Source organism: Vicia villosa, linkage group LG4 (assembly GCF_029867415.1).
Source record: "Vicia villosa cultivar HV-30 ecotype Madison, WI linkage group LG4, Vvil1.0, whole genome shotgun sequence".
In the NCBI taxonomy this organism is placed as follows: domain Eukaryota; kingdom Viridiplantae; phylum Streptophyta; class Magnoliopsida; order Fabales; family Fabaceae; genus Vicia; species Vicia villosa.
In genome coordinates, this window is record NC_081183.1 from 127,889,011 (window position 1) to 127,949,958 (window position 60,948).

The 60,948-nt window shown below is 33.8% G+C and overlaps 3 protein-coding genes and 2 long non-coding RNA genes across 8 annotated transcripts; 1 reads left to right on the plus strand and 4 right to left on the minus strand.

Moving 5' to 3' along the window:
• Positions 1-8,208: 8,208 nt before the first annotated feature.
• On the minus strand, positions 8,209-11,497 carry LOC131597848 (uncharacterized). Its single transcript, XM_058870511.1, has 7 exons — positions 11,448-11,497; positions 10,761-10,940; positions 10,483-10,587; positions 10,300-10,384; positions 9,018-9,373; positions 8,306-8,897; positions 8,209-8,214 (listed from the first exon to the last, which is right to left on the minus strand). Exons 1-7 carry the CDS (start codon positions 11,495-11,497, stop codon positions 8,209-8,211), a joined length of 1,374 nt encoding a protein of 457 aa, XP_058726494.1.
• A 2,556-nt stretch (positions 11,498-14,053) lies between these two features.
• Positions 14,054-23,000, minus strand: LOC131595180 (uncharacterized). Its single transcript, XR_009281737.1, has 3 exons — positions 22,509-23,000; positions 16,352-20,492; positions 14,054-14,335 (listed from the first exon to the last, which is right to left on the minus strand). It is a non-coding gene; the product is annotated as an uncharacterized LOC131595180 (long non-coding RNA).
• A 6,468-nt stretch (positions 23,001-29,468) lies between these two features.
• On the minus strand, positions 29,469-51,390 carry LOC131595181 (uncharacterized). Of its 4 annotated transcripts, none has more exons than XR_009281740.1 (3): positions 30,158-30,518; positions 29,743-29,911; positions 29,469-29,689 (listed from the first exon to the last, which is right to left on the minus strand). XR_009281740.1 is itself a non-coding variant. In XM_058867469.1 (3 exons), exon 3 carries the CDS (start codon positions 45,378-45,380, stop codon positions 43,455-43,457), a length of 1,926 nt encoding a protein of 641 aa, XP_058723452.1. In that variant the 5' UTR covers positions 45,381-46,556; positions 48,502-48,649; positions 50,740-51,390; the 3' UTR covers positions 43,446-43,454. The 4 variants fall into 4 exon arrangements, 1 of the variants encoding a protein (XP_058723452.1); XM_058867469.1 differs by lacking the exons at positions 29,469-29,689; positions 29,743-29,911; positions 30,158-30,518 and adding exons at positions 43,446-46,556; positions 48,502-48,649; positions 50,740-51,390; XR_009281739.1 differs by lacking the exons at positions 29,469-29,689; positions 30,158-30,518 and adding an exon at positions 50,740-51,390 and having other exon boundaries at positions 29,709-29,911.
• Positions 30,521-33,727, plus strand: LOC131595182 (uncharacterized). Its single transcript, XR_009281741.1, has 5 exons — positions 30,521-30,732; positions 30,879-30,932; positions 31,765-31,852; positions 31,975-32,114; positions 33,398-33,727. It is a non-coding gene; the product is annotated as an uncharacterized LOC131595182 (long non-coding RNA).
• A 6,150-nt stretch (positions 51,391-57,540) lies between the features above and the next one.
• On the minus strand, positions 57,541-60,471 carry LOC131597849 (uncharacterized). Its single transcript, XM_058870512.1, has 4 exons — positions 60,468-60,471; positions 59,266-59,318; positions 58,031-58,772; positions 57,541-57,638 (listed from the first exon to the last, which is right to left on the minus strand). The coding sequence occupies exons 1-4, from the start codon at positions 60,469-60,471 to the stop codon at positions 57,541-57,543; spliced, it is 897 nt and encodes a 298-aa protein (XP_058726495.1).
• Positions 60,472-60,948: the final 477 nt, after the last annotated feature.

A 60,948-nucleotide genomic window follows, 5' to 3' on the forward strand; every position in this document is an offset into this window, starting at 1 on the left:
ATACGCACACGTTGCATCGGGGCGATAACTCGGAGAGGAAGTGTTGACATTCTTTGGAGGATCTTTTAATGTGATCAGATCTGCTTTTAGCAAATGCTGCAATGCCTGAGAGATCGGCATATTGATTCTGGTGAAATTTCTTCTTGGCGCATCTGGTCGACGCGTATATTTTGGCTGTTGATCTTTTTGAGGTGCAGATACGGAGATCAGAACTGCCCCTACAGATTGGTGATGCTCATTCTTGCGACCTTTCTGAATTTGCATTGTATTGACCTCATTCCTCCCACTGATGGGCCTTTTTGTAGTACCAGAGGAAGAGCCTATTTGAATTTTTCCATTTTGAATGCCACTTTCGACACGTTCTCCAGTCAATATTAGGTCAGTGAAACCTGATGATGAGCTTCCCAGCAAATGACTATAGAAAGGGCCAGTTAAAGTGCCCATGAACATGTCGACCAGCTCGCGATCAGATAAGGGTGGTTGAACCCTTCCAGCCATATCTCTCCAGTTTTGTGCATATCCTTTGAAACTTTCTTTTGGTGCCATGGACATGCCCCTTAGTTGAGTACGGGTTGGTGCAAGATCAGCATTGTATTGATACTGTTTGTAAAAAGCAGCAGCTAAATCTTCCCAGGTATGAACTTTGGTACTTTCCAGCTGGTAGTACCACTCGAGTTGTGTACCCGACAGGCTTTCTTGGAAGAAGTGAATCCACAATTTGTTATCTGCTGTGTGAGGTTGTATCTTCCTTACATAGGACCTCAGATGTAGTTTTGGGCAAGAAACTCCATCATATTTTGCAAAGACAGGAACCTTGAACTTTGGAGGGATAACAACATCTGAGACGAGTCCCAGATCATTGAAATCTAAGCCAGGTATTTTTTGTATCTCCTTAGCTTTCATGCGTTCTTCTAACTGCTGGTATTTGTCTCCAGAATGATAATCTTCTTCATTAGAAGAGAGAGAGGGTTTGGCAGAACCCTGGTTGCTGTGATTGTCTCCTTGTTCACCATCACTGACTATTTCAGGGATCGGTGGTTTTTTGGACTTTTTGACTGGGATTTTGATCTTCCTTTTCAGGTGACTTAAGCCTACAGGTCCTTTGGGCTTCTTTTTCTTTTTGATCATCAGGGCTTTCAGTTCTTGTTGCCCCTTTGCCAGCTCCAAAATGGCCACTTGAACTTGGGCGTTCTGTGCTTCGAGATTCTTGATGCTTGTTTCAGATTCCATCTCTTCTGACTGAAATAAACAGCGAGGAGATGAGAAATCCGTCATGTGAACCTGTTATGCAATGTATATGAATGAAATTTATATGCAATGAATGAAATGTATATGCAATGAATGAAATGTATATGCAATGTTTTCAAGGATCTTAGAGTTTAGATTTGTTAAAACAAAAGAAAAACAAACATTTGTTAGTCAAACAAATTATTTCTTTTTTTCTTTGCCTCATTCGGGCTTACAAAACAGAAAATAAAGAAAATGAAGGATCCCTCAGGTCTCCCATGGACGCTTTCTCTTTGCACCCAGGAATGTGTTGATCTGCTGTTCTTCTTGGAGTTGTCCGGTGAGCTCCAATAATCTTCTCTCATAGTCTTGACAGTGTGCTTTGAAGGTATCTCTTTCCTCTTTTAGTTGAACCCAAGATTTCTGCAACTCTTCCAGGTCAGTTGGCATATCCGGATGTAGAATAACTTGAGGTTCGTCTCCTTCGACTTCTGGCTCAATAGTCACAGGTAGAATAGCGGGATATGGCATGATGAGTTTCTGAGCATGAGCCCGAACCCATCTGAGGTAAGGTTCCATAGGAATAGAATTCCATTGTCCCAAAGTTTTGCTTTCTATTCTATAGACACTGCCCCACGCATGTATGAACCTTCGTCGATGTCTGTGGGAATCATCCTCGTAATCAAACACAATGCCACGGATAATCATGTCATGAGGACCGTTTCCCCTTGCATATCCGAATTGGCGTAAAGCTAAAGAGGGATTGTAAGTGATGCCTCCTTTGATGCCAAGTAGAGGCACATTAGGGTACTCTCCACAATGATCAATGATAGTAAGGTCTCTCCGAAAGAAGTTGTTCCACCGGATATCTGAATGAGACAAAGACATAATCCTGCGAGACCATTGCATTCTTTGTTCATTTCTCAACACTTATCGGGGAAGATGAAATGTAAATCACCTAGCCAATAGTGGTATACAGCACATGAGAGTTCCTCGTTTCTTCATGGTACGAGTGTGTAGAGAATGTAGAATGTCTCCTAGCAATGTTGGTACCGGGTTACGGGTTAGGAAAAGGTTGATGATGTGCACACTTATGAATTGGTCGGGATTAGGGAATAAAACCAACCCATAAATCAAAAGAGCCACAACCTCCTCAAAAGCTGGGTAACTTTTGTTTTCTAGTAGTAATCGAGCCTTTTCCATTAAGAACTTAGCAAGCAAACCCTTAACTCCACTCTTTGTTTCCCAATTGGACTTGATTTCTGACTTTCGCAAATGTAAAGCAGCAGCAATGGTTTCAGGTTTTGGAATCCTTTCTAAACCAGTGAAAGGTAATTGATTTCGAACAAGTAATCCAATTAGTTCAGAAAACTCTTCCAAGGTGGGTACCAACTGGTAATCAGGAAAGGTAAAGCAATGATGTTCGGGATCAAAGAACTGGAACAGGACCCGTATCATGTCTTCTTCAAATTTTGAGGTAACCAAATGGAGTAGGTGACCGTGCTTTTCGGTGAATTGAACATTCCTTGGGAATTCTGATACTAAGTTTTTCAGTTCAGATGGCACCGTTGAGATGTTGATTCGGATGTAATCTCTGGTGGCGGGAGCCATTACCTGCAATAACAAAGGTAAACTCTTTGATCCTTGAAATGATTAGTGAAAAAATGATATGCTTATGATGCTTATGATGTCAAACATGTGGCACACAAAAACAAATCAAACAATAGCCTTAAGTTTAAAGGCTTGCATGAAGTCCATAGGTGATATCCTCCCCACTGAAGTTGAGTTGGTTAAAACCTGTCCTAGAATAGTATTCGGGTTCTATGATCCTTGGAGGTAACATCTCAATACGGCGCTCGGACGGCCGATCAAAATATTCCTCGAGGATAACTAACTTTGATCAACTTCAAAGCTAGCCACTTAATAGGCCACAAGTCAAGTTCAACTAAAAGGTTCTAAGACAAATTAGTGTTTAATGACATTTCGGAAGCCTAATATACTCCTTGATCGTTTTCAAGGGACATCAGTATAAACCAAAATATCGCACTAACGGTGACTACCAGATCAACCGTATCGGTACATGCCATACAGTTTCCTTGGTCTATTGTCACATACTTAAGGTATCTCGAGATTCAGGCTAGAATCTTTCACACAAGCAAAATACTCAAACATCCTTTGAAAAATAGAGCAATCAAGTCAAACAATTGAAAACATCGAAGTGATCTAAACTCTAAAGGTAACCCCTTTGAAAACATTTTGTTTTTAGAAAGTAACTCCCCAGCAGAGTCGCCAGTTCTGTCGTGCACTCGGTTTTTTTTGCCATACCTCTCGTGGAGAGATACGCGAACTGACTCTTTTTTGTTTCTGCTTTTGTATTTTTGAAAATCAGAGAGTCGCCACCGACCTTTTATTTTATCCAATTAAGGAAAGGTTTATAAAAGAAACAGAAAAAAGACCTTTAAGAAATTCTGGGTAAGGGGGTAGGTTATACAAAGGGAAGGTGTTAGCACCCTTTGTATCCATGGTTATCCATGGGCTCTTTAATTTGCTTAGCTCACTTGTTTTCAATTACTTTTCTATTGCCTTGAAATGCTCGTATGTGGTTTCAAATACCTTTGTAAATTGACTTTGTAATGATCCTTGTGCGGATGTATACAAAGTGTTTTTATCTTTCAAAATATGTTTTGAAAAAAAGAACGTTAACTTTGTAATGATCCTTGTTTGGATATATACAAAGTATTGTCTTTTTTGAAAGTTTTGTTTTGAAAAACAATGATATATGAGAGATTTGTTTGTTTTGATTTGAGCAAGCAAATTAGGAGGTCTACCCTGAGTTATAAGGTCTTTATCCTATTTCCTTTAAAAATCTATCCTTTCACCGGATATAAACAAAAGTTCGATTTTGTACTCGAAACAGTAGAATTTGATTTTGATTGATTTTGAAAAGAATGAGAAAAGGGATTACCTTAAGAGGTGCAAGTGTGACTGTGTTTAGATTCAGATATTTTATTTTTGAAGTTTAGTGATCTAACGGTTCAATTTTATCTTTGACATACACGTAGTTTATATGTGCTGGAATTTAAAATGCGGAAATGTAAAATGCGGAAAGTAAATCTACGCTATTACATCGATTGTGCGGGAAATGTAAACTACGCTATTTACATGAATTTGACAACCTATACATTTATCTAGGAATTTAAATTGCAAGAAAATAAAAGAAGTATTTTTGGATTTTTTTGATGATTGATTTTAATTAGAATTAATGCATGATTAATTTAATTAAAATGAGGAAAAGATGGAAATAAAATTTAAACCTAAAAATTAAGTTTAAAATATGTTCAAAATGCTTGTTTAATTAATTTTAAAACAAAACTAATTTTTTTGGAATTTTTGGAATTGATTTTGAAATCATTAAGTTAATTAATACATAATTATACAAATAATTATACAAATAATTAAAATTAAAGATAAAATTATCCTAAATATGTACAAAATTAGTTTATAATATATAAACAATATTTAATATAAAGAACAAATTTTTTATGATTTTTTTTGATTGGTTAAAATAATTAAAAGGTAAATATATGCATATTATCTAATTAATTATACAAAATATTTAAATAATGAAGAAAAATAAAATATTTTTATATCAGAAAATAAAATATTATTTTAGAAGCCTAAAAATATTTTTGTGTATTTTTTGGATATTTAAAACTATTTTTAATTAATTTTATGAAGAAATTAAAATAAAATAGAAAATATAAAGATGATAATCAGATGTGGTAATTAAATAAAGTCCATGGTATGGGGATTCATTCTGATGTGTTAGATTGATGAGTGGACGGATCTGATGGTCACCAGCATGAGGGACCATACCACGTGACGTACCTGCAAAACACTGAATCCAAGGTTAGTTTAAAAACACGCGCGCGCCCTCCAGCCAATCAGAGGACGCCACGCATCATCTTCTTCCTCAAGATGGGGCTTTTACACCTTTCATTTGCAGGTGGTGTAAAAACTCTAACCTTTTACACCTGTTGGAAATAGCGAATACAAGCAAACAACAATATAAATTTGGCGCGATGCCATCATTTAGTTCGTCTTGTTCACGCGAGTTTAATGGTACTATTTAGAGCTTGTAATTTTGCATGAATTGTAAATCCCTAAATTTGAAAGTAAGAACCCTAAAATGGTGGTTCCTCGTATAGGTGTTCAAACTTCAATTAAGTTTCCAGAAATGATTAGGACCTCAAACTAAACTTAAATATGAGTCTACATCTTGTTAAATATGCATGTATTATGAGATTTTGGTGAGTTTTATTTTGAGCAAACCGTGAGGTCTTGTGGTCGTATCTGGATGTTCCAAGGCTTGCAACTGATCTGGTTATGTTCAATGATACTTGAGGATTGTGTTTAAGTGTTTGGTTTGAATTGAAACAAGCTAGAATGTAAAATTCGAATTTTAAATTTCCTTGGAAAAAAACAAGTTGATACAAGTATGTTACAAGCTATGCTTAGGTTCTGAACTTGTCTCTCTTTGATTACTGATGTGTTATAGCTCTCATATAAGCATTGAAGTGCTTAAGAACTAAGCTAGAAAGCATTAAGTGCTTTTGTTGAATTCTTGACTTTTTCAACACATGTGGCTTTGCATTTAAGCTACCATGGCTTGACTTTCCACTCTCCTTCTGCTGTACTTGGCTTGGGGCAGAGTTTGATTGATTCCCTTGATGAGTCATGCTTAGAAATTAAGCCATCCATTATCCTTCCATTTTCCATTTTCAATTTAATTTTAAATGGGATAAAATTAAACCAAAAATGAATAAAAATGATGTGTTCTTTGTCTTGGTCGTGGGAGGCCCATTGTATCATGGTAAACATGTTTGAACTATGAAAACTTGGTCCCATTTGGAAAAAATACATTTTTGATCAATGTTGGTTTTATGCATTTTCCCAAAATTTAGCCAACTTCAACAAGGTGTAAATCCCTCAATTTTTGTCATATGAAGGAGATCTTGCACTTTTTGGAAACCTAAAAGAGTCCTCTAACCAATGTCTTTGGTCTCATGTCAAAATGATTTTTGATGCTCCTTGTGTGTCCTTTTGAAAAAAGTGTCTTTTTGTTGACTTTGAAAATGACCTGTAATGTCTTGATTCATATTTTTCAAATGGTGAATCAAGTGGCCATGGGACCAATTGCATTTGAAAGATAATTGAATTTCCTTCAAAATAAGCTTTGGTTTGAATTTTTTGGATGAAGGATGAGAGAGTTATGACCAGTCAAAGTTCAGTTGACTTTTTAGGAGAAAACCCTAATTTTGAATCTTAGGGTTTTGTTGATTTTTGATCTTTCCTTGATGAATTATGATCATCCAATGACCAAATGATGAATCCTTTGACAAAATATGGATTTTGACAAAAAATTTCATTTTTGACTGTCTGTTGACTTTTTTGGTCAAACGGGTCGTTTGTTGACTGTTTGAGCTGCTGAGTGTGCGTCTGAGTGAATTGAAGTTTGAAAATTTGTATGGTGGTACTTTGAGATATATGGAGGTCCATGAAATCCATTTGAGGTCTCAAAAACTTGTTTCTCCTGAAAAAACAATAACCCTAATTAGGGACTGTTTGTGTAGGACACAGTTAAGCGTACCTGATTTTTGTGCAGTGCTGAGTCTCTGCTAATCATGTGATATTCAGAAGACTTCTAGAACAAAAATCTTGGAATTTTGAAATGAAAAAGTTTGATTTGATTGATGGCACAAAACACGGAGAATTGCACTGTCAGTGGTTTGATTGTCAACTGACTGTTCAGGTATTAATGTAGCAGTTAGAGTGAAAAATCAACAGTCGAAGTTAATTTTCTTTTTGTTGTTTTTGTTTTATGTGAAAGATGAAAGTTTATTTACATGACTTGTTAAAAACACAGACATAATAAATAACTAATATTTACTGTACGCGAGCAATTTTACCGATAACCCTAAAAATCATTTAATGCACAGAAATATAAATATTTAACTGGCAGAAAACACACAAAATATTATCTGAATAATTAAGCAACAGTATGACAAATAGTACAACATTTAATACTGACAGTACAAACATTACATACTATAATGAACGGTACGACGAGTAAACGGTACATTTAAGAAAATAAGAGATACGGAAAACTTTAAGAATGACGATTAATAACCCATGCTATGACCAACAGAAAATAGATGATCAGGAGTGTAACCATCGCAGGTCCATATTTTTCAAGACTATGCAGACAGAAGAAGGACATGATCACCGTAGCAATGGTGATGACCATAAGAAAACACGTTTCCATCCGCTTCGCCATTTTGTCGGGGAGGAAGAGAGAATGAATATGAAGTAGAAATTTGAGAGATGAGTTAGAATTTGATGTGAGATTTTATGGAAAAGATGAGAGGTATTTATAGAATGAAAAGAGGGATAGAGACGTTGGGGAATGAAGTGATTCCGTACAAAAGGAAAATTTGAGTGGAAGTAAGATTTGAAAGAAAGTGTATGATAGTGTTGGAAAAAGAGAGATGTGTAGAATAAAGTTAAGATTTGATTTTTGAAAAAGAGATTTTGAAAATAATGGAATATAGTACAAAAGTTAGTGAGAAACAAAAAAATTAGTAATAATTTACTTGTTACCAGTACAGTCTGAATCCCGGACTCTGCGTCTGCAAAAGATTTAACTCTGTACCAATTGTGTCAGTACTATTTATCTGTAAATAAATATCAAATAAATAGCGTGTGTGAAGTAATAAACAGTAGTTGGCGTTTGCGTAAGAATAAATCCAACAGCGAGCCAAAATACTGTATAAAAAATTCTAAAAACTAAGTATTTCATATGTCAGGATATTTATGAAATCATATATTTATTTATATATTTATATATTGAGATATAAAAGTATTGAAGTAAAAATTTTCTAACCATCCGAAAATCATTCGATAGCATAATCAATCAATGGACTAAACCTGCGAAGGAAAATTAACTCTATAAAGTAATTTGTTAAATATAAAAAGAAATCAAATTTTATAATAATGTAGCATAGAATAGGTAACATACGTTATTCATATTTTGGAAGACCTCCTTATAAACAACGTTTGAAGTCTTATTAGTGGCATTGCCATCGTCGTCAGTAATAAGAAGTTTTAAACCAGCTCGTGAAGTAACTCTAGAAACTGCAACATATAACTGACCATGGATAAAAACAGATTGTGGAAGGTAGATCCCAACATGTTTAAGAGATTGACCTTGACTCTTATTTATTGTCATTGCAAAAGAAACAGATATAGGAAATTGTCTGCGCTGAAATTTGAATGGAATTCTCATGTCAGAAGGAGTCAATGACAGCCTTAGAATAAAAACTTTTTGGCCAATATTATTTCCAGAAATGACCTTCGCCTCAAGCACAAAATTTCCCAATTGAGTAATAATGAAACGTGTGCCATTACATAATCCTGATGATTGGTCAATATTTCTGAGCAACATAATAGGCACACCAACCTTTAATTTCAATTCATGATTTATTAGGCCTGAAACTTTGATGGTATGCAATAATTCATGAGTAAGAATATTATATGGACCATCAAGAGTTTCACTTTTTTCACATGGTGTATCAAAACTCAAATATGTTTTAACTTCACCAGGAATCAAAGATAACATGTAATCATTTATGAGTTCAACAACTTCATTTTTTGGTGTCAAAATAGCCCTATCTTAAAAATATGATGGGTCTTGAAAATTCTAAGAGAAAGATGAATAAGTATCAGCAACTATAGAAGCAATGGGGTCTCCTGAATTTTTTACTATCATATCATCTGGAATTTCAATGTTCAAGTCTCCATCATTATCCTCACCAATTTTTCCTTCTCCAATATTCATAAACCAATCTGAAAATTGCTTCATTTGTGTTACATCGGATCCGGACGATCCAGTTTGAAGCCTCATGTTCTTGGTTAATGTCATTACTTGACAAAAATCCCATAGATAAGATGAATTAATGCTGGCATGCACAATATCTTCTCTTGTTACCTTCATTAATTTGTTGAGAAGCTCAAAAGGTAACAATTCCATCATTAATAAAAGCACATCATAGAATTTGTTGAGAAGTTTGAAAGTTACAATTTCATCCTGGAGATAAAAAATCCTTCGAAAAAGCAAAGTCATTTAATATCATATCATATACATATTGATATGTGACTATAAGATAAGAATATATAATATGCATTGGAATTAGAAATCTTGGAAAATAAATTTCAAGCAAGATACAATAATACGGCTCAGTTGCATATATCAAACCGCAATGCTAAATAATCGGTATTAAAATCAGAAAACCGGATTTTTATCTGACAAAACTGGGAACGGCAGTTTTCCTTCTAAGAGGCAGAACCATGTTTTACAAATAATAAAAATCTTTAACTTATTACTATATTATTTAGGCGGAAAAACTTTATATTGAGATACGATCCACACTCTTTATCATCTCTGTGAGTGAGAGTAACCACATATCAATGTGTATTTATAATGAATGGCATCCTATGGCTAAGAAAGTTGGTCGATGTGGGGCTCTAAAACATCAAGGTCTAGAAAATCATGTTCTAAAACAACGTAACTTCTAGAAAATCATATTCATTTTTGGATGTTTAAGAAAATCATCCATTGAAGCATTGTTGCTTTGGCCAGATACATAACTAATCACTTGGTTCAGTGAATTATTTCCATTTTCCAACCTGACAATAAAATTAACAAAAATATAATTTCAAACATATATTGAAACAAAAAATCAATAAAATAAAAACGTAAAAAGATATTGTAGGCAAATTATAGAAATGACTTCTCTTTGTATTCAAGAGATTCCCTTAGATTGCTGTTAATAAAGATTTTTGTACTATGAAAGGCATTTGAAATGCCATGAATTGCTGGAAAAAATATAAATAGAAATTAAACTGTTAGTATGATGTATAGATAGTATAGCTATTAAAAAATACAATCTATTTAAATATGCGTTACTTACATTGGAAAATTGTAGGCTTACACAACTATAAAATGACTATTACCGACTTATCATAACCATTATCAGTTAAATAATGGTTCATTTGTTTAGCATGTTCAGCCCACAAAGTACAATCAACATTATTTCCTCTGTATTGATGATATGAATAAAAAAAATTAGTCAATAAATATATAGTTGTTATTCTATACTTTAAACATAATAATTAGTTGATAATTCAAAATTTTACTCCAAATCTTCCAACATAATATCCAACAGTTTAACTCTAATTCCACTTCGCATTGTTTCCTTCATGTCAAACTTTTTAATCACGTGACCAATCACATCTGACAAACTATGATTAAATAGAATTGAGTTAAGTTTAAAAATATAATTGCAAAATATAATTTTGAAGTATGACTGACCTATGACACGGGATTGGTCAAGGCCAGACAAATGTAATAACACAGGAAGAGGTAAAAATGTAATAATTTGATAAACTAACAAAAAAGTTAAATAACAGATTACGGATAATAAACAACAATTGTAACACTCACTTTGTCATCAAGCAAAATCATTTCTAAACTGGTAATAGTATTGTGGTCATTCCAAGAATGGACTTTCCACAACCTTAGTACACGAAATTTAATCTGCCAATTCAGTTTTGGAGGGACGATGTGGGAAATCATACTGATACTTAGTGCCATTCTGCATAAAGTGAAAAAGAAAAAATTTAGACAATTAATTGATATAGAGGAAGTTAAAACGTGAAAATATATGTGGGTTAAGAACTCCCAATGGACATTTTCATTACCTAAAGTTTGAAGAACCTTGATGTAGTCTTTCTGTTCAGAATTTGGAGAATATAGAAAAAATATGGAGGTTGGATCTATTTGTACTAAAATCATGATAGAGCAATGTGAATAGGTACAATAAGTGCAGATAATTGATAGAGTTTTTGGAATTTGCATTGGAAGTTGAAAACTGCAAAATTAAAATTAAAAATGGAGAAGAAGTGAAGGGTTAGATTCAAAGAATGGGGGAGAAGGTGAAGTAGGCAAACTTTATGTTCCATTGTTTGGGTTGATTAAAAACGGATGGAATGGAGCGGAACCGGATGGAATGCATTCCATTCCATTCTATCACTTTCCATCTTTTTTTATACCCTCCGATTTGGGCAGAATAACAAAATTTCTCTACTCCGTCATCAAATACCCAAACAATGGAATGTCATCTTTAGTCCATTCCTCTCCGTTCCACTCCATTCTGCTCCACTTCATTCCGCTCCGTTCATTTTACTCTATCCAAACATAGGGTTTTTCGTTCAATGAATCGTTTGAGCAATAAGTGCAGAAATCTTATGTTTTTACTAAGAATTAATTAAAAAGAAATAATATGGTTGAGATTAAAAAGGGAATACATAACAACTTATTGGATTGTACATTCCAAACAAATGTTACACGTATTAGTAAAAAAAATCACAATATTATAATAATTCCTAATTAAATTGTATTTATTGAGTAGAAAAATAAATAAATGATTGATTGATTAGTAAATAAATTATTAAGTTCATATGTCAATAAATAAATAATTTAATAATATATAATTAAATTGTATTTATTGAGAAGAAAAATAAATAAATGATTGATTGATTTGTATTAAATTGATTAATAATATATATTATTGATAAAATTTTGTCAATATTTATTTTATAATATTGACAAAATTTAGATAGTTTTTGATAAAATAACGTTTTAAAATTTTCATATTTTTAATACAACATTTTTAAGAATATCAAAATTTTAAATTGTTACTTACATTAAATATATAGTATTTTTTAATATTGAATTTTTTTTTTAAATATAAAATGGGAGTGTAAGTAGTTGAGATAAAAAGGAGAATATAGAATGGCTCCTTGAGAATGGTTCATAATTTATTATAATTTATAATTACTAGTAACAAACCCGTGCGTTCGCACAGGTTCTGGTACGGGACGCGCATTTATTTTAGATATATATTTTTTAATAGAAAAATGTCTGGTACCCGTTAAAAAATAATAATTGAATATATATAGAAAAATGTCTGGTACCCGTAAAAAAATAATAATTGAATATATAGAAAAATGTCTGGTACCCGTGAAAAAATAATAATTGAACGTATAGAAAAATGTCTGGTACCCGTAAAAAAAACTAAATGTATAAAAAAAATGTCTGGTACCCGTAAAAACATTTAGATCAATAAGATTTTTTAATATAAAATATGTGAATAATAGAAGCTAAAAAAATGTAATAAAAAAATAAAAGCTAAAAAAATTAAAAAGAAATCTTATTAATATAAGAAAGAAAATAATATTTGAAAATAAGAATAAAAGATAGGAAGATATATTAATTCATTAGGAGCGGAGGAAGATATATTGAAAAAATGTCTGGTACTAATGAAACAATAATAGTTGAATGTATAGAAAAATTTCCGATATCCGTAAAAAAATTGAATGTATAAAAAAATGTCAGGTACCCGTAAAAACACTTAGATCAATAAGATTTTTTAATACAAAATATAGTTTTGTTATAAAATATTTGAATAATAGAAGCTAACAAAATGTAATAAAAAATAGAAGCTAAAAAATATTATGAATGAAAAAAGTATGAGAAAAATTAAAGAGAAATCTTATTAATATAAAAAAGAAAATAATATTTGAAAATAAGAATAAAAGATAGGAACATATGTTAATTCATTAGGAGTAGAGGAATATTATTTGAATTTGAAATTTATGAAAAAAAGAGAAAATTAAAATAAAATATTTTAATAATATATTATACATGTATAGATGAATGAGTTGACAATGTATAGTAAAAATTGATATATGCATTGACAATGTGAAGATTGATTTGATTGGGACAAAAATTTATTTTATTAAATATATTTATTTGTGAATTAGAAACAAAGAAGAAAATGTAAGAAAGAAAGAGAAACCATCCATGTGGCACAATAGAAGAGCAAAAGGGGCATTTTGGTATTTGGCACAACATCCAATTTTCTTATATTATAGATTATATAAAAACCCGCGCGTTGCATGGGTTTGATTATAATCATTGCCTCAAATATTATTTTAAAAAATATACTTTTGCAAATATAATTACATATAATCTTATAATTGAATGTATTTTAAAATTATATCTAATATAAAAAATATTTTACAATATAAATATCTTTATTACTTTATATTATAATTTTATTTTATTATTTTAGTTATATTCTTTAAATTTGAAAGGTATATCATATTTACGTGAATAATTTTATCATTTGTGGATATTATTTTTAATTAATCATGAAATTCATAATACATATAAATGTATATTAATGTATTAATGTATACTTGTATAATTTAAGGAACCTAACAAATACCTAAAATTATCAATGTCGAGTCCAAATAAATTAAAATGGAATAATTTTTAGATAGTTAAAAAAAATAATCATACTAACGTTATCATATAAGATCAAACCTTCATATAATAATAAAATAATAATTAGAATTGACCTTAAATTTCCAGTAATTCGGCTAATAGTCGCCAACCTTCGATTTATTAATGGTAAAAAATTACCATACCCAAAAAAGAAAATAATGATAAAAGAAAAGAAAAAAACTATCATAAACATATTTTAAACCATTTATTTGTAAGTCCTTTTATTTTTTACATACGGCATAAAAAATATCATACGTATATTTAATTTTCTTGCAAATAATTTTTTTTTTATGGTAATGTTTAATTTTTGTATTATTCAATTTGTTTCTAAACATTGTTCCAATAATTTAATCCAAAATAAAATAAAAAAAATTCGCTTATTTTTTTGTAACACCCCATACATATATGTCTAGAATAATATGTAGTGATGCTATAAATGGTACAAGAAACATACATAAGCGGTAAAGACAAGAAAAAAAAATCATATACAATTCAAGTTTCCCTAATAAATGTATATAATCAACTTGTCTTCAATAATACACAGCGGAAAGATAACATCTGACGAGGTCTTCCTGCCATTTGCTTGTCCATAGTCTTCAAAGCAGTCCTCCAAGCAATCAGTTTACTTCTAACCTGTTCCTGAAAATATTAAGAGAATTGGGGTGAGATTACTAAATCTCAGTGAGTTCCCCTATCTTATGGGTTCGCTCAGTTCTACAATGTTCATGCAATCAAATGGATTCACCGAGAATCCGGGTTTTCCTCACGGCTGGGTACAAGTACAAACAAGGTAACACCACCATTGGAAGTCCCATAACTAACCAATGAGGGAACAACAACAAGCACAAGCCAAGTACAAACAGATATGCAGACCCGTACCCATGTACGAGGAATCCAGGAGTAAGTTTACTTGCCTGCTACATAGGCTACGCATCCACACCCTCGATGAGTTACCTCTCATGCCTAATTGTCGAGAGACTTGTACATGCACACCGCAAGTGAAACGAATAATCCTATGTGGTTTATCCGCGACGAGTTACAGCGGTGATTTGCCTACATGGCATCACGGCCCCGTCAATCACTATACGCAGGTGTGATCGCTACAATGTACAAAACGCCATCAAGACTACATGAGCTCACCGGGCGAAAGCCTAGTGATATGGTCTACATGACATCACTAGAGGTGAGTTTACTGAGAAGTGCATCCTATATGGTACCACTACCTCACCATACCAAGCACGCAGATGTTTACCTGCTAGAGGAACGCCATAGAAGACCCTCTCAGCGCATCGCAATGGTAGCTCAGGTGCGTAAGACATACCAAGATCACACAGCAAGGTATCCCAGACCACACAGCAAGGCACGAACTAAAGATCACACAGCAATAGTCGTGGTCTTAAGCGATTTACCATCTATTAGCCAGGCCTACTCCGATTCAAGCATATATACACATCACCGAGATCACACAGCACGGTATAAGCCATCACACAAGCAATCACATCCGAATGTTCAACCGGAACAAACGGGAAACAAATGCATAACTATACATAACATTACATGTGATTTATAACTCATCCAACATGCATATCAACGTCATAACCATAGTGTAATCATGCATTTAATCATCACAGAAACACGTATTTACTCATACAATTCCATGATAATTATCAATCCAAAACAAGAGGCTTTCGGTTCCCAATTCGAAACGAAACTGCACTCAATAGGGAAAATTATCAATTCTGTATCAGACTAGTTCGCTACAGCGAACTTCTGTTCGCTACAGCGAACTCAAACAGAAGCTAAACTTCTTCAAATCCAGGTCAGTTCGCTACAGCGAACTCCCAGCGAAGCCCCGATTCGCTACAGCGAAGGAAAGTTCGCTACAGCGAATAAATCAATTCAACTCCCAGGTTGATTCGCTACACCATTCGCTACAGCGAACCATTCGCTACAGCGAATGAAAGTTCGCTGCAGCGAACTCTGCAAAATCAGCAAAATGCAGAAACGCATTTGGGGTCCCCAAGCCCCAATTTCTACATGCAGCCATCGATGATCGAATAACAAGCCATAGTAAACATGCATACACTCATTTAGGATAAAATTAAACAACCTAATAGTTAGGGTAACATCCTAGTCTAAGTTCAACCCAAGGATAACATCTCATTGACATAAACTCAAGGCTAATTGTGCATATTCTAAAACCAAGCAACACCTAATCATGTGCCATAATTTATCTCTGCTTCAAAATCATGCTATCTAAGCAATATCACATAGAGAACTGAAAGACCTTTCCAACGCTTCTGACGGCACTCCGTTTCGAGTTGTAGAACTCAAGTTATGGTCAATTTAGTGAAACACAAAAGTGCAGTCTGCAGACATTCGCTGCAGCGAACACAGAGTTCGCTGTAGCGAACCTGACAGTGCAGAATACGAATTTGGGTTCTAACATCCATACTTTCCACCCCAATTCAACCCAAAACAAGCCCTAACATACAATGATGAACCAAGGCTTATATTAATCATCCAAAGCATAAGGAAGCATCATAAGAACACATTTATATGAATTGATCAAGCATGCAACAAGTTATCTCAAACTAAACCCTTGACATGTAAGGTTCCCAAAATCCTACCCACATTCCTAACTATGGAACTCACCTTATCCCATGAAGATTCTGAGTTGTAGAGGTCAAAAGGATGGCAATGGTGCTCTCAAGGTTCTTCTTTGATCAAAACTCTACCTCCAATGTGGTCAAACCCGCATGCATGTCTTCCCTAAAAATCAGCATCAAACCCTCTACTTCAAACGCGTTTTTCTCCATGATAAAGAACATGCAAGAGGCGACCCATATATGCAAATTGTAGAGAAATTTGTAAGCTTTCCAACGGGACCAGAATCAGCTCAATCGGAGTTACGAGTGAAGAGTTATTACCTTTTCGGTGGAGGCTGTCTCATAGGTGCGAAAATGGAGGATAAAGATGATGAACATGAGTCTTCCTCTTCTCTCCCATGCTTCTAAGCTCTCTCCTCTTCTTTCCAATTCTGATATTCTAAGCCAAACAAGCCCTTATGTCCATGCAAGCAATACTAAATTCCATTTTATCCTCCAACCAAGCTTTATTCACCATAATGCCATTTGGTTAGTTTCTAACCACTCTTATTTGGTCTTAACCAATCTCTTTTATTTCCAACTACTCTACCAACTCACTTATAACCATTCTTAGATTAATATGAAAAAATACTAAATGTGCACTCTAATCACCAATTAGCCAATTAAATGATAATTACCAGTGTCAAAGAATCGGGGTATTACATTCTCCCCCCCTTAAATAGAATTCGCCCTCGAATTCCTTCCGATCACCATGTCAACAAACACCTTCACATCTTCTCCTTTGGATAGACCTCACCACATCCATTGAAAGTCGTTCCATCCAAGAAATGTAACTCATATATATACACCTGTGTCCAAATATTCTTAATTGGGACACTAGTCCACACACAACACATACCTTATGATGCTCCACAACAACATACTTTGGAATGACCCTTCCAAGGTTCACAACTTTACTTCTTTGTACTGAGTCTGCGTAGCTTCAAAATTCTTGGTAATTCATCTGGTTGGATTTTCCTTGTCCTCAATATTTACCAAGTTCAACCTTGCTTAACATCTTCCACTGATTTCCTACTCTTGCCCTTGGTCTTGATTTCGAAGCCTAACGTCTTCGTACAGCAAAACTCTTACTTCAATCCTTGTTTCTCCCTTAGACAAAATATTTGCCACTACTACTTGTAGATGTAAAATTCTGCCACGATAGCCTTGGTATCCAATAAATTCACACAAAGTCCTCCAGACAAAGGAATGAACTCTCACAGTTAACAACGACCATCGTCCAAGGAAACATCCGATCACACCATAATCATGAAGCCTCCTCTAAGCCGGTCCATCAACATTACTTCTTAAGATTATGGTGGATCACGGAGAGATAGAAACAAACAAAGCATTTCTCTAGTGAGTTCTCTTAGGAAGATATCTATATTTCAACACAAAATCCTACAAGTAGTTTGTCCATACCCACTACATACTTATCTGATTCTGCCTATCCGTTGCGCTACTCTGATCTCTATCGGTCACACGCTCATTGGAATCCTCTGAATTACACTTCGTTCATGGTTCACTTAGTTCCATTACTACACCACACTTAGTCCTTTATTAGCAACAATTCCTTCTCAACATTCGTCCAAATACAACACGTGCCAAAACCTTAAACACACTCATCATCCACTACTCCTCGAGGTTGAATAATTCCCAAAATTAAGACACTAACTTTTCCATTATTCTGGATTAGGTCTACTTGAACACAACTTGGTCCACATACTTCGGTTTAAGAACTCCCAAAGCCAAATGCTTTCTCCGAGTACGAGTTTGCCTGATCTTACTGACAACCACACCCTACAACTGTTGCGATATCTCTTCCTAACCATATGACTTCATACCGTTGGTGTGACAATACTTCTAATAACTCACCTGACTTGACTGATGTAATAATCCTCTCTCGGTCGCACTTCAATCATGTAGTCGTCTAATGCCTCTTCGTCTCTGGAGCTGACACAAAGCTTACTTCTTCGGTTGCGTTATCCCAATGCAACATGTCTAACTACAAAAGTTTAGTTACAAAACAAGAGATCATATTCCGTGCCTCAGACATCCCCCTTTGACATTCCACGACACTCCCAAAGCCGATGTGCCTTTACTTTTCCAAGTTCGACATTGTCTATGTTACTGAGGATCTACCCATACTCCTCTAGGTATATCCCACATCGAGCTAATCCAAGATACACTTCATCCACTCCGGCAGTGTTTACCAAGGTTAGAGATTAGTCACACATTGTGCTGTCCAGGATATACTGTTCACACATATCTCTTGCCTCGGACACTCACACACAAAGGTTCGCCAATCTGACAGATTAAGAAACATCCACAATGTAGAAGCCTAAAATTCTCATGCGACCACGATCACCCAAGGTATTCTCATAAGTGTAACATTAGAATCTAATCCATCTCATCGTCACCCACTCGCATGATTCTCAATCATCGAGCGCGACATATGGATCCTCATCCCACCTACCTTATGAGAATTTCGGGTTCGTGTCTCATGAGTACCAAATCAGGATCCTACCACGAGTTTCAGATCAGCCCTGTCTCACCTCCGTTGGAAAAGATTACTCACACATCTCGTGTACGACAACGATACTGTGGCGTCATACCTACCTAATAGTACTAACATGGTGGTCCAACTCCGAGGCCATGCTTTCAAGTAACTTACCCAGTAGCGTATAACGATCTCCACTCGTATCCTATCGCCACGATCAAAAATAACTGGACAAGCGTCCCACTAGGGTCATTGCTCCTCAAGACCTTCCAGTCACACTCCTTAGGATGCTCAAACCTAAGAGTGTTGCACGTCCGCTGTTAACTTCCTCTAAACGCAACAAGCTAGACCTGACTTGATAAGAATTCGGTTCAGTTCATATACCAGGTGTGTACTCAGTTACACAGGACACACACGAGAGAATCCCCAAGGATAACATCCACCATACCAAAATACCATGGCTACAACGACAATCACAAAAATGAGATCAGGCCGCCGACGTTGCAGATAACCACTAGTTCAATCCACATAAGTACCCAACACCTAGCGTAGTTCTACGGCTTCACGCTGGTTAGATGAATCACAACTAGTAGGAAACATGGATCACTGCACTCTGCATTTTCATTCATTCAGATGCCTCCTAGCTTAGTTCTAGGACTCACGCATTTCAGAATGAGCATGAAGATGTAGTAGCTCCTTCCACCAGAACAGACATCTAGGAAATTTGCCCAATTGGAGGTCACCACTTCAACTTGTTCAATCAACTACCTACTACTTGGGGTACATCAGAACGAGTTGCAGTGTAGCTCCTTATCTATAGAAATACTTCCCAAACCAGATTGACTAAAGATCTAATATCTCTGTCCAAACTCCCTTAAGTCTTCCATTCAACCGTTTCTCCTTCCACGTATGCTACTGACACCATGATCGAGCAAAATTCCCTTAACTGCCACAAGCTGGGACCTCTCGCAGAATTACCTTGCCCCATTCTTACCCAGGTGTCTCATGAAATTCCTCCACTACTTCAAGGATCTAGAGAAGGTTCACCCCGTCCAATTAGAATCTTGGAACTTCCAATTGCTTCAAACATTTCTACGACAGTTGAGTTGTCCCTAATTTCCTCGACCAACACTCCTCTTAAGGAAACTAATCTCAACATCCCTTCTACTCAACTGGCTTCTACTACTTCAGCTCGAGCCGTTCAGATCTTACACATCCTCGTAGTGGCTTTACCACGATCTTATCTATCGCATATACAGTCAGTGAGCTGGCCAGGCTCAACGAATGAATACTACGATAGTAAAAATCGGGCTAGCAACACATACGTGTGAGGGAGAAAAGAATTGCTATTGATGTCTCATGGCAGGGACAAGGATCGACCTGCTCTGATACCAACTGTAACACCCCATACATATATGTCTAGAATAATATGTAGTGATGCTATAAATGGTACAAGAAACATACATAAGCGGTAAAGACAAGAAAAAAAATCATATACAATTCAAGTTTCCCTAATAAATGTATATAATCAACTTGTCTTCAATAATACACAGCGGAAAGATAACATCTGACGAGGTCTTCCTGCCATTTGCTTGTCCATAGTCTTCAAAGCAGTCCTCCAAGCAATCAGTTTACTTCTAACCTGTTCCTGAAAATATTAAGAGAATTGGGGTGAGATTACTAAATCTCAGTGAGTTCCCCTATCTTATGGGTTCGCTCAGTTCTACAATGTTCATGCAATCAAATGGATTCACCGAGAATCCGGGTTTTCCTCACGGCTGGGTACAAGTACAAACAAGGTAACACCACCATTGGAAGTCCCATAACTAACCAATGAGGGAACAACAACAAGCACAAGCCAAGTACAAACAGATATGCAGACCCGTACCCATGTACGAGGAATCCAGGAGTAAGTTTACTTGCCTGCTACATAGGCTACGCATCCACACCCTCGATGAGTTACCTCTCATGCCTAATTGTCGAGAGACTTGTACATGCACACCGCAAGTGAAACGAATAATCCTATGTGGTTTATCCGCGACGAGTTACAGCGGTGATTTGCCTACATGGCATCACGGCCCCGTCAATCACTATACGCAGGTGTGATCGCTACAATGTACAAAACGCCATCAAGACTACATGAGCTCACCGGGCGAAAGCCTAGTGATATGGTCTACATGACATCACTAGAGGTGAGTTTACTGAGAAGTGCATCCTATATGGTACCACTACCTCACCATACCAAGCACGCAGATGTTTACCTGCTAGAGGAACGCCATAGAAGACCCTCTCAGCGCATCGCAATGGTAGCTCAGGTGCGTAAGACATACCAAGATCACACAGCAAGGTATCCCAGACCACACAGCAAGGCACGAACTAAAGATCACACAGCAATAGTCGTGGTCTTAAGCGATTTATCATCTATTAGCCAGGCCTACTCCGATTCAAGCATATATACACATCACCGAGATCACACAGCACGGTATAAGCCATCACACAGGCAATCACATCCGAATGTTCAACCGGAACAAACGGGAAACAAATGCATAACTATACATAACATTACATGTGATTTATAACTCATCCAACATGCATATCAACGTCATAACCATAGTGTAATCATGCATTTAATCATCACAGAAACACGTATTTACTCATACAATTCCATGATAATTATCAATCCAAAACAAGAGGCTTTCGGTTCCCAATTCGAAACGAAACTGCACTCAATAGGGAAAATTATCAATTCTGTATCAGACTAGTTCGCTACAGCGAACTTCTGTTCGCTACAGCGAACTCAAACAGAAGCTAAACTTCTTCAAATCCAGGTCAGTTCGCTACAGCGAACTCCCAGCGAAGCCCCGATTCGCTACAGCGAAGGAAAGTTCGCTACAGCGAATAAATCAATTCAACTCCCAGGTTGATTCGCTACACCATTCGCTACAGCGAACCATTCGCTACAGCGAATGAAAGTTCGCTGCAGCGAACTCTGCAAAATCAGCAAAATGCAGAAACGCATTTGGGGTCCCCAAGCCCCAATTTCTACATGCAGCCATCGATGATCGAATAACAAGCCATAGTAAACATGCATACACTCATTTAGGATAAAATTAAACAACCTAATAGTTAGGGTAACATCCTAGTCTAAGTTCAACCCAAGGATAACATCTCATTGACATAAACTCAAGGCTAATTGTGCATATTCTAAAACCAAGCAACACCTAATCATGTGCCATAATTTATCTCTGCTTCAAAATCATGCTATCTAAGCAATATCACATAGAGAACTGAAAGACCTTTCCAACGCTTCTGACGGCACTCCGTTTCGAGTTGTAGAACTCAAGTTATGGTCAATTTAGTGAAACACAAAAGTGCAGTCTGCAGACATTCGCTGCAGCGAACACAGAGTTCGCTGTAGCGAACCTGATAGTGCAGAATACGAATTTGGGTTCTAACATCCATACTTTCCACCCCAATTCAACCCAAAACAAGCCCTAACATACAATGATGAACCAAGGCTTATATTAATCATCCAAAGCATAAGGAAGCATCATAAGAACACATTTATATGAATTGATCAAGCATGCAACAAGTTATCTCAAACTAAACCCTTGACATGTAAGGTTCCCAAAATCCTACCCACATTCCTAACTATAGAACTCACCTTATCCCATGAAGATTCTGAGTTGTAGAGGTCAAAAGGATGGCAATGGTGCTCTCAAGGTTCTTCTTTGATCAAAACTCTACCTCCAATGTGGTCAAACCCGCATGCATGTCTTCCCTAAAAATCAGCATCAAACCCTCTACTTCAAACGCGTTTTTCTCCATGATAAAGAACATGCAAGAGGCGACCCATATATGCAAATTGTAGAGAAATTTGTAAGCTTTCCAACGGGACCAGAATCAGCTCAATCGGAGTTACGAGTGAAGAGTTATTACCTTTTCGGTGGAGGCTGTCTCATAGGTGCGAAAATGGAGGATAAAGATGATGAACATGAGTCTTCCTCTTCTCTCCCATGCTTCTAAGCTCTCTCCTCTTCTTTCCAATTCTGATATTCTAAGCCAAACAAGCCCTTATGTCCATGCAAGCAATACTAAATTCCATTTTATCCTCCAACCAAGCTTTATTCACCATAATGCCATTTGGTTAGTTTCTAACCACTCTTATTTGGTCTTAACCAATCTCTTTTATTTCCAACTACTCTACCAACTCACTTATAACCATTCTTAGATTAATATGAAATAATAATAAATGTGCACTCTAATCACCAATTAGCCAATTAAATGATAATTACCAGTGTCAAAGAATCGGGGTATTACATTTTTAATCTTAATTTTGTAAAATACATATTAAGATATGTATTTTTTAATTTTCTTTATATTTGTTGCAAAATCAACAACTAATGTATAGCTATGTGTTCAAAAGGTGTTATAATAATAAAAATATATGATCATTAATTTTATTGAAATAGAAAGGTTAAAGGGAATTTTAAAAATAGTTTTTTGTCATTGTGGAAACCAAAACGATAAGAATGACTATTAAATAAATCAATAATATAAAATAAAAAGAATGTGACCTTTAATTCAGATGTGTGATATTTAATTATTGTAAATAAATTGATTGATATTTTCTTTTAAAACATAATAATAATAATAATAATAATAATGTTGTTAATAAGAAAAATTAATATAATTCATCATCTCATTTTATATGCATGTGTGAAGGGAGATAAACTAACTAAAAATAAAGTGATAAGAATGAGAGAAAAACATATAGAGGTGTGGCGTGAGAGGCGGCTCCAAATAACACGTCAACCAATAATATAATAATAATATTAATAATAATAATAATAATAATAATAATAATAATAATAATAATAATAATAATAATAATAATAATAATAATAATAACTTTTTGTAAAATTTTACAAATTATAAATTATAGTGAAAATCAATATAATTAACATTCATAGATACCCGCTCAAAGAGAAAATTAAACACAAATAACATTAGAGGTGTTACCCCCCTAATACTTTAGAGAGCAAAAGTAAAAGATTAGCTGGACACTTCTTGATACAAATTAGTAACAATACAAAATCAAAAAATATGTAGCATATAAGAAGACTAATATAAAATTAAAAAGTATATACATATCATATATGAGATGTTAGGAGGCAAGCCAAATATGAAGACCTACAATCAAATCAAATTGTATACAATAACTCTACAAAATCCATACAACAAATTATATATATATATATATATATATATATATATATATATATATATATATATATATATATATATATATATATATATATATATATATATATATGTGTGTGATTTTACCTATAAATAGGATAATAAATCTGATTAGAAAGTGTAACCATAATTTTAGTAATTAAAAACAGTCATTAAAAACTATAACGTTTTGTAACTACAATATGAGTAATTATTATTATAATAGTAACCGAAATATTCTAATAATTATTTTTAGTATAATATAATATAATATAACCATTATGAAATATAATAATAATTGTTAATTATTTAATGTTTAGTCACAGCAATAAGAATAATAATTATTATGAATTATAATTTTCTATAAGGTGTAATTATTTTTTATGACTTTTTTAAATTTGTAGTAAATAATTATGTATAGAGAAAATATTTATTAATAAAATATAATCATTGAATCTATTTTTAATTTTAAAAATAAAAAAATTTAACCATAAAATATATAACATTGTAAAATTTAATTTAAAAACGTAACAAAAAAATCATAAATCTCAACATAAAATATTTAGGAAACAAATAATATTAGTTATAGTATATATTTTTTAATAGTTTTAATTAATATCCTTTACTTTGAAGAAATAATTATCTTTATATGTTTGAATAGTTATAATTTTTAACTACTTCATTATAATAATTTTATATATTGATATTTTATAATTAAATTAAAATATGGAAATTAATATCCTTTATTATAGAATAAATATTTTCTATAAAATAAAAATTTATTAAAGTGTAATTATTTCTTTAAAAACGTAACAAAAAAAATCATAAATCTAAACATAAAATATTTTGGAAACAAATAATATTAATTATAATATATTTTTTTGAATACTTGTAATAATATCCTTTACTTTGAAGAAATAATTATATTTATACTTTTGAATAGTTAAAATTTTTAACTACTTTATTATAATAATTTAATATATTTATATTTTATAATTAAATTAAAACAATATGTGGAAACTAATATGATTTATTTTGAAGAATTAAATATTATTATTATTATTTTTATTTTTGAATAAATTTTTGCTATAAAATAACATTTTATTAAATTGTAATTATTTTTTAAGATTTATTTTATCTGTAATAAATACTAAGTATAAAGAAATAGTTATTAATAAAATATAATCATTGAATCTATTTGAATCTATTTTGAATTTCAAAAATAAACAAATTAAACCATAAAATATATAACATTATAAAATGCCATTTTAAAAAATGTTACAAGCAAATCATAAATTAATCATAATAAGTTTATATTTTATAATTAAATTAAATGATTTGTGGAAATTAATATCCTTTACTTTGAAGAATTAATTATATTTATATTTTTGAATAGTTTTAATTTTTAACTATTTTATTATAATAATTTAATATATTTATATTTTATAATTAAATTAAAATGATATGTGGAAATTAATATCCTATATTTTGGAGAAATTATTCTTATTACTATTATTGATTAGTTATTAATTTTTAACTACATTATTATAATAATTTCATAAATTTATGTTTTATAATTAAATTAAATGTTTTATTATAATAATTTAATATATTTATATTTTATATAATTAAATTAAAATGATATGTGGAAATAAGATGTGGAAATAATATTTTAGAAAAATTAAGTAATTCAATGTTTATGTAAAAAAATATAATCTTAATATTAAACAGAATACTTAAAAGAGGATAATTAAAAAATAATAATTAAAAGAGAATTAGGATTATAAGATATAATAATTTTAGTTGAATATAATAGTGTTAATTAAAACAATTTGTATTATTATTATTATTATTATTATTATTATTATTATTATCATCATCATCATTATTTGATAACTAAAAATTGTTTTTGTATAAAAAAATGAGAATTAGGATAATAAGTTATAATAGTGTTAGTTGAATATATTATTTTATTATTATTATTATTATTATTATTATTTTTATTATTATTAATTGTGGTAGTTAGTTATTATATTATATTATTGGTATTATTATTATTATTATTATTATTATTTTAATATTTTTATTAGTTAGATATTAATTATTATTATTATTATTATTATTATTATTATTATTATTATTGATGATTTAGTTTAGTATTATATTGTTATTTATTATTATAGAGTTTGTATAATTAGGATTCGTATTTAAAATTATTATCAAATGACAATTATCTACTTATTATTTTAATATTTTTATTAGTTAGATATTATATTATTATTATTATTATTAATGATGGTTTAGTTTAGTATTATATTATTATTATTATTATTATTTATTTGAATATATAGAGTTTGTATAATTAGGGTTTTATTTAGAATTATTATTAATTGACATGTGGCGAGGATTATTACCAAGAAGACATGTGGCTAGGGTTGCCATCATGACTTCTTTACATTTATATTAAGTAGATAATTAATAATTACTAATGAAACCAATTGGAAAGAGAATAAGTGGCTGGGAGAAAAAAAGAAATACTGGAACAGCAAACGTGTTCTTGTTCTTTTTAATAAATGTGGTTGAGATAGCAAATATTAAGTAAATAAGTTTAGGCGGGAATTGATTGCATTTAGGCGCTTAAAATGGTAGATAGTATTGTGTTTTAATATATTAAGGATAAATATGACCATTACCCTTCGCTTTTAAACAACAACAATTACCCTCCCCTTAAATTACACCGTGACAAAGGTGGTTGGAAGAGGTTTAAACTAGGGGTGTTCAAAACCAAAACAACCTAATAGAAAACCGCAAACCAAACCAAACCAAACCGAAACCGAAAAAAACCGCATTTGGTTCGGATTAGTTTGGGTCATCTTTTAACAAAACCGCACGGTTCGGTTCGGTTTGCAGTTTGTATTTTGTAAACCGAACCAAACCGAATCAAACCGCATTATGTTACAACCTAAATTTTACTTAACTCACATCCAACTCAAACTTAAATCTATTACACCTTAGTCTTATGATTACGAACAATTTTCTCATCCTTACACATATGATTTTAGCTCCGATCTTCTCAAATCTCTAATAGCATTATCACGCCTTCTTTGCCACATTCATCTTCCCTCTTTTTCTATAATCTCTACTCTCTTATGTTCTTTCTTTTTCACCTTCTCATTTTTATGCAAATGTTCCCTATTTTAGTTTCGTTTTTATCGCACATCTTCTTCTCTAATCTCTCAACTCTTTTGTTTTTTCTTTTTCACCTTCACTAATCTCTTGTCTCTTCTATTTTTTTTTATTCTAATAATTTTATATTGTTTTATACTATTATTTTATGTTTATTATTTCACTTTTGTCTAATATAATTTTTACATATTAAATAGAAAGTTGTTGTCAAAATATGACGAGTTTTGTTGTTATTTGATAGTGTATGAATGTCTAAATACAAAGTTATGTTGTCATCTATATGTATATGTATGGTTCAATAAAATATTTGTAAAAAACCGAACCGAACCAAATCGCATTAGTTTGGTTTGGTTTGGTTCGGGTTTTTTTTAAAAGCCAACCGAACCAAACGAAACCGCACGATTTTTTCTCTTGTGGTTCGGATGATTTTTTTCGTCAAAACCGCCCAAACCGCACCGCGAACACCCCTAGTTTAAACAAATCTAGAAGGAGCACAAAGACATTCAACATAAGGTGGAAGGTCTCTAGATTAAGGGCAAGGGACAAATTAAACCTAACCTGACGGTTGTTCTTGAAATGTTGCATAAATGGGGGTAATCAGTACTATGGCCACACACCCAAGAGATTGGACATTTTGAGTCAAATTCAACAATCTCAACAAATAATTCCTACGAATGACACCAAACTTCACCTATGGGACTTGGAAAAATAATGGACAGGGTGCTTCACATGGAAGAACTTTGGTGGAATCAATAAGCAAAGGTTAAGCGCTTAAAGGGAAGTTTACGCACTTGGTTTGGAGGGAATAATACCAGGTAGAGCATGACCATGTATGCATCTTCTTGGAGTTCACCGTAGAGGAATGCATTGTTTATTTGCAATTGATGTATGACCAATTATTGATTAAAGTAAGAGCAACGACTAATGTTATTGTGGTTAGTTTGGCCACTAATGAGTATGTGTCAAAGTAATCCAAGCCTTCAATTTAATTTTAACCTTTTGCAATCAAACGTGTTTTGAATCTTTCCACTGAGTCATCAACATAAAACTTGATTTTGAATATCTATATGCAAACTATTCTAGTAGTATTGATGTGAGGCGAAACATCCACATAAAACTTGCATTGCTTGTCTGGTTCATTTGATGTATTAAGAGACATGACAAAATGACTATGTGATGGAGATAAATTTGAATACGAAAGGTATTGAGATAAATGATAATTCATACTTGAGGAGGAATGATTTCTTGTTGTTAAAGGTTCGGAACACCATTCTACATGGTTTCGTTTTAGCGACATACCTCTTTCATATCGGTATGCATCTCCGCTATGGCATCTTTGTAGTCATTGGTACTGTTGGCGACGTGTCTTACCATTGTGAATGGTAGTTATGCCGACAAAAGTTTCAAGTGAGGTTGTGGTCTAAGTCAGTTTTACTAGACCCTATAGTGGCATGAACTGCACTTGTTGTGAGTTCAATAAAGACTATCCTGCTTGCGTCATGGAGCGTAAGAAAGCTTTAGGTTATGATATGTAAAAAAAGAATGAATCCTTACTTAACTCCCTGGCTATGTATTTATAGAAATGTTTGTCCGATAGAGAGATCGGCTCTAACACCTACAAGCTTGGTTGCACATCCCTTGACCCTGACTCAATAGTGGAGCAAATAGGGAGAGTCATTCCTTTAATGTCCACGTGTGGTTAACCCATATGACTCTGAACATTTCAATTATTGCCTAAGAGAATTTTGTTAAATTTAAATTATGGCTTGACAAATAATATAGTAGAATGTAAGACGAGAATAATATAGTAGAATATAGGACGAGCTTGATCATGTGTCCGCCTCATGACCTCAGCCCGCCCTATTTGAATTTTCCTCGTGTTGCTTACGAGTTAGAGAGTTTATGGATCGATAACTTTGGCCTTTGGCCTTCAATGGACTTTTTAGTATGATACCATGGCTTAGCTTTATTTATGACATTCCATTCTATAGTCTCTTAAACACAAGGTAAGTAAAGACATTATAATCCAATATTATTATGGTTTCAGAATACTTTATCTTTCAAGATTTGAAAGGGCTCGATCATTTTTTATACTCAAAAAGATAAAAATTAAACTCAAAAATCAAAACAAATGTTAAATATTTTAATAATAAAAAGATTTTTGCATAAAAAAAAATAACAGTGATTTTTATCAGCTAGTAACATATGATTAAAATACTTTAATTGAATACAACTTCTGCTTTACATTATGCTGGTTTGGACTTCAACTGGTATGGAGGTACTTCCTCTGGTTGGAAACAACATACTTGTAGCTCTCTCTTCAACCATGGTCTTTGTGTGAGCTTGGTGAAAGAAAGAAAGAAAATTCTTGCGGAAGAAAAGAAGCTCGCAGTTCAAATCTATGAAATCACCGATATTCTATATGAAAAAAATTGGTCATCACTTCTAAACCATATGTTAAATTTCCTCACCTAGACAAAGTTACATCCCTTTTATTTTCACATACTTATTAAGCAGTTGTATGAGCTCCATGATGCTAATGCTTATCATTTAACTTCAAAATGAAAGTAGATGCTGCTACTAAACTCTTCCAGTAGAATGTCAATCAAACAGCAACCTTGGTTGTGTAACTGTGTGAACCTGCAATGACGAGTTTATATTTATCGTGCCAGTTGGAAAAGTAAGTCACATACAAAAGATAAGTATATTTACCGCTAATTGAAACCACTCGGAATTTAATAATCTATTCGAGTATAGTTGAATGTATGCAACATATTATTAGACGAAACAAGTTAACTAAAGTAGCTCAAACTATAACTCCAATCAAGTTCTCAACAAGTGTTCAAATCCAAAAAAGAACAAAAGAGCAAATTAAGGCTAAAATACCTGAAAATTTGTCCTTGTTCTGTGCAAGATTCAGTTTTTCTTGGTAAAGCTTTAATAGATCAGAAGCCTCCTCCTTAAACGGATTTATATATATTTCAAGGAACTTCGTTTCGTTAATAACAAATGGAGAAGTTAAACTTGCATTCCTTTTTAGCAAACCATTCTTCCAAAGATAATGCACAACCGAGCCTCTTGGTATGATCCTTCTCTCCAGACTTGCCCCAAAAACCGTCGGTACTTTGGCGACGGCAAGGGCATCCCAACCCAACTGATTAACCCAAAAGCTCATCACTAAATTAATCTTATCAACAGATGTTAACATACAATGAGGTTAATTTCTAAATGCTGATAACATTTTCATCCAACCAACCCCACTTCTTAAAGGCATCAACTGAACTGACGGTTAAGGAGTTAGATAGATCTATTCTCTGTATTTCTCTCTCATCGCTTTCACTCTACAAATTAAAAGTGCCTCCTCCTCTCTCTCAAAGAGAAAAGAGTTAGATAAATTTATTATCTGTTTTCTCTCTCACAGCTTTCTCTATAAATTAAAAGTATCACCTCCACTCTCAAAAGTAAATTTTTTCCTGAGTTTTCTAAGTTAGGTTTAAAAAGAGATTTTTTGTTGTTGTTGTTTATGTTGGAGATCGGATGAAGTTATAAATCTTACCTTTAACCTAAATTCATTAGTATTTGATATATTTCATCCTTCTTTTTCCAGGTTCAAGAGATCTAGTCATTTTGGTTCAGTACAATTATCATTGGTCTTTTAAAGGTAACAGCTTCAGATCGGAATCACAAATTACCCTGAGTATTTAGATCTTCTCTCTTTTTCTCACAATTCATATCTTTGTTTACAATTTGATATTATTCATTGCTCTCTTTTTCTGTTCATGATTTTGCTTAAGATCTACTAATATTATTTTAACATAAAAAAAAAACGTTTTTAAAGGTTCTGATCCGAATGACAAAAATTTTCCCTGAGTATTTTTTCACTTTTTCTCAATCAGTGTATGGAAAATCTTATCTTCAACCTACATTCGTTATTTGTATTTTATATTATTCACCTGTATTTGAAGTCAGTCCTTTTCGCTATGGATGGTCGGGTGTGAGTTTCACACTACCCAAATCCGTATTTGAAATTTGCATTCGAATTCAAATCCAAATTCAAAAACTATTCCCGTGATAAAATAACACCCACCCTCACAACCGTTGGGTAAAATACATTTATATATATATATATATATATATATATATATATATATATATATATATATATATATATATATATATATATATATATATATATATATATATATATATAAGCGGGTGTGTTTTGGGTTTCGGGTGCGAGTTTCACACTACCCAAATCTGCACCCGAACCCGAACTCAAACCCAGACAACTTGGGTTTTCATCCATTGACACGGGTTCGGGTGGATCTCACGGGTTTGGATCTACTTATCGTCTCTACTTTTCAATTTGGGAGATCTATATTTGAACCGGAAAGATTGGAAAATTACAATTTAAATCTAATCTATTTTTCTTTGAAGAATTTATTTTAAAGCAGATCTAATATTATAATGTATTTTTTTCCTGGACAAACAAGGCAAAGGAAACAGGAGATTTTGAGAGAGGAAGGAAGGGGAAAACTTTAGAGATCAAGTAATGTATTTCATCTAACTCAATAATAAAGGGTACAGAGTAAATATGTGCATTAGATTAGAATTGAGATCTAATCTACTTTAAATCTAATCTACTTTTATTTTAGAGAGCAAATTTAATATTATAATGTCTCTTTTGCTCTGTTCTCATGCAGAGAATATGTGGAAGATAGAATTCAGAAAGTTGAAGAGATAAAGTCAAAAGAAGTGTAGTCTTTTGGGGTTCCTTAAGACTTGCAGTGAAAATTTATAATGTCTCCTATTACGGTCTTTCTTAATCTTGAAACTATATAAGGTAATGTTGAGTTTTTAGTCCTACCATACATTCATAATTTGTAATGTTATTTGATATATAAACCAGACATGTCATACATGCATAAATCTGACTGCATAAACAAGCTTTGTCATACATGCATAAATCTGACTGCATAAACAAGCTCTGTCATACATGCATAAATCTAACTGCATAAACAAGCTTTGTCATACATGCATAAATCTAACTGCATAAAACAGGCTCATCATGAATACGAGTTATAGTTAAACATGAAGGATAGAAAAACACTTAGAAAGGGGGGGTTTGAATAAGTGTAGTCTAAAAACTTGAACGATAAAAACAATATGCACAGTTATTTTTATCCTGGTTCGTTGTTAACTAAACTACTCTAGTCCACCCCCACGGAGTGATTTACCTCACCTGAGGATTTAATCCACTAATCGCAACAGATTACAATGGTTTTCCACTTAGTCCGCGACTAAGTCTTCTAGAGTATCCTGATCACAACCTGATCACTCCAGGAACAATTGCTTAGTGTGGACCTCCGTTTTTTTCGGGCCATACCTCTGAGCGGGAGAGATACGTGAACTGACTCTTTTTATCGCTTAATGCTTTCGCATTTTTGAAAATTCACAGAGTCGCCACCGACCTTTTATTTTATCCAATTAAGGAAAGGTTTATAAAAGAAACAGAAAAAAGACCTTTAAGAAATTCTGGGTAAGGGGGTAGGTTATACAAAGGGAAGGTGTTAGCACCCTTTGTATCCATGGTTATCCATGGGCTCTTAAGTTTGCTTAGCTCACTTGTTTTTCGATTACTTTTCAATTGCTTTAGAATGCTCATATGTGGTTTCAAATACCTTTGTAAATTGAATTTTGTAATGATCCTTGTGCGGATGTATACAAAATGCTTGTTTATCTTTCGAAAGATGTTTTGAAAAGAACGTTAACTTTGTAATGATCCGTGTTTGGATGTATACAAAGTATTGTCTTTTTGGAAAGTTTTGTTTTGCAAAACAACAGTGTATGAGAATTTTGTTTGTTTTGATTTGAGCAAGCAAACTAGGAGGTCTACCATGAGTTGTAAGGTCTTTATCCTTATTTCCTTTAAAAATCTATCCTTTCACCGGATACAAACAAAAGGTTTGATTTTGTACTCGAAACAGTAGAATTTTGACTTTGATTTTGAAAAGAATGAGAAGGGATTACCTTAAGAGGTGCAAGTGTGATTGTGTTTGTATTCAGATATTTTATCTTTGAAGTTAGTGATCTAACGGTTCAATTTTATCTTTGACATACACGCAGTTTATATTTGCTGGAAATTAAAATGCGGAAATGTAAAGTGCGGAAAGTAAATCTACGCTATTACATCGATTGTGCAGGAAATGTAAACTAGCCTATTTACATGATTTTGACAACCTATACATTTATCTAGGAATTTAAATTGCAATAAGATAAATAGAGAAATGCATGTCTTTGGTTTTTTTTGATGATTGATTTTAATTTAAAATTAATGCATAATTAATTAAATTAAAATGAGAAAAAGATGGAAATAAATTTAAACCTAGAAATTAAGCTTAAAAATATGTTCAAAATGCTTGTTAATTAATTTTAAAACAAAACTAATTTTTTTGGAATTTTTGAAATTGATTTGGAGTTTATTAAGTTAATTAAGACATAATTATGCAAATAATTATACAAATAATTAAACTTAAAGAGAAAATTATCCTAAATATGTACAAAATTAGTTTATAATATATAAACAATATTTAATATAAAGAACAAATTTTTTATGACTTTTTTGATTGGTTGAAAATAATTAAAAAGCAAATATATAAATATATACTAATTAATTATGCAAAATATTGGAATTATGAAGAAAAATAAAATATTTTTATTTCAGAAAATAATATATTATTTTAAAAGTCTAAAAATATTTTGTGTATATTTTGGATTTTTGAAACTATTTTTAATTAATTTAACAAAGAAATTAAAATAAAAATAGAAAATAAAAGGATACTAATCAGATGTGGTATGCATGTGAGGGAACATGATGTAGCTGCATGATCTGGCGCGTTGGATTAGGAGATGGATGGATCAGATGGTGGAAAGCATGAGGGACCATAGCACGTGGAACACCTGCAAAACACTGAATCCAAGGTCAGTTTAAAAAATCACGCGCACGCCTCCCAGCCAATCAGAGGACGCCACGCATCATCTTCAACCTTCAGATGGGCTTTTACACCGTTCATTTGCAGGTGGTGTAAAAACTCCAATCTTTTACACCTGGTGATAATAGCGAATGCAAGCAAACATGAGTATAAATTTGGCGCGATGCCATGGTTAAGTTCGTATTGTTCACGCGAGTTTAATGGTGCTATTTAGAACTTGTAATTTTGCATGGATCATAAAACCCTAAATTTGAAAGTAAGAACCCTAAAATGGTGGTTCCTCGTATAGGTGTCCAAACTTCAATTAAGTTTCCAGAAATGATCTACACCTCAACCCAAATCCAAATATATGTCTACATCTTGCTAAATATGCGTGTGTTATGAGATACAAGTTGATTTTAGTTTGAACAAACTGTGGCTTGTGTAGCTCGATTTGTGAGGTTTCAGAGCTTGCAATTGATTGAGACACGTTCAATGATACTTGAGGATGATGTTTAAGTGTTTAGTTTGAATTGAAACAAGCTGGAAATTAAAATTCGAATTTTAAATTTCCTTGAAAGAAAACAAGTGATTACAAGTATGTTACACACTATGCTTAGGTTCTGAACTTCTGTCTCTTTGATTGTGAAGTGTTATAGCCTTTATATAGACTATGTTGTGCTTAGAATTGAAGCCAAGAAGCATCTAGTTGCCTTTGTGGAATTCTTGATTTTTTTATATTAAAAACCTTTGAATTATTGACCAAGTCTTCTTCTCTTCAATGCTCTTGCCTTGCTCTTCAATTCTCTGCAGAAAACCAGAGATTCCTTGGGTGAGTCATGCTTGGATTGTAAGCTACCCATTATCCATTCATTTTCCTTTTAATTTAATCTTAAAATAAGATAAAATTAAGCAAAAAATGGATAAAAAAGTGTGGGCCTTGTCTTGGTCGTGGGAGGCCCATAATATTATGTAAATGATGTTTGAACCATGAAAACTTGGCCCCATTTGGAAAAAATACATTTTTGAGCAATGTTGATTTCATGCATTTTCCCAAAATTTAGCCAACTTCAACAAGGTTTAAATCCCTCAATTTTTGTCATATGAAGGAGATCTTGCATTTTTTGGAAACCACAAAGAGTCCTCTAACCAATGCCTTTGGTCTCATGTCAAAATGATTTTTGATGCTCCTTGTGTGTCCTTTTGAAAAAAGTGTCTTTTTGTTGAATTTGAAAATGACCTGTAATGTCTTTGGTCATATTTTTCAAATGGTGAATGCAATGACCATGGGATCAATTGCATTTGAAAGATAATTGAATTTCCTTCAAAATGAGCTTTGGTTTGAATTTTTTGGATGAAGGATGAGAGAGTTATGACCAGTCAAAGTTGAGTTGACTTTTCAGGCAAAAACCCTAATTTTGAATCTTAGGGTTTTGTTGATTTTTGATCTTTCCTTGATGAATTATGATCATCCAATGATCAAATGATGAATCCTTTGACAAAATATGGACTTTGACAAAAAATTTCATTTTTGACTGTCTGTTGACTTTTTTGGTCAAACGGGTCGTCTGTTGACTGTTTGAGCTGCTGACGGTGCGTCTGAGTGAATTGAAGTTTGAAAATTTGTATGATGGTACTTTGAGATATATGGATGTGCATGAAATCCATTTGAGGTCTCAAAAGCTTGTTTCTCCTGTAAAAACAAGAAAACCCTAGTCAGGGACTGTTTATGTAGGAGACAGTTAAGCGTACCTGATTTTTGTGCAGTGTTGAGTCTCTGCTAATCGCGTGATATTCAGAAGACTTCTAGAACAAAAATCTTGGAATTTTGAATTGTGAAAGATTGATTTGATTGATGGTACAAAACACAGAGAATTGTACTGCCAGCAGTTTGGCTGTCAACTGACTGTTCAGGTATTGACGTAGCAGTTAGAGTGAAAAATCAACAGTCAAAGTTAATTTTCTTTTTTTGTTGTTTTTGTTTTTGTTTTATGTGAAAAATGAAAGTTTATTTACATGACTTGTTAAAAACACAGACATAATAAATAACTAATATATACTGTTTGCGGGCAAAATTACCGATAATAACCCTGAAAATCATTTAATGCACAGAAAAATGAATATTTGACTGGCAGAAAACACACAAAATATTATCTGAGTAATTAAGCAATATTATGACAAATAGTACAACATTTAATACTGACAGTACAAATATTACATACTATATTGAACAGTACGACGAATAAACGGTACATTTAAGAAATAAGAAATACGGCAAATTTTAAGAATGACGATTGATAACCCATGCTACAAATAGTAACATGTAGATGATTGGGAGCATAAGCATCCCAGGTCCACAGTGTTCCGGGCTATGTAGACAGAAGAAAGACATGATCACCGTAGCAACGGTGATGACCATAAGAAAACACGTTTCCCACCGCTTCGCCATTTTGTCGGGGAAGAAGAAAGGATGGATTATGAAGTAGAAATTTGAGAGATGAATTAGAATTTGATGTGAGATTTTTATGAGAAAATGAGAGGTATTTATAGAGTGGAAAGAAGGATAGAGACGTTGGGGAATGATGTGATTCCGTACAAAAGAAAAATTTGAGTGGAAGTAAGATTTGAAAGAAAGTGGAGATAGTGTTGGGAAAAAGAGATTCCTGATTCTGCGCCTGCAAAAAGATTTAACTCTGTACCAATTGTGTCAGTACTATTTATCTGTAAATAAATAAATAGCATGTGTGAAGTAATAAACAGTATTTGGCGTTTGCGTAAGAATAAATTCAATTGCAAGCCAAATTACTGTATAAGAAAAATTCTAAAAACTAAGTATTTCATATGTCAGGATATTTGTTGAAATAAAAATCCATGATTATATGAGACTCTTAATTTCTAGATTGGAGTTTTCTTGAAAAAAGATGCGGGCAAATTTTGGGGTATAACACTTAGACACAAGCTAAGACTTTCTTAGAGTATCCTGACCACCACGTGATCACTCTAATTACAACTGCTTAGGCACAAGCTAAGACTTCCTAGAGTATCCTGATCAACACTTGATCACTCTAGTTACTTACAAATTAATGTAATCAATTCTAAGAGTGTTACAAATGCTTCTGAAAAGCTATAATCACAACAGTGATATTTCTCTTAACGTTTAAGCTTAATCTCACTAATATATTACAACAGCAATGTAGTGAGCTTTGATGAAGATGAAGTTTCTGAGCTTTGAATTTGAACAGCGTTTCAGCAAGTCTTTCAGAATAATTTCGTTCAGAATTTGTAACCTTGCTTCTCATCAGAACTTCATATTTATAGGCGTTTGAGAAGATGACCGTTGGGCGAATTTAATGCTTTGCGTGTTCCGTACAGCTTTGCATTTAATGTTTCACGCTTTTGTCAACTACCTCGAGCCTTGTTCACGCTGTGTCTACTGACGTTGCCTTTAATAGCTTCCAACGTTCCTTTTATCAGTCAGCGTAGCCTGCCACCTGTACTTTCTTCTGATCTGATGTTTGAATAAAATATTTGAAAATCATCAGAGTCAAACAGCTTGGTGCATAGCATCTTCTTGTCTTCTGACCTTGAAGTGCTTCTGAGCGTGATACCATGAGAACTTCAGTGCTTCTGCTTCTGATCTCAAGTTTTTCTGATGCTTCCATAGACCCATGTTCTGATTCTGCCTTGACCATCTTCTGATGTCTTGCCAGACCATGTTCTGATGTTGCATGCTGAACCTTCTGAGACAAAGCTTCTGAGCGCTGATTTGTGCATACTCTTTATATATTTCCTGAAAGGGAAATTGCAATGTATTAGAGTACCACATTATCTCACACAAAATTCATATCCTTGTTATCATCAAAACTAAGAATATTGATCAGAACAAATCTTGTTCTAACAATCTCCCCCTTTTTGATGATGACAAAAACATATATAAATGATATGAATTTGCGATCAGAAAGAGCAGACGGCTAAAGACAAATTACACAGCTATAGCATAAGCATGTGAATATGTCTCCCCCTGAGATTAACAATCTCCCCCTGAGATGAATAATCTCCCCCTGAAATAAATACTCGAAGAACTTTAATAATAAAAGACTTCCCTGATTATTTCGGTAGAGACGATCACATAAGCTTCTCGCTTCTGATAATTCATAGCTTCTGACTTCTGCTTCCATTGGACAGCTTCAGAACTTGAATTTCTTTAGATCCCTAGAACACTCACAGCTTCTGATTCCTGCTTCCATTTAGGACAGCTTCAGAACTTGAATTTCTTTGATCTTCAGAACATTCACAGCTTCTGATTCATGCTTCCATTTAGGACAGCTTCAGAACTTGAATTTCTTTGATCTTCAGAACATTCACAGCTTCTGATTCATGCTTCCATTTAGGACAGCTTCAGAACTTGAGTTTTCTGGATCTTTAGAATATTCACAGCTTCTGATTTCTGCTTCCCTCGGATAGCTTCAGAGCTTTGAATTTCTTCTTACATCACTTCATGCTAGATTGTATCAGAACATTGTTGAATGTACCAGAGCATCATTAGAGCATCTCTACATCCTGAAATGTTACAGAACAAAACTAAACGACAAAAGTCAGCATGAATGAGTTAGAACATAAAATGTGTATCAGAACACAAAATATGTATCAGAGCCATATAAGCCATATAGAATGTATCAGATCCAATAGAAAATGTGTCAGAGCAAATAGACAGTGATTTGGATCATATTCTATTATCAGAATATCTGAACATTCTTCCTTCTTGCTTCTGATTCTGAAGCTTCCTAGCACTCAGCTTGCTTCAAGAATCCAAGAGCTATTTCTGATCATTCTTTCTTCTTGCTTCTGATTCTGAAGCTTCATAGCACTCAGCTTGCTTCAAGAATCCAAGAGCTTGATTCTCTAAAGAGTTGCTTCATCATCTCGTTGCTTCCTTATATTGATCTTGAATCTTCGATTCCTGCAACAACACAACTTAAAAACATAGAACTTTGCAAGTTCTGTTAGTAAATGTGGGAGCCTTTTTACTCGGTAACTGATAATATTAATCAGATCATTTATCATATATTTTCTCCCCCTTTTTGTCATAACATCAAAAAGCATAAAAGATTCAGATGTAAAGCAAGAGACAAAAGGAAATAAACAAAGATAACTTTTCATTGATTTCAACAAGAAAGATTACAAAAGAGGAATGCAGGAAAAACAGATGCAACAAGGAAGGAAAACTACAAAGACTTAAAGCCTAAGACTTTATCCTACGCAAAGACTGCACAAACAACTCAAGAACCCTCTGGTCTTCAGTTTGTTCAGCCATGGAAGCTTGAAAACTCTTCATGCCTGTCCAGACTAGAACCTCCACTGTAGGAGAGATCCAAGAGACCAAAGAGGAAGTGAGGGACAGTTCATAGACAGGGAGCTAATGTTGCAAACGGGCTCCAGTGACTCAAGAAGGTCTTCTTCCTTTGGATAAATGTTGATAACAGCATTGAAGAAGAGATCTGTCTTGAAAGAGACTTGGAGAGCCATCCCAAGATATGCTTCACATCCTGTAACTGATTAACCCTTCCATCCGTTCTCATTGAGTTGAAAGGATTCATGATGAACGCTAGGTTGAAGATGAATGAACTAGGGTTTATGCCAAAGTAAAACTTTGTTGGACAAGAGAGAAAGAGAAAGAGAGAGAGAGAGAGAGAGAGAGAGAGAGAGAGAGAGAGAGAGAGAGAGAGAGAGAGAGAGAGAGAGAGAGAGAGAGAGAGAGAGAGAGAGAGAGAGAGCCAAGACTTATTGAAAAAATGCAACGAAATGAAGGAATAAATAGAGGGAAAAGGAAGAGGGAAACGTTCGAGGAATATAAAAGAGAAAAGAAGGACAATAAAAGAAATGATGAATGGCATTTAATGTTATTTGATGTGAGGAGAGATAATAATGACAAAAGACGTGATTTGCACAGTTACCTAAGTAGACGTCCCCTCAACTGCACGCACGCTTGTCCAGAAATAGTGAACACGTGTTTACCATCTGGATAGCCAATTACAGCTGTTTTGCTTTTAAAGAGATTCTGAATCAACTTAGACAATGAAACGTTAGTAATAACTGAATCACAATTTCTAATTGATTTCAATCAGAACTTCTTATAAACAAAAAATCCAATTTCATTTCAGAAGATACTCATACATAAGATCTTCTCATCTTCTCATTCTGGACATAAATCCATACTGATATTCTTCAGAATGAACTTAAACCTATCTTCAGCAAGGGGTTTTGTAAAGATATCAGCCCATTGATGGTCTGTATCCACAAAGTTTAAAGATATGACACCCTTCTGAACATAGTCCCTTATGAAATGATATTTAATCTCAATATGTTTAGCTTTTGAATGTAAAATAGGATTCTTAGATAAACATATAGCAGAAGTATTATCACAGAAAATAGGAATGTTACTCTCATATATCTGATAATCTTCCAGTTGACTTCTCATCCAGAGCATTTGTGTGCTACAACCAGCAGCAGCAACATATTCTGCTTCTGTTGTTGAGAGGGCAATGGTAGCTTGCTTCTTGTTGTACCATGAGATCAGATGACTTCCAAGAAATTGACAACTTCCAGAAGTGCTCTTTCTTTCTATTCTATCTCCAGCATAGTCAGCATCACAGAATCCTACTAAGTTGTAATCTTTAGATCTTCTGTAAACTAAACCAACATTAGTAGTACCTTTCAGATACCTTAGAATTCTCTTAACCGCAGTTGAATGAGATTCTCTTGGATCTGATTGGAATCGAGCACACAAACAAACACTAAAGAGAATGTCAGGTCTAGAAGCAGTTAGATATAGAAGAGATCCAATCATACCTCTGTACAACTTCTGATCTACCTTCTTACTTACCTCATCCTTACCCAGTACACATGTTGGATGCATAGGAGTTTTGGCTTCTTTGCTTTCAGAAAGATTAAACTTCTTCAGAAGTTCTTTCACATACTTCGTTTGATGAACATAGGTTCCATCGGAAGTTTGGTTGATTTGAATCCCAAGGAAATACTTGAGTTCTCCCATCATGCTCATTTCAAATTCAGCCTGCATAGACTCAGCAAACTCCTTTCCAAGTGTAGCATTAGATGTTCCAAAGATAATATCATCAACATATACTTGACAAATTAAAATATCCTTTTTAAATGTTTTACAAAAGAGAGTAGTGTCCACTTTTCCTCTAGTGAAACCATTTTCCAGAAGGAAAGAACTCAAACGTTCATACCAAGCTCTGGGAGCTTGTTTCAATCCGTATAATGATTTCTTTAATTTAAAAACATGATTTGGAGACATGGAGTCTTCAAAACCAGGAGGTTGGTGAACATAAACTTCTTCATCTATATAACCATTTAAGAAGGCACTCTTAACATCCATCTGATAAAGAGTGATGTTGTGTTGAGTGGCAAAAGAAATTAATAGACGAATAGATTCTAACCTGGCCACTGGTGCAAAGGTTTCTGTGTAGTCAATTCCTTCTTGCTGACTATAACCTTGAGCAACCAGTCTGGCTTTGTTTCTTACCACTTCACCTTTCTCACTTAGCTTGTTTCTGAAAACCCACTTAGTACCGATGATGTTAAATCCTTTTGGTCTAGGAACCAAGTCCCATACATCATTCCTTGTAAACTGATTTAGTTCTTCTTGCATGGCAATTATCCAATCTGGATCTTCTAGAGCTTGATCAACAGAAGTTGGCTCGATCAAAGAAACAAGACCTAATTGACATTCTGCATTGTTCTTAAGGAATGCCCTTGTTCTGATGGGATCATCTTTCTTCCCAAGGATCACATCTTCTGAATGAGCTGAAGCAAGTCTAGGTGATCTTCTGATAGTTGGTTCTTCAGAAATCCTAAGATTCTCTAAAGATGCAGCAACTTGATCTTCTGATTCATTGCTTCTGAGACTGCCAGCTTCTGCAGCTTTGCTTCTTGGTTCTACAGCTTCTGATATATCAATATCTATATCTGCAAAATTCTCAAACTGCTTTGGTTTTTCAAGACCAAGCTTATCATCAAACCTGATATTGATTGATTCTTCTACAATCAATGTTTCAGTATTGTATACTCTGTAGCCTTTAGAGCGTTCAAAATATCCAAGAAGGAAACACTTTTGTGCTTTAGAATCAAACTTACCAAGATGATCTTTAGTATTCAGAATAAAACATACACATCCAAAAGGATGGAAATATGAAATGTTTGGCTTTCTGTTTTTCCACAATTCATAAGGAGTCTTATTTAGAATAGGTCTGATAGAGATTCTATTCTGAATATAGCATGCAGTGTTTATTGCTTCTGCCCAGAGATGCTTAGCCATATTGGTTTCATTGATCATGGTTCTGGCCATTTCTTGTAGAGTCTTATTCTTTCGCTCTACAACTCCATTTTGCTGTGGAGTTCTAGGACAAGAGAAATCATGGGCAATGCCATTTTCTTTGAAGAACTCCTCAAAGAATCTGTTCTCAAATTCGCCACCATGATCACTTCTGACCTTTATGATTTTACACTCTTTCTCAGATTGAATCTGAGTGCAGAATTCAAAGAACACTGAATGAGACTCATCCTTGTGTTTCAAGAACTTTACCCATGTCCAGCGGCTATAATCATCAACGATGACTAATCCATATTTCTTCCCTCTGACAGATGCTGTTTTGACTGGGCCAAACAGATCAATTTGCAAGAGTTCTAACGGCCTTGAGGTAGAAACAACATTCTTAGGCTTGAATGCAGGTCTGGAGAACTTGCCCTTCTGACATGCTTCACAAAGAGCATCTGATTTGTATTTCAGATTTGGGAGTCCTCTGACTAGATTTAGTTTGTTAATCTGAGAAATCTTTCTCAAACTAGCATGTCCTAATCTTCTGTGCCAGACCCATTGCTCTTCAAAAACATACATAAGACAAGTCACCTTCTGCTTCTCAAGATCAGAAAGATCAATCTTATAAATGTTGTTCTTCCTCTTGCCTGTAAATAGGATTGAGCCATCCTTCTGACTTACAGCCTTGCAAGACTTTTGATTGAAGATTATATCATAACCATTGTCACTTAATTGACTTATGGACAATAAGTTATGCGTTAATCCTTCTACAAGAAGTACATTAGTTATGGAAGGAGAGTTACCAAGACTTATGGTTCCAGAGCCAATGATTTTGCCCTTCTGATCTCCTCCAAACTTGACTTCTCCACCTGGTTTAAGCACCAGGTCTTGGAATGTAGACCTTCTTCCCGTCATGTGTCACGAGCACCCAGAGTCCAGGTACCATGACATTTTGCTTTTTGTCCTCTTTTCCGCCAAGGATATCTGCAATAGGAATAATCTTTTCCTTAGGTACCCACAATTTCTTGGGTCCTTTCTTGTTAGTTCTCCTCAAGTTCTGATTGAACTTGGGTTTAGCAAAATATTTAACAGGAGGAACAGTATGATACTTCTTGTTCTGAGTTCCATGATACTTCTTATGTTGTGTCACATGCTTCTTGGTGTGTGTTATGTGAAAACTTTGTGCATGTGATGTGTGCTTAATATCATGGGAGTGGCCAAATTTAAATTGGTTATACAGAGGCTTGTATGATATTTTCATATCATCCACAGATTCAAGCTTGTATGGGATTTCACCCTCATAACCAATGCCAACTCTCTTGTTTCCAGACACAGCATATATCATAGAAGCTAGCTGACTTCTGCCAATACTTCTAGATAAGAACTTCCTGAAACTTAAATCATATTCTTTCAAAATATAATTCAGACTGGGAGTGGATTTTTCTGAATCAGAAGGAGATCCAACATTATTGGATAATTTTAAAACTTTTTCTTTTAATTCAGAATTTTCCAACTCAAGCTTCTTAGTTTCAAATTCAAATTGCTTTTTCAGCTTTTTGTATTTGATACTAAGATGAGCTTTTAATTCAAGAAGCTCTGTTAGACTGGAAACTAACTCTTCTCTAGATAGTTTAGAAAATACCTCTTCAGAATCTGATTCTGATGTAGATTCTGATCCATCATCTTCTGTAGCCATCAGCGCTAAGTTTGCCTGCTCTCCTTCAGAGTCTGATCCTGATTCTGATTCAAAATCATCCCATGTTGCCATAAGACCTTTCTTCTTATGAAACTTCTTCTTGGGATTCTCCTTCTGAAGTTTCGGGCACTCATTCTTGTAATGTCCAGGCTCATTGCACTCATAGCAGACAGCCTTCTTCTTGTCAGATCTTCTGTCACCAGAAGATTCTCCACGTTCAAATCTCTTTGAACTTCTGAAGCCTCTGAACTTCCTTTGCTTGCTCTTCCAGAGTTGGTTTACCCTTCTGGAGATCATGGACAGTTCATCTTCTTCTTCAGATTCTGATTCTTCAGGATCTTCTTCTCTAGCCTGAAAAGCGTTAGTGCATTTTTTAACATTAGATTTTAATGCAATAGACTTACCTTTCTTCGGAGGCTCGTTTGCGTCCAGCTTTATTTCATGGCTTCTCAAGGCACTGATAAGCTCTTCCAAAGAAACTTCATTCAGATTCTTCGCAATCTTGAATGCAGTCACCATTGGGCCCCATCTTCTGGGTAAGCTTCTGATAATCTTCTTTTCATGATCAGCTTTGGTGTAGCCTTTATCCAGAACTCTCAATCCAGCAGTCAGAGTTTGAAATCTTGAAAACATCTTCTCAATGTCTTCATCATCCTCCATCTTGAAGGCTTCATATTTCTGGATTAGAGCAAGAGCTTTGGTCTCCTTGACTTGAGCATTTCCTTCATGAGTCATCTTCAAGGACTCATATATGTCATGGGCCGTTTCCCTGTTAGATATCTTCTCATACTCAGCATGAGAGATAGCATTCAGCAAAACAGTCCTGCATTTGTGATGATTCTTGAAATCTTTCTTTTGATCATCATTCATTTCGCTTCTCGTGAGCCTTACACCAGTAGCTTTAACAGGATGTTTGTAACCATCCAGCAGAAGATCCCATAGATCAGCATCTAGACCAAGAAAGTAACTTTCCAGTTTATCTTTCCAGTATTCAAAGTTTTCACCATCAAATACTGGTGGTCTAGTATAACCATTGTTACCATTGTATTGCTCAGCAGAGCCAGATGTAGATGCAGCTGGATTAGTTGGAATTTCACCAGCCATCTTTTACTGAAGCGTTTTTCTCTTCCTGAATCTTTTCTAAACACGGTTAAGTGCTTGCACCTTAGAACCGGCGCTCTGATGCCAATTGAAGGATAGAAAAACACTTAGAAAGGGGGGGTTTGAATAAGTGTAGTCTAAAAACTTGAACGATAAAAACAATATGCACAGTTATTTTTATCCTGGTTCGTTGTTAATTAAACTACTCCAGTCCACCCCCACGGAGTGATTTACCTCACCTGAGGATTTAATCCACTAATCGCAACAGATTACAATGGTTTTCCACTTAGTCCGCGACTAAGTCTTCTAGAGTATCCTGATCACAACCTGATCACTCCAGGAACAATTGCTTAGCCACAAGCTAAGACTTTCTTAGAGTATCCTGACCACCACGTGATCACTCTAATTACAACTGCTTAGGCACAAGCTAAGACTTCCTAGAGTATCCTGATCAACACTTGATCACTCTAGTTACTTACAAATTAATGTAATCAATTCTAAGAGTATTACAAATGCTTCTGAAAAGCTATAATCACAACAGTGATATTTCTCTTAACGTTTAAGCTTAATCTCACTAATATATTACAACAGCAATGTAGTGAGCTTTGATGAAGATGAAGTTTCTGAGCTTTGAATTTGAACAGCGTTTCAGCAAGTCTTTCAGAATAATTTCGTTCAGAATTCGTAACCTTGCTTCTCATCAGAACTTCATATTTATAGGCGTTTGAGAAGATATTTAATGCTTTGCGTGTTCCGTACAGCTTTGCATTTAATGTTTCACGCTTTTGTCAACTACCTCGAGCCTTGTTCACGCTGTGTCTACTGACGTTGCCTTTAATAGCTTCCAACGTTCCTTTTGTCAGTCAGCGTAGCCTGCCACCTGTACTTTCTTCTGATCTGATGTTTGAATAAAATATTTGAAAATCATCAGAGTCAAACAGCTTGGTGCATAGCATCTTCTTGTCTTCTGACCTTGAAGTGCTTCTGAGCGTGATACCATGAGAACTTCAGTGCTTCTGCTTCTGATCTCAAGTTCTTCTGATGCTTCCATAGACCCATGTTCTGATTCTGCCTTGACCATCTTCTGATGTCTTGCCAGACCATGTTCTGATGTTGCATGCTGAACCTTCTGAGACAAAGCTTCTGAGCGCTGATTTGTGCATACTCTTTATATATTTCCTGAAAGGGAAATTGCAATGTATTAGAGTACCACATTATCTCACACAAAATTCATATCCTTGTTATCATCAAAACTAAGAATATTGATCAGAACAAATCTTGTTCTAACAAAACATTTATCTGATCATGAATGAAAACAATAAATTAACTAGGATCCTTGGTATCTCAACTTGAAATAACTAAACTAAAATGCATAAAAGCTGAAATATAAGTTTGACTGCTAGTCAAATTGGTTATAAAACTAGCAACTAGATTGCATCATCTTCATAAAGAGAACGTCTAGACTCTGGTTATCTTCCTTCTATTCTTTACCCTCACCCTTGTCTCATAACTAAAATTTGATTCCAATTTCATTTAGTCCATGCCCTACACCATATGAAAGATTAAAAACATCTTAAACGTCACACTGATTTTTATCGAACCCTTTGTATCTCTTCGAAAACTCATTTTCAGATTTAGCTCAGGCTTCTCGATTGTGCCAAAGAGAAATGGTTGCTTTTTCTCTATTCCACATCCAATTTCGCCATTCTTGAAAAATATAGAATGCTGGAATGTAAAATTTACAGGATTTCTGCATACCAAAAGCAGCTTAAAAACGCATGGTTGATTATCATATATATGGAATTTTCATTTTGAGAAAAAGCCTTACCACTTCCAGCTAAACTTTTGCATTTCATCCATTCTAATAAATTTAAATGCCCGGTCGAGCAATGCCCTCTATATTTTTCTGATTATTCTTCTTCTTTATATTGCTTGCAATAAATTTTTCAAACTTATTAATAATCAAGCTTCTATTTAGATGGCTGTTTGTCTGGATGTTCTTATGGAACAGTCCAACCAAAGTTTCCCACACTGATGTTTTTATGGAACTTGAAAGAGAAATCCACCCAAAAGGATTTTATGGACCTCGTGTGAATGTCACTTATTTTCCACCAGATTCATCTTCTAATTTTGAGGTACATACAAATTTTCTTTTACAAGTATATGTAATAAATGTTAATCCTCAACTTAGGTTGGACTGTTCCATAAGAATATCTAGACAAACAGCCATCTAAAGGGAAACATGATTACTAATAAGATTGAAAAATTTATTGCAAGCAATCAGAGAACAAGAATTAGAAAGATATAGATTGGGAATTGCTCGAATGGGCACTTAAATTTACTAGAATGGATGAAAAGCAAAAGTTTAGCTAGAAGTGGTAAGGCTTATCCTCAAAATGAAAATTACATTTATATGATAATCAACCGTGCGTTTTTAAGCTGCTTTTGGTATGCAGGAATCCTGGAAATTTTATATTCCAACATTCTATATTTTTCAAGAATGGCAAAATTGGGTGTGGAATAGAGAAAAAGCAACCATTTCTCTTTGGCACAATGGAGAAGCCTGAGTTAGATCTAAAAATGAGTTTTAGAAGAGATACTAAGGGTTCGACAAAAATCAATGTGACGTCTAAGGATGCTTTTAACCTTTCATATGGTGTAGGGCATAGAATAGCTGAAATTGAAATCAAGTTCTAGTTCTGAGACAAGGTTGAGGGTAAAGAAAAGAATGAAGATAACAAGAGTCTAAAAGCTCTCATTATGAAGATGATGCAATCTACTCGCTAGTTGTATAACCAATTTGACTAGCAGTCAAACTTACCTTTCAGTTTTTATGCATTCTAGTTTAGTTATTTCAAGTTGAAATACCAAGGATCCCAGTTGATTTACTGCTTTCATTCATGATCATATAAATGTTTAACTATAACTCGCATTCATGATGAGCTTGTTTAATGCAGTCAGATTTATGCATGTATGACAGAGCTTGTTTATGCAGTCACATTTATGCATGTATGACAGAGCTTGTTTATGCAGTCAGATTTATGCATGTATGATAGGTCTGGTTTATATATAAAAAAATATTACAAATTATGAATGTATGGTAGGACTAAAAACTCAATATTACCTTATATAGTTCCAAGATTAAAAAAAGGCTGTAATAGGAGACATTATAATTTTTCACAGCAAGTCTTCAAGAACCACAAAAGCCTACACTTCTTTTGACTTTACACTTTATCTCTTCTACTTTCTCAATTTTATCTTCCACACATTCTCTGCATGAGAGCAAAGCAAAAGAGACATTATAATTTTAGATTTTCTCTTTAAAATAAATACTCCAAAGAAAAGGCTTAAAACTCGTAATTACCTTATATATAGTACCAACACTTTTTTTATTTTACACTTCATCTCTTCCACATTCTCAACTATTCCTCTAATGAGTTTGTGGCCAACACACAGTTGAAGATTTATGTTTCTAAATACAAAGGGTAGTGAAGATCAAGTGCTGAAGACTCTGAAGACATAGTTCTGAAGACTCTGAACACTTGAAGTTCTTAAGACCCAACAACTTATTTTCGTTTCTTCTAACTCATGCTGACAGCCTTTGAAGTTCAAGAAGAATTGAAGATAACGTTATGTAGTATGAGGTACAAGGTACAGACGAATGTTTCGTTCCACTACCATGAAAGAACGGACGTGGCGTACTATCTTGTCTCTCAGTATATTCAAGCCGCCAAACTTCTGGAAATTCCAAAATTGCCCTCCCACAGAAGTATTTTTATATTGGTTATATAAAGGCTTGAGGACTTAAAGAGGAAGCTGCTAATTCACGATCACATACATTCTTGAAAGATTGTTCATAGCTTCATTCTTTGTAAAGTCTAGAATATGAAAAATATCGTTTACATTCAACTTGTGTAGAAGCATTTATTTGTAAACAAACTCTTATTCAAAATGTTGTTTGATTGTTCCTCAAGAGACCGGTTGGTCAGAATTTCTTGAGAAGTCTAAGATTAGTGTGTCTTAGAGTTTGTCCTCAAGAGACCAGTTCGTCAAATTTTTTTGAGAAGTTTAGGACTTGTGTGTCTTAAAGGTTGTATTGAGAGTCATTGACAGTTAGCCCATGCAAGTGTAATCAGTTTGGTTATAGTGGATTAAGACCTCATTTGAGAGAGGCGAAATCACCTTGGCGGGTGAAACAATTGGATTGAAATCATCAAATGAAATCAATGAAGTCGCCATCGATTGTTTATTTATCCCAAGAGATGGAAAAGGAAAACATCGAGTTAAACCTAAAGGGGAAAACAAACAAAGGTCTCACGACCAAGAGAAAAGGGTAAGGGTGTCGGTTACGCAAGGAGAAGGGATTAGCACTCCTCATGTCTGTCGTACTCGACGGGATCCACTATTGTTAGTCTCTAATCTATGGGTGTTATCTAAAAGTCTAAAGCCTAAAAGCTAAAGGGAAACACATGAAAAATGAATAGAAAAGAAACACGTGGAAAAGAAATAAATATATAAGATTGTGCTCGTTCAGACCCGCGACCTAATGCCTACGTATCCCGTTTAAAGAATCAGAGCAACCGTAGTTCGGTTTACAAGTTTTGATGTGTTTTGTGTTTTTTAAATGAACGATGTTAAACGTCGCATTCCACTACTGCTCGACCTTTGGAGACTTAAACAATTGTCGTGGAAAGGAATTAACATGTTATTAAAGAGAAAGGAAAATTGAATTGGTTGGTGTTTTTTGATGTAGATAATGGTGAATGTTGAGAATCAAGTGTGAGGAAGAAGTCCCACATTGGTTAGAAATTGGAAGAATTAACACTTTATAAGTGAGAGAACCCACGCACCTATCACCTTAAGGTTTTGGGTGAGTATGTGGTGTGTCTCTCACAAAGTGTGTCCCAAGAAAAACATGCTCCCTCGTTGACCTTTATGTATTTTTTATTGATAGATAGTTGTGAATTAATCTCAATGCAATAATACTCACCTTTATCTACTTTTTAAAAGTTTATTAATTATTTTAAAGGTTGAAAATTTTAAAAAAAAAAAAACCTAAAAACCTAAGAAGTGGCCGCTCTCCTCCATTCCCCTGTTTCAAAATCCTTCTTCTCACTACTCTCTCTATTCGACTCAGCCTTCTCTCATGTTCTTTCAAACTTCCTCTGCACAGAAATACAAAGCTCTCCTCTGTTCTAACCGAGTTTCACGGTTCTCTCTAATCTCTCTGTTCAAGCTCTCTCGACATTGAAATCCACTCAAACATCAAGCAAGTAAAACATTTAAGGATTTGCAAGTCCGTCCACATACAGACAACAACATTTTAACAGAAGCGAAAGACAAATAGAGAAATCGAAGATACCGTAATTGAAGTGCTCCGGTTGGAATTGAGATGTGTTCGAACGTGCAATGACGCTTTGGCTCGGTCGCGATATCGGTGATGTTGAAGATGCTGCGTTAATCTGCTCGGTGCGTCAGATCAACGGAGATGCGACTTCCTCCGTACTCAGGTTCAGTGATCTTCCTTTAATCTTTACGCTTCTGAATCCTCTCCTCATCTTCCCCACTTCTGTTTGTTGATGTTGATGCGTGTCGGTGATGCTCGCAGGATCGTGTGCTTGAGTTTCGGTGAGGATGTGAGTGCACGTTGGTGATAATGTAAGATGAAACAAGGAGCAATGTTGCAGATGTGTATGAATGTGAGGTAAGTTTCGTTGATACGAAGGTAGGAGTGGAGGTTCGGAATAGCACAACCTTGTAGCGTGGAGGAAGATTATCACAATTTTGACAGAGTTTCAATACACTTTTCTTCCTCTCTTTTGCTGTTGGTGAATATATTGTTATATAGTGAAAGATTAGGGTTGTTTTTGGATAAGATCAAAAGGAAACAAAATAGTACCAAGGTACAATTCTAGTGGAATGAATTTGAAATTTTCAGAGGTAGTGGGATGGTGGAATGGTGAGGAAGGACATGTTTGTTATTCTTTTTGTTTTTAGTGAAATAGAAAGATGAGTGAAAATGTGGGATTGGTCATTTGCTGATAAAAAAAACCGTGTGATATTTGGTGTGGGTCCCTTTCAAATTGTAATTTGGCTTGATAATTCTTGACTAGACTTAACTTGATGGATCAAACATGAATGGGCCTTGAATTAATCAAATGAGCCTCTTTTTGTTGAATTACACCCCACCTAAAAAATACAATAACAAACTAAAAACATAACAATGATTTATTAATTTTAATTAATAAATTCAACATAGATTGAACTAAAAATAAAAATTATAAATCCTAAGAAAAAATGTTAGTAAAATAAACAAACATACTATTAATTGGAAAAAAATGCATGTAATGAATATATGTATTTTTTTTTATTTTTCGAATGAATGCAAAAACGTAAAAGACGCAGATGAAAAGTTGGGGCAAATGTTGTTTTTTAAAGAAGGGATTGTTTCTGATAAAAGGCTTTGTTTTTAAAAATCATGTTCAAACCCTCTTTTCTAGTGTTTTTCACACCTTCAAGCATAAGGTCCATAAAGACATTCAATCCATAGATTTAATTCAGTCAAGATGCAATTGTCATTAACCATCAGATGGACATTCATCAATGGACACCACACAACAATATTTCTAGAAATCTTACTGTCACCCCTCATTTTATACTTGGAACCCCACACATTTTTATAGTGGCAAAAATACCCTTGTCAAAATTTAATCCAAAAAAATGAAATAAAAATCAGGTATGTTTTGTAATTTTTTGGGTTTGAAAAAAAAATTGATAGTTCATTTTGATAGGCAAGAAATTAAAACGAAATTAACACTATCGAATTTTTTGAAAATTCTGATGAAAACCCATTTTTTAAAAATTCGGTAATGTAGTTTGAAAATTCCGATAAAATTCGTAGTTTTTTGAAAAATTCGGTAGTGTATTTTGAAAAATCCGGTAAAAACTCATAGATTTTTAAAAAATATGATAGTGAATTTTGAAAAATTCAATAAAACTCTTTTTTTTAAATAAAAAAACCGATAAAAACTCCTAGATTTTTTGAAAGTTTTGGTAAAAACTCATAGACTATTTGAAAATTTTGGTAAAAAATCATAGGCTTTTTGAAAAATCCAGTAAAAAGTCGTAGATTTTTTTGAAAAAAGTTGATAAAAACTAGTACTTTTTTGAAAAATCCAATAAAAAAATTGTTGGTGTATTTGAAAAGTCTGATAATCCAAATCTAGTAATTTTTAAAAGTCCCGATAAAAATTCATTAATCCCCCCAAAAATCCGGTAAAAGCTCGTGAATTTCTTCAAAACTCAGATAAAAAACTCAAAAAATCAAAAATTTGAAAAGCACCATTTTTCAAAAATGTAAACAATAACATAGGGTATTATAGTAAAACCATATGAGGTGTGGGGATATCAAATACAATTTAGGAGGTGGCAAGAAGATTCCTCGAGCATTTCCTTCCTACCATCAAGATTGTTGTTCTGCATCCAACAACTCCATGTCCTTCAGGTCAAATAACTCAAAGATAGGTTATAATCATCCTTACTATATAATTGTAACTCTAAATCAAAGTCATATATGAAGGATAAAAAAACACTTAGAAATGGGGGTTTGAATAAGTGTAACTTTAAAACTTGTAAGATAAAAATAATGAACACAATTATTTTTATCCTGGTTCGTTGTTAGTGAAACTACTCCAGTCCACCCCCTTAGAGTGATTTACCTCAACTAAGGATTTAATCAACTAATCCAACTGATTACAATGGTTTTCCACTTAGATAACTTCTAAGTCTTCTAGAGAATACAGATCACAACTTGATCACTCTATGAATTCACCACTTAGATAACCTCTAAGTCTTCTAGAGTCTACTGATCACACTGATCACTCTAGGAACCTGTTACAATCAATGTAAAATAATGTTTACAAGAGTATGAATTGCTTCTTATAAAGCTATAATCACAACAGTGATATTTCTCTTAAGTTCTAAGCTTAACACTCACTAAATATTACAAGAGTTTGTGAGGTTGAAGAAGAAGTTCGTGAGCTTTGAATTTGACAGCGTTTTGGTATTTTGTACAAGAGTTGGTTAGCTGCTTCTGATCAGAACTTCTATATTTATAGGCGTTTGAGAAGATGACCGTTGGGTTGCATTTAATGAATTGTATGAATAGTAGAGCTTTGCATTTAATGTTTCAATTTTTGTCAACTACCTCGAGCCATGCTTTTCCTGCTTTTACTGACTTTGCCTTTTGTAGCTTCTAACGTTCCTTTTGTCAGTCAGAGATTAGACTTAATAGCATGTCATCTTGTACTTGCTTCTGAACTCATATTTGTGAATACAACGTTTGAATATCAGAGTCAATCAGCTTGGTGCAGAGCATCTTCTTGTCTTCTGACTTTGAAGAGCTTGAGCGTGAATACCGTAAGCATCAATTTGATTATAAACTTTTGTAACCTAGTCTGCTTTGAATGTTTACTGAGCCATCAACATGAAACATGATTTTAAATATATATATATATATATACACATATATTCCATTAGTTTGATGTGAGGCAGCAAATCCATAATCTCCCATGTGCCTTTTGTGTCAAGAGCTGCAAGTTTAACTTGCATTGCTTGTCTCTAACACTTAAACTTGTTAGCCTCAACAAAACATTTTGGTTCATTTGATATATTAAGAGACACGACAAAATGACTAAATGATGGAAACAAGTTTGAATAAGAAAGGTATTGAGATATAGGATAATTCATACATGGTTTGGAACACTGTTCTACATGGTTTTGTTTTAGCAACATAACTCTTTCATAGCGGTCTCATCTTCGTTATGGCTTCTCAATAGTCATTTATTGTTGGCAATGTGTATTACCATTGTGGAGGGGTGGTTAGGCCTATAGAAGTCTTAAGTCAGGGTGTGGTCCAAGTCAGTTTTATTGGACCCGGCAATGGGCGTGATTAATACTTCTTGTGAGTTCAATATAGGGGTGGTAAAACGGGCCGTGACCCATCCTGCCAAAACCCGTTGTTCCGTCAAAATCCGTTATTTTTTAAGTTAATTCTACTAATTATAATTCTTGATGGTTTTATTTTTTACATTTATTTGTAAATATATGCAATATTTTTGGTTAAATCTAGGTTGAGGGTCCAACTAAATCCCTCACCCATGTACCATTATTATCCACCATAGATTAAATAACCGTATTAAATCTTATTATAGAGCTTCCATACCCAATAATTTTTTTAAAAAGTTTCATTGATCTTTTTCAAAAGGATAATTTAAGTGAATAAAAAACAAAAACCTCTATTTTTATTTAATGTCACCACCGTCGGTTACCGTCGCTAAAAAATCTCTATTTTCTCAACTTGCAATCCTGCTCTTATGGATGAACTTTATAGTTATGCCTATGTAATCAGCCTTCTATTATGTTTTGCTATCTCGTTATATTTCTTGTTGTATCACCATATTGGCTTTTACCGGTATTCTTATATTTGTATTTTCTTTTATCAGTGTCGCTTTCTCACCGTATAAACGTAACTTTGTCTTGTTGGAATCTCCCGTAAATCCATTTTGCTATGAAAATGCAAAACAGAATTAAAAGTGCATAATAAAGCAATTCTGTTTTGCATTAAAAATTTCAAACTAGAAACTGTTTAAAGCAAAATATGTTAAAAACATAATTTCTTCCTACCATTCATATTCAACATCTTATACAAAGCATTAAAGGTTTTATTTCTTCAATTAATTAAAAATTAGGATTTTTTATTTTTGAAAACATCAATCAAACGAATAATTGAATACATAAACTAATAAATATAATTGCAATTGCAGGCAACCAGTTTTCATCTTAGTCTTGTTAATACAATAAGAACATTATTCAGGTCGATGGATCGCCACAAAGACTATCAGAGAAGGAAGAAAAATAACGGTTTTTAAATTTTCTTTTTTATTCACTTATGTTTATGTTTTTAATTTCAATTATTTGATTTGTTTTGTTTTTGACACATGGCTGATATAGAAAGATTGAAACGGAGTAGATGCAAGAAAGATAAATGGAGCTTAAGAAAAAGTTATTGGGTGTGGAAGAGTAAAGATCCTCTCCATTTCTCAAAAGAAATGGAAATGTCCATTACTATAGTTTTAATGTATAAATGTGTAATTAGTGTCATAATTTTTAGAAATATGTGTAAATATATCTTTTATTTACACTAAAACTATAGTAATGGACACCTCCATTTCTTTTGAAAAATGGAGAGGATCCTTACTCGGTGTGGAAGCTCTATAATAAGATTTAATACAATTATTTAATCTTGGTCAAAAAAAAACATACAATTATTTAATCTATGGTGGCTAGGGGTGGAAATAGGCCAGGCCAATAACAGGGGCCTACAGGCCAGCCTATATAGGCTCAGGCCAGGCCACAGATTATTTTTAAATAGAAAAGGCCTAGGCTTTTTTATAAGCCTATTTAGTTAAAAAGGCTAGGCCTCAGGCCCTAAAAAAAGCCTTTTAAGCCTATCAGGCCAGCCTATTTAAATAAATATGAATACTTTTTTATTTTCATTATGTTATGTTTTGTACTTTGAATTAAAATACATTAATAAAACTTGGTTATCTTGAAGAACTTGTGAAAATAAGATGAAAACACCTGATGAACATCATTTTCATAAATTCTTTTAGTTAGCTAGTCTATTTAAACATTATTTTAATTGCTTATTTACATATGCCTAAAACAAATAGGCTTTTATGTAGGCTAACAGGATAACCAGGCCTTCAAAAAGGCCAGACTCAGGCCTAAAAAATAAGCCTACGACAGGCTACAGGCCAGACTTAGGCTTTAGTTTTTTTGACAGGCCAGGCTTAGGCTTGGCAAAGCCTAGCTCGGCCCAGCCTATTTCCACCCCTAATGGTGGCTAACAATGGTACATGGGTGAGGGATTTAGTTGGACCCTTACCCTAGAATTCACCAATATTTTTAGGTAAAATTTGTTAAAAAATACTTTATAAAAAATTGTTCTATAAACTATGTGAAAAATCTAATTAAAATGTAAAAAAATCTATTAAAAAATAAAAAAATAAAAAAAATAGACAGGCAAACCTGTCACCTTAGTGAGGCAGGCTAGGTTTTTATGCACATTTCAATTTGCGGGCTTGCCCGCCCCGTTTTTTTTTTTTTGCGGGCATATGACGAAGCGGGGCAGGTCGCCCGCTTTGCCACCCCTAATTCAATAGGGGTTATCTTGCTTGCTTGCTTTATGGGGGAGCAGGAAAGCTTTAGGTTCTTATATGTTAAATATTTTAATAATAAAATGATTTTTGCATAAAAAATAACAATGTGATTTGGAAAAGCTAGTAACATAAAAAATTCTTTACATTATGCTGGTTTGGATTTCAACTGGTATGGAGGTACTTCCTCTGGTTAGACACAACATACTTGAAGCTCTCCCTTCAACCATGGTCTTTGTGCGAGCTTGGTGAACGAAAGAAAAAAAACTTGCGGAAGACAAAGAAGCTTGAAGTTCAAATCCATGAAATCGCCGACGTTCAATATGAAAAAAATTGGAAATTTTCAGACAGAACAGTTTATGTTCAGAGACATAAATGCGGCAACTCAATTCGGCAGCACTAGCAGGTCATAATAAAAATTCATAGCTGATCACTTCTAAACCATATATTAATTTTCCTCACCTAGAGACGAAGTTACATCCCTTTTATTTTCACATACTTATTAAGCAGTTGTATGAGCTCCATGATGCTAATACTTATCATTTAACTTCAAAATGAAAGTAGAAGATGCTGCTAAACTCTTTCAGTAGAATGTCAATCAAACAGCAACCTTGGTTGTGTAACTGTGTGAACCTGCAATGACGAGTTTATATTTATCGTGCCAGTTGGAATAGTAAGTCACATAAAAAAGATAAGTATAATAGATCAAATAACTTGGTAGAGGTACTTCAAATAATTTTAAATCTCATTTCCTTAAATAAAATCAACCATATCCATATCAGTTGGCGAAAAGGTAAAGAAAACTCGCAGCGACAGAATATGTGACAAAATCAAACACTACATAAGGATATACTGTGTTTATAACTTATAAAGCTTACTGCGAAGTAATTTGAGTAGTTGCATCCTTAATATAGGATAGTTAGTAGCTGATGACAACTACACAACTACCATAATTTCAAATGCATATGTTCACAACTATTTGCACTTCCGGTATTTGTGAAGTAACCACTAACTACAAATGCAACCGCTGCTAGAAGCCACTCTGAATTCAGTAAACTAGTCTAGTATAGCTGAATGTATGCAATAGGCTGTTAGGCAAACTACTAACCATAATTGCAACCGCTATTTGAAACCATTCTGAATTCAATAACCTATTCAAGTATAGTTGAATCTATGCAATAGATTATTAGACTAAACGAGAATGGAGAGGGAAATGACACAAATCACAAAAATTGTTACTGTCCATATGTGCAAGAAAAAACCAACTTTTACATCACAATTTTGAAAAGAATATCAATCAAAACAATACCTACATTTTTGCAGATAGGAAATGAAACAAGTTGACTAAAGTAGCTCGAACTATAACTCCAATCAAGTTCTCAACAAGTGTTCAAATCCAAGAAAGAACAAAAGAGCAAATTAAGGCTAAAATACCTGAAAATTTGTCCTTGTTCTGTGCAAGATTCAGTTTTTCTTGGTAAAGCTTTAATAGATCAGAAGCCTCCTCCTTAAACGGATTTATATATATTTCAAGGAACTTCTTTTCGTTAATCACAAATGGAGAAGATAAACTTGCATTCCTTTTTAGCAAACCATTCTTCCAAAGATAATGCACAACTGAGCCTCTTGGTATGATCCTTCTCTCCAGACTTGCCCCAAAAACCCTTGGTACTTTGGCGAGGGCAAGAACATCCCAACCCAACTGATTAACCCAAAAGCTCATCACTAAATTAATCTTATCAACAGATGTTAACATACAATGAGGTTGATTTCTAAATGCTTCGACAACATTTTCATCAGACCAACCCCACTTCTTAAAGGCATCAACTTTCGCTTTCCACCGGATTTTGGGTACAGATGTTTTTGCAATCAATGCTATTGTGAAAATTGACGTTGAAGGATGAAACCCCAAATGCTTTAATTCCTCCACCAACACCGTTATGTGTCTTATGTGGAATATCTTAAACTGGCTCCGAAGCAATCTTGCAATATTCGAGTCTGTTACTCCATTCTCAACCAGCACTTTGATGTTATGAACCACACGGCTTTCTCCAAAGAAAGTCGGATTGAAATTCAACAAAGTAAAAGTATCTTTGTCGGATTGGAAGAATCTATAAACCAATTCATAAGCCGGGACTATTTGCTTTTCCAAGCTTGCAGCAAGTACCACAGGGTTCTTGCAGACAATATTAACAATGTCAGAGTTAGAAGCGCCTTTGGAGAGAAAAAATTGAAACTTTGGCAAGACCCTTTTGGAGGGGTTGCAGGATAGTAGCCATGGTGCCTTTGCAATGATATTGCGGAGTTGGGATTCGGAGAAATTTAGGTTTCTGAAGAATGTGAGAACGGATTCAGGGTTTTGAGCGGTCTTGAATTCAAGACGGCGGGTGGAGCAGAGTTTGGAAGCGAATTGTGGGGAGAAGTTGAACTTGTGGATGAGGTAGGAGAGTGCGAATGAGGTTGAATTTGAGGTTTTGGTGGAGAAATGCAGAGAAAATTGTGACGGGGAATGATGGGAAAGAGGGTTAGGGTTAGGGTTTGGGCTCAGGCTAGGGTGAGAGACCTGTTTAGGTCTCTCACCGTGAGAGACTTCAATTTTTTTTTTTTTTTGGGTTTAAATGAATATAATGTCATAGGATCAGATTTGAACATATGATAGTATGGTGCACCCAACACACAATAACACTCCATAAAGTAAGAGACCTGTTCCCAATGTCTGCTGCTACAGTAAAAAGGAAAAAGCAAGTCAGCAAATGATTAGCATTAAATGATACTTAATAAATTGAAATCGTTGCAAGCAAAGCATGATAAATGGGCATTTTCAATTCTGCATCATTTTGACATTACAAGCATAAAAATGATAAAACTTTGTTTTGATATAAAACTGAGAAATGTTAAATTCTGTATAAAATTAAAATTTGCATTAAAATTATTATTAATATTGTTTTTTATTTAAAAAGTTGATGTTTTCTTAAAATTTAAAAAATAAATAAAGTTTAAATAAATAAATCTAACGTTAATTCTATTTTGTAAAATTTAAAATTTGATTTTTTTTAATTTAAAAATTAAATTATGTTTAACTTATTAAATCTCACGTTAATTTTAAATTTGTTTTTTCTAATTTAAAAAATAAATTATGTATAAATTTAGAAATCTCACGTTATTTTAAATTATAATTTTTTTTATTTAAAAAAAAGTTATTTTCACGTTTAAATAAATTATTTTGACCTATAATAATAATATTAATAGTAATAAAAAAACTATAATAATAATAACACATAGTTATAATAACCATAATAATAATAATAATAATAATAATAACCATAATAATAATAATAATAATAATAATAATACATAGTTATAATAGTCATAATAATAATAATAATAATAATAACAAAAATAATAATAATAGTAATAATAATAATAATAACAATAACAATAGTAATAATAATAATAACCATGTTACAAAAGAAATGATGATGGTCAACTATGTGCAAAGCGTGTTACAAATGAGCTGATGAGGGTCAACTATGTGTTAACCATGTCAGGGAGTCAACTGATGATGATAAACTATGTGTGAAGCGTGTTACAAATGAACTGATGATGTCCGACTATGTGTTAACCATGTAAGAGAGTCAACTGATGATGGTCAACTGTGTGCGAAGCGTGTTACAGATGAGCTGGAAACGGTCAAGTATGTGTTAACCATGTCGAAGAGTTAACTGATGATGGTCAACTATGTGTGAAGCGTGTTACAGATGAATTAATGACGGTCAACTATGTGTTAACCATGTCAGGGAGTCAATTAATGACAGTCAACTATGCGCGAAGCGTGTTACAGATAAACTGATGACGCTCAACTATGTATTACCCATATAAGGGATTCAATTGATGATGGTAAACTATGTGTGAAGTGTGTTACAAATGAATTGATGATGTCCGATTATGTGTTAACCATGTCAGGGATTCAACTGGTGATGGTAAACTATGTGTTAACCATGTTTGGGATTCAACTGATGATGGTCAAATATGTGTGAAGCGTGTTTCAGATGAACTGATGATGGTCAACTATGTGTTAACCATGTCAGGGAGTCAACTCATGATGGTAAACTATGTGTGAAGCGTGTCACAGATGAACTGATGATGTCCGACTATGTGATAAACATGTCAGGGAGTCAACTGATGATGGTCAACTATGTGCAAAGCGTGTTACAGATGAGCTGATGACGGTTAACTATGTGTTAACCATGTCAGGGAGTCAACTCATGATGGTCAACTATGTGTGAAGCGTGTAACAGATGAATTGATGACGGTCAACTATGTGTTAACCATGTCAAGGAGTCAATTGATGA

Excerpts from the sequence above, each read along its gene's own strand:
- LOC131597848 (XM_058870511.1), bottom strand. The coding sequence starts at position 11,497 with ATGGAGTGGAACGGAGAGGAATGGACTAAAGATGACATTCCATTGTTT. Across the intron at positions 10,941-11,447 it reads GATGACATTCCATTGTTTGG|AATGGCACTAAGTATCAGTA; the intron begins GTATTTGATGAC and ends CACTTTATGCAG. Across the intron at positions 10,385-10,482 it reads ATTATGTTGGAAGATTTGGA|AGGAAATAATGTTGATTGTA; the intron begins GTAAAATTTTGA and ends TCATCAATACAG.
- LOC131595181 (XM_058867469.1), bottom strand. The coding sequence starts at position 45,380 with ATGGCTGGTGAAATTCCAACTAATCCAGCTGCATCTACATCTGGCTCT.
- LOC131597849 (XM_058870512.1), bottom strand. Across the intron at positions 58,773-59,265 it reads GGAGTGTTATTGTGTGTTGG|AACCCTGTGGTACTTGCTGC; the intron begins GTGCACCATACT and ends ATTGTCTGCAAG. Across the intron at positions 57,639-58,030 it reads GAACAAGGACAAATTTTCAG|AGTGGCTTCTAGCAGCGGTT; the intron begins GTATTTTAGCCT and ends TACTGAATTCAG.